Source organism: Carassius auratus, chromosome 32 (assembly GCF_003368295.1).
Source record: "Carassius auratus strain Wakin chromosome 32, ASM336829v1, whole genome shotgun sequence".
Taxonomy (NCBI): Eukaryota; Metazoa; Chordata; class Actinopteri; order Cypriniformes; family Cyprinidae; genus Carassius; species Carassius auratus.
In genome coordinates, this window is record NC_039274.1 from 7,177,263 (window position 1) to 7,249,351 (window position 72,089).

The 72,089-nt window shown below is 38.2% G+C and overlaps 5 protein-coding genes and 1 pseudogene across 5 annotated transcripts in view; 2 read left to right on the forward strand and 4 right to left on the reverse strand.

Moving 5' to 3' along the window:
* Positions 1-17,553: 17,553 nt before the first annotated feature.
* hsd11b2 (hydroxysteroid (11-beta) dehydrogenase 2) lies at positions 17,554-28,892 on the forward strand. The gene is made up of 5 exons (XM_026215255.1): positions 17,554-18,092; positions 23,824-24,036; positions 24,901-25,086; positions 26,726-26,863; positions 27,690-28,892. The coding sequence occupies exons 1-5, from the start codon at positions 17,819-17,821 to the stop codon at positions 28,121-28,123; spliced, it is 1,245 nt and encodes a 414-aa protein (XP_026071040.1). The 5' UTR covers positions 17,554-17,818; the 3' UTR covers positions 28,124-28,892.
* A 14,728-nt stretch (positions 28,893-43,620) lies between these two features.
* On the reverse strand, positions 43,621-48,802 carry LOC113051481 (V-type proton ATPase subunit d 1). The gene is made up of 8 exons (XM_026215256.1): positions 48,584-48,802; positions 46,780-46,951; positions 46,356-46,534; positions 46,077-46,156; positions 45,407-45,484; positions 45,101-45,277; positions 44,633-44,710; positions 43,621-44,497 (listed from the first exon to the last, which is right to left on the reverse strand). The coding sequence occupies exons 1-8, from the start codon at positions 48,708-48,710 to the stop codon at positions 44,336-44,338; spliced, it is 1,053 nt and encodes a 350-aa protein (XP_026071041.1). The 5' UTR covers positions 48,711-48,802; the 3' UTR covers positions 43,621-44,335.
* A 1,105-nt stretch (positions 48,803-49,907) lies between these two features.
* LOC113051484 (chymotrypsin A-like) lies at positions 49,908-51,629 on the reverse strand. The gene is made up of 7 exons (XM_026215258.1): positions 51,519-51,629; positions 51,289-51,392; positions 51,126-51,205; positions 50,912-50,990; positions 50,513-50,693; positions 50,228-50,361; positions 49,908-50,120 (listed from the first exon to the last, which is right to left on the reverse strand). The coding sequence occupies exons 1-7, from the start codon at positions 51,568-51,570 to the stop codon at positions 49,959-49,961; spliced, it is 792 nt and encodes a 263-aa protein (XP_026071043.1). The 5' UTR covers positions 51,571-51,629; the 3' UTR covers positions 49,908-49,958.
* Positions 51,630-59,386: 7,757 nt separating this feature from the next.
* LOC113051485 (chymotrypsin A-like) lies at positions 59,387-61,460 on the reverse strand. The gene is made up of 7 exons (XM_026215259.1): positions 61,350-61,460; positions 61,120-61,223; positions 60,957-61,036; positions 60,743-60,821; positions 59,992-60,172; positions 59,707-59,840; positions 59,387-59,614 (listed from the first exon to the last, which is right to left on the reverse strand). The coding sequence occupies exons 1-7, from the start codon at positions 61,399-61,401 to the stop codon at positions 59,453-59,455; spliced, it is 792 nt and encodes a 263-aa protein (XP_026071044.1). The 5' UTR covers positions 61,402-61,460; the 3' UTR covers positions 59,387-59,452.
* Positions 61,461-65,685: 4,225 nt separating this feature from the next.
* Positions 65,686-69,198, reverse strand: LOC113052375 (chymotrypsin A-like; annotated as a pseudogene).
* Positions 69,199-70,882: 1,684 nt separating this feature from the next.
* ctrb.3 (chymotrypsinogen B, tandem duplicate 3) overlaps positions 70,883-72,089 on the forward strand; it is a 2,101-nt gene continuing 894 nt past the window's right edge. Inside the window, exons 1-5 of the mRNA XM_026215257.1 lie at positions 70,883-70,982; positions 71,268-71,371; positions 71,464-71,543; positions 71,625-71,709; positions 72,015-72,089. The exon at positions 72,015-72,089 is cut by the window's right edge and continues 106 nt beyond it. Coding sequence (XP_026071042.1) covers positions 70,931-70,982; positions 71,268-71,371; positions 71,464-71,543; positions 71,625-71,709; positions 72,015-72,089 — 396 coding nt within the window. The 5' untranslated portion in view covers positions 70,883-70,930. The remainder of the gene's footprint in view (positions 70,983-71,267; positions 71,372-71,463; positions 71,544-71,624; positions 71,710-72,014) is intronic.

The following is a 72,089-nucleotide window of genomic DNA, read 5'->3' on the forward strand; positions in this document are numbered from 1 at the left end:
TTTTGTTTTTTAACTGCATTTTAGACTTGTCTTTTTTTTCATCAACACTATTGCATGTTGATATAATGTCAATTATAGTTAAATGACCTTATAATAATTTTGTCATCGTCTCACAGGGGAAATAACTTAGTTGACAAACATTTTTTCATCATAGATTTCGTTAACAAAATTAATACCACTGCTGTCAAAAGTGACCAGGCCATGGAATGTTGTGTTTGAGGTGCATGATAAGGGGTCTACAACATTTAGGAACACTTAAACTAGTAACAAAATTGGCTTGCAAGAACAACACATCATTCACAATCACATACTTTTCATCACACAGATTTAAACCTTAGCTTTAAGGACCTCCACAGGGGCCAAAGGCTCAGGGAATGGAGTACCCAGATACGAGCGGAGCTTGGCCACTTGGTGGGACTATAAGTCTGAAAAACATAAATACAGCTATTACTACAAAGCCATTAGACAAATCAACTTCAAACTTGGTATGCAGTGTCTTTGTCCACTGTGCCACAAGTGTGTAATGAGGACATTATTATATCACAAGAAACATGGCCGCCATAGCCAATTCAATTTGAGCACCTATTAGACAAGGTTAATGGAAGCCAATTGGAACCAAACTCAGTGGGCATGTTCTACTCATGACCATAAAGGTCTACAAGAATTTTGAAAGAAATTGGCCACTAGTCCTTGCTAACAAGTTTTATGCCTCTGTAATCACATGGTGTTTCGCACAATATGCCTATCATCAGATAGATCTTCTAATACTGAACAACTTTGCCTCATAAAGCCTATAAAATCTAAATGGAAACGCAAAACTTTGAACACATGCAACTGATGATTCTCAACAAGCACCAAACCATATTGCGTTGAACCAAATTGAGTCAAAAAGGCTTCAAAATCCATATTTCTATGATAAATGACCTCGAATTGCACATAAATGTTAATATATTCACATTTACTCTAAAGCTTCATATCCTATAATATAGCTCCTTATTCTGAACAATTTGCCTCTAGGACCACTGCCGTCAATTATTTTAGTGAAGTGAAAGTGACATTCAGCCAAGTATGGTGACCCATACTCAGAATTCATGTTCTGCATTTAACCCATTCGAAGTGCACACACACAGAGCAGTGAACACACACACACACACACACACACAGACACACACACAGACACACACTGTGAGCAGCCATTTATGCTGTGGCACCCGGGGAGCAGTTGCGGGTTCGATGTGATGTTCAAGGGCACCTAAGACGTGGTATTGACGGTGGGGAGAGAACTGTACATGCACTCCCCCCACCCACAATTCCTGCCGGCCCGGGACTAGAACTCGCAACCCTTCGATTGGGAGTCCAACCCTCTAACCATTAGGCCATGACTTCCCCTTTAGATTGTTTAATAAACCTACTTTTGTGAACTAGTCCCCGAACTGCAGTACAGTTCTCTGGAGTCTCTAGGTCAATATTTATGAAAACAATGTTGAATATCTGCATTTGGACTGTTATAACAGGACTTTTCAAGGGCCCTCTCTTCCTTTGAGGCCCTGGTAATCAGTACTGCTTTTACCCCCAGTCGGAACCCAAACCTATAAATCCTAAGAGAAAACTTAAAACTTCACAAAACTTAGTCCATTCGTGCATCACATTATTCTAAACAAGCATGCACACTTTTATGGAGATTTGACAAAAATTGGCACTAAAATGGTTATAAAGAATAAAAAATAGTATATCTCTATGTTAAACTCCATGTAATTGGTATGCCAAATAGTAGGACCAAAAATCTGGTAGGGATAAGCCACCATGAGGTTCTAGCCACAGACTTAATTTTATCCAGAAGAGACTGATAGTTTCACTTAGAAATGCAAGATAATGAAGGGAAAAAATCTGATTCCAAGATAATTAAACTTGCCACTATCAGAAATCATAGTGGGTAAGGTCTGAATTTCTGATTTGGCAGCTAAATTAAGGGGCTTAAGTATGGATTTTGTTCCAATTAATTTTAGAACCAGACAGTTTACCAAATTTATCAAATCATTTTATGCATTCCTTAACTGAATCTGTGATGTTTGATATAGGCAACAGAACATCATCAGCATAGAGTGAAATGTTATGAGACGTACTCTTACAACTTATTTGAGCTATTGCAGGATATTGTCTGACTGTTTGGGCCAAAGGCTCTAATGATAAATTAAAAAGCAAGGGTGACAGGGGGCGACCTTGATGAGTACCCCTGCCAAGATAAAAGGAAGGGGAGATGTAAGAACCAGTGAGCTCTATGATTGAGCATTCAGAATTAATAGTTTTGACTGCTTGTAGAAAAAAGGAGCCAAACCCAAAATGCTCTAGGACTGACCACAAAAAGCTCCACTTAATTGTGTCGAATGCTTAGTCTGCAACCGGAGGAAGGATTTTAGAGCAAGCTGTATACTGTATAAATCTGCTTGTTGAATAAGAAGAAGGAGTCTACAGAGATTGTCTACAGCAAATCTCCCCCTTAGAAAACCTGCTCCGACGAACGACAAACGGCAGACTGGAAGTCATTCATTTTGAATGTAGACTAGTGCAGGAGCTGCATGGAGTTCTGATCTTATTCGTATGTGGTACAATTTCTGTGAAACTGTGCAGATGGCAGAGATAATTATTTTATAATTAATTAAATCATTATTTGATAAGCCCTCTAAAACATGCTGTTTTTATTTTAGGGGTTGATTTTTGATGATGCATTCATACATTAATAATATTCATTAAAATTATTAATTTTACCATTGAAAATATTCAGAGGTAAAGGTTGCTGCAGGACCAGTTTGAAAGTTCTGTGTGACTATAGGGAGAAAGGCAACAGTCATGTCCAAATGTAGTGTGTAGTGAAAAGGTGGCTTTATGCGCTACAGTTGCATGTAGTGTAAATAAGGGGTTGCACCGTGTCTACACCGGATGTGACAGTTGTCATGCCGCACCGCAACAGCTAAAGTTTGTCTACACTGGACGTGAAAATTTGACCATTCCTCATCATTTGAATTTTGACTTAGTACGTCATACATAGAACGAGGCAGCAGTTTACTGTCGGGGATATGTTGTGTCCAGTGTAGACAGCATCACTGATTTTAATGGGTCCTATAGTATTTTGTCACATTGCACTCTGCTGCTCACATCCGGTGTAAACACGGTGTGAGGTAGTGGTGCAATGGATCACAAAACTCATAGTTCAGATCATATTATAGATTTTGAGTCACAAATCGAATAATTTTTCGGATCAGCAAAAAAATAAGTTAATTAATAAATGACTGAAAGCTTACTGAAAGCTTACTTAAAATTAAAAAAGTTAGTAATAATAAAATAACAATTAAACAAATTACAAGCATCTGAATACAACATAACACAGTAACAAATAAATTCAGTAATAGTATTCAGGTGCAGAAATATAATATTTAAGTGTAAAATAACACAAGAGTGCTCACTGCACAAGTTAAATCCAGATTAATCTTTGTTAAATCTGTGGTGTTATTTGATTTACAGACAGAAGCATATGTATTTATTGGCTGCTGCCCCTTTAAGACAAAATGCACTGGCCTAATACTGACACACATCCAGTTTCTTTTTCAGCTGTTTAATTTCATTTAAGACATAACCGACTGTGTTAAGAATATTTGGCAAAATGGGTATTTTAACATAACTTTGTGTGTATGTAAAAGAGGAGTCAATTCAGTGTCCACGCGGTGTCTCTCTCTCTGCATATGCAGCAGCGGCTGAGAACACAGAAAAAAGTGGGCAAGTTAAAATTGCTGGAATGTGTAAATTGGCAAGAGAAAACGGGCAAATGATAAACTTTCAGTCTATGATGGTTAAAATTAACTGTTAATCCGGGAATCGCATGCGTGCCAAACCATGGGGCCTGGTCTGTACGGATCACGGATCATCTATGGTCCGTTGCACCCCTAGTGTTAGGGCCACCCCAAATGCTGTGTTTCATTTCAAAAGCCAAACTACTTTGTAACGTTATATGACCACTTTAATTAATGTGTTAATGCGATAATAACACGTTACTTTGCCCAGCCCTAATTTAAACAGCATATTTAATTTTTCTCGAATGACCATGCATACAAAATGGGCTATACTGCTTTAAATTTTAAATTGACCTTGCCTTTTCTGTCTGAATGGAAATAAACAGTTAGTCACGTAAGGCCAGAAAGTACTTTAGAATTCAGAACAAAACCAGCTTGCTTACTATTTATCATGTATCCTACTATTTATCATGGCCATTTATCATGTAATCCACATCTTAATAATGCTATTATGCATGTGACTGAAATCAAAGGGAAGGTAAAAATAAACCTTTGAATAGTTCAAATAAATTCCTAGAAATTCAGTAGGTCAGACCAGTCAGAGATAAGATTGGTGTCATACTATGCCCTTTCTGTAATGAAAAATAAATTTTCCCACTCATATCTGATGTATAATGTACAGTGCCCTTCAATAATATTGGCACCTTTTGTAAATTTGAGCAAATGTGGCTGTGAAAATAAATCTGCATTGTTTGTCCTTTTTAATATATCATTGTAAGTAGGGTGGCCAAACGTGTCATTTTTACGGTACACGTCCTGGCCAAGATTTCTATATTTGGCTTTGTTTTGCAAATGCAAATACATGAACAGATTAGATAGTAGCCTAAAAATAGTAGCCTATTCGTTCACTCAAATTGAAGCAGCAGTGCACAGATCGATCAGTGTATTTTGATTCAATTACAGGATATAATTCTGCTGAAAGAAAGATCAAAAAGATAAACAATACAGATTTATTTACACAGCTGCCTTAGCTCATATTTTTAATAAGCATGCCTATATTAGTGGAGGGCACTATATGAGAGTACAGTCCAACCCCCCCCCACCTCCCCATATTTGTAAAGACAATTTTATAAAAAGGTAAAAAAAAGCTTTACAGATCTTTATTTTAAATGTTTTCCATGCTTTTTCAATGAACAGTAAACAACTGCACATTCCTGTGGAAAAGTCCTTAATACACTTTTGTATGGTTTACAGGCGGCAGGTAATGAATGTCACAATTATAACGACTTAGGATTGTGAAGAAACAGGGTTCCTGCTGACCTGCGTGAACATGCCATCGCCCTGCTGCGGGGAGATAAGAGGACTGCAGATGTGGCCACAGCAGTTACCCTTGCAATGTGCGTAATATAAATATCTGATCGTTTATGTGGCAAACTGGTAACAACCACCCATATCACATTGGTATCACATCAAAGTTGTTCTGTCATTGTTAACCTGATGCCACTTAACAATATCAAAAACTGAAATCACTTTCTGCATTCAATTATATTAGATTTTTCTTTCTTTTTTAAAATAAATAAATATCTAGTTGCCAAAGAGACCTAACAGTTAATTTTGTACTATTCTCTTTGAATTATAAACGATGAACGGTGAAACGGTGAACGATGAATTGGGATCACTTCTGCCCCTTCCAGTGCGAGCCACCTGTGCCCCTATTTGGTCTAGGCTTGGGCTCGGAATAAGTAGTTCCACTCACCATTGTCAAAGCACTACTACACTAAGTGAGACTTGATAACACTGGGAAAATTTACCCATTCCACTGGGAACAGGGACACTGCCGAAGCCCCATCCTTCCTGTTGGAGTTTTCAGAAGCAAATACAGGTGTACAGTATATGGAGAAATTCTAGGTTATTGTAACTCTCTTGAAGTCTGCCAGGGAATCACGGCTTTACCATGGACTATACACACATGAGTACTGCTTAGGTCTCAATATGGAACCCAGCCGAATTCTTGGCCATGCTGAGTGCATGTGTGTGACGTCGTTGCCTGACTACCAGTTTCTCCATAGCTGGCTAAGTGGAAGCACACTATTTGATCAAACAGCCAAGTAAACAACTGTACAACGTTCAATGTAAAAAAGAAAAAGAGACAGGTTGGTCTGTGGAGGAATCATTTGCGCTTATTGATATTAAATATCTGATTATCGTCCATATACCTGTTTATAAACCAAGGGAACAACTGATGCATTTTTATTGCATTCCAAAGAGCTCCGTTATAAGCACCACAGTGGAAAATGAAACAGTATCCATGCTGACTGTGAAAGCACTTTAAATTGAGTGAGGACAAGAAAAGGCAGTGTGCCAGATATGCAATTTGAAACTGTCTTACCACAATAACACATCAAGTTCAACAAAATCAAGTTCTGTAAGTAGCACACTTATAATAAAATGTTGATGTAAAAAAACCTAGCTGCTTTTATCCTCCATGTTAATCAGTAATTTTACACATCATAAAAATGTACACTTAATTTGCATGGAAAATACTGGAAAATACTGCGATACGGCAGCCATAAAAAAACATACAGAAGCCCAGACTTATAACAATTTGTCTATATTAAAAGTATTGCTCTTAACAGACCTGTATGTTTTGTATCACAAGTGCAGTGTCCGTTCTTGGAGCATACAAGCTCTTCCCGCATGAGGCGTGTCGCTTCCATCTCAAGCTGTTCTGTAGGTTTTTAAAAGTTTATTAATTCTGAGCATGTTGCATTTCCATATTTCAAGAAAATGCAACACTGCACACCCTTGGGTCCGCAGCAACACACCCGCCACATGTGAAGTCGATTGGATGAAAGTTTCTCAACATAATATAAAAGCAAACAGACAGACTGACACACAGTGATTCCTGCCTTTATTAGAAAGAAGAATATGTTCAGCCCCTCTCTCTGAAGCTTTGAAAATTCAATGCTGAATACTATGGAAACGTCGAAGCTCAAAAAATGGTATTTGGACAAGCCCTAATAAACCGTATGGACACTCTGGAGCAGTTTTAGCAGGGAACATGTTGGGGGTCACCCAGCCTGCAGCTCTACAAACATTTGCCAGTGAGGCACCACGCACCAATACCCAATACCCAAGTATGCAACGCTTCTAGTTGAGTGAGCTCGCAACCTGAGCAGGCAGGGCACACCCTGTGCCTGATAAGCCAGGTGATGGCATCCACAATCCAGTGGGCCATCCTCTGCTTAGAGACAGCATTCCCATTCTGCCGGCCTCCTTAACAGACAAAGAGCTGATCTGAGGTCCTGGCACTTTGTGTCCAGGCTACGTAGCATCTTAATACTCAAACGGGACAGAGCGAAGCCAGGGTGGGGTCTGCCTTCTCCAAAGGGCAAAGCTTGCAGGTTCACCAGTTGGTCTTTGAAGGGTGTAGTGGGAACTTTGGGCACGTAGCTGGGCTGGGGCCTCAGGATTACCTGGGAGTCAGCTGTACAGTAAAAGGTGCCTTCCATGACCTGGTGAGCTCATCATGCACCTCCGGGAAGAAAGGCACTAGGGTGGGTACTGAGAAATAGTGCAGGCCATGCCAGATACCAAACATCCAGGGTTTCCACTCAAGCCCTACCCCTTCGGCGGCCCGGGAAAGCATAGCAATCATCTCCGGATCCGATTCAGGCTTTGCTACTGTCCCAGAGGGTGGCAGCACGGCCGAATCTTCATCGGAGAGCTCACATGGGTGAAACAGCGATCCATCGTCTTTATAAAGACACACCCGTGGAGCTCTTTTAGAGAAATATGCTCTTTTGGAAATGTTCTTTTTAGTGCTGAGGCATACAGGAGTGTAGCCTCAAGAGCGCAACCCACTCAACTCTGGAATGACCATTGCTGAAGCACTGTCTCGCCAACACAGGAAGCTTCCAAGAGTGAGCTGAACTTGTAGTTCACGACTGGACACACAGTTGAGCAGAACAATACTGTCGCTCGGCTCCGAAGCAAAACGCTGGTATGCATTGCACCTGCTGCCTTATTATACTCTTATACGCTTTGATCAACAGTAGCTGGATGCAATAATTGATAAGAGATGATGCCATCCCCTCAGAGGACCTCAGATGATGCCAACCCTGTACAAACATACAAAACTACCTGATTTTAAGCTGCTTTGCAAAGATTTTATTGTTAAAGGTACTGTACAAATAAATGTGAATTGAATTCAAAAATTAAACTATACACTGATGTTGCAGATCACCTGTGTCAGTAATTTGTGCTTTACCATTTATCTTTTTGTGCAGTACCGTTTATCTTTCTTTTTTTTCTTTTTTTTGTCTTTTTAAGATTATTTTATGTTTCTTACAGACATGGGGTGTTTAAAAATAAAAAAATATTGAAACTGTGTACATGCCCTAACTTCACCTCACTTGTCGTAAAACTGCATATCCATCCTGAAATTCTCTTGCCTCCTCCATAACAAATCGTTTCTTCTATAGCCTTTGATCCTGTATTTGAGGAAGTATATATTTTACCACAACCTTAGTAGTGTACAGAACTGTTTATTGCAATGTTACAGTCTGGCAGTGAATTTTTTTATTTTATTTTCTACTGAAAATGCAAGCCAAAAGTTACTTGACAAATTGATGTCAGAATTTTCATTTTTGGGTGAACTGCCTCATTATCAATAACGTACTTTCCATCTTTAACAACTTTGCATGATGTGTATACCATTACTGACTTAAAGGAGCCAAAAGAAGTGAGTACACTTTGAGTTTACTGACCTGTGCATCTTATTAGTACAATATCCTAAAAAAATACGGCACTTAAAATATTCATTACGGGTCAGTGAACCCGAAAACGCTGGTAACTAGGACATGACACACTAAATGGAACTGCAACTGAGTCACTCTGTGTGGGTGTTTTCAAACAGCTGCTGATATAACAAAAGGTCCCTCTTGACTCAGTTGTGCTGGGCACCAACATTATTACTCAGATAAACCGATCCTTCCAAGCTTCTACAACTATAATGTTTAGTTCTATGATGCAAAATATATAATAAAGATTAATTATAAATACGATTACAAGGTAAAAGATTTGTATTCTAATGATTGTATTGCTTGTTTTGTATTTATGTGTGCTGTTTATTCCAATAATGTAAAAAAGATAAAAATAAAAGTAACTTCACACTGATTGTTCAACCAGGAGCTGGCTCAATCCCTGCTGTGTTAAGCTCATTTAAAGAGCACAGTGACCCTGGAACTCACATGGAACATGACCCTATTCAGTGTAATACAAAACACCCCAACACAATATGGTCACCAAAAGAAAAAACAAACACATTGCCTGAGCCAGATAAACTGCCAATGCTTCATCAGTAACTGAAAATCCTCCAGGAAGCTTTTCCTAGAAAAGGAGACCTTGTCCATGGCCCTCCAGGGGATGTTGCCCTAATTTTGGATGAAACAGGAATAGTAATCATCTAATAGTAATCACTGTTCGGAGGCATCAGATGCACATTAAAAATCAGTCTGAGGCCTGGGCTGATTTAATCCAAAACAAAGCTTTCTTTGGCTTTTATAATGATTTCTTTCTCTAAGTTTTTACTTTTGTTCACCAAGCAGCTGAAGGTTGTCAACTGATGTGGTGAGAATGAGTGAGCGTCCTGGCCTAGATTGTGCTGTGCAGTGAATTATGTGTTGAGAAGCAAAGGACTTTGAAAAAAGACTTTGAAGTACAAAGAGTCTGTAGGTAAGCAGGCATGTCACGGCCTGGTCTGTTCAAATTAAAATTATTTACATTAAAAACTTGTCCTCCATCTTGGTTATTTTTGTCCTGTAGAAAAAATGATGTCAGAATGATTAGTCTCAAGTGTTGGACCTGCTTGTCCACATCATTGTGTGTGTATTTGGTGCCCAAGCTTGACTTTCAGAATTACAATCACTTTGCCTATTGTAGTCCAGCAGCAGCCCAGCTGAATAGACAGATCAAGATTTTGGACAAATGTGATTTTGACCCTTGAAAGCTGAAGCACAGATGGTGCAGCATTGAGGAGTACATTGTTTGAAGTTCACAGGAGAGGCATGTGTAGACAGGTTCATTGACCTGGTTCCATCCTGTCTAATGTGGAAAGATTTTGCAGTTTTTATGAGAAGGTTTTATAAGATTTGTATAAATTATTGAAAATGATGACTAACAGAGATAAACCATATTGGATGTAACTTTTAAATAAGACATTAAAAATGCAAGTGGTACTTCAATTTTTCACTCTGTATCTAAATTGTAAGATAAATGTAAAAGACATAAAGCATGTGTGTGTGTGTGTGTGTGTGTGTGCGTGTGTGTGTGTGTGTGTGTGTGTGTGTGTGTGTGTGTGTGTGTGTGTGTGTGTGTGTGTGTGTGTGTGTGTGTGTGTGTGAAACCACACAGATTGCAGAAATCCCACTCAGCCAAGGAAGGGGGCGGTGGGGGTATCTGCAAGTGGATTCTTATAAACACTTACGAGAAATGATGCCAGTGTTCCATTTCACAGCCAAGAAAACCAGCACATGGTGCGACAAGCATAATGCAATAATAAAATATACAGTAAAAGTAAACCTATCTATGCACAATACTTTGATCAAATGTCTATGATTAAGCTCATAATCGTAGCAATAACTAGTAAAATATTTGGGGTATGCCAATTTTAATCACAATAAACAGGCATGTAAACCCTTTGCATGTATTCCACTCTGACCAAAGTGTGCATGTGCTTGTGATGTAAATGATGTCATGCTCCCGCAATGATGCATGGATTCGTAAACATGGTGGTAACGAAGGCCTCACAATCTTGAGGTGCTGAAGAAACTGAGTTCATTTTTCCAACGTTGCACAACATGAATATAATGCAATATATAGATGGTTGAAAACAACAAAATGGAGAAATTTTTGTAGCATCACTGATAATGGGGGTAAAAATAACAATTCATACACCCTCAGAAAGCTTTCACTGGGGCAGAACCCTTTGAAAACCTTATTCACCCACAAAAGGGTGCACATTAGTACCATACATTTACATACCTAAAGTCAGGTTGAAAGTATACATATTAGTACTTAAATGGTACATATTATTAATTTTTTTTTTTTATTTTATTACCTTTTTTCTGAGAGTCTAACAATAATTAGAAAAAACTGCATGTAAACAAGTGAGGTTTGCTTGTGTCACAAACATCTAACTGTGATTATGCCTGATTATTGGAAATAATCGCATTATTTGTTAACATGTAAACAGAGTCTACGTTCTTATTTTCTTCCAGTATAACCCTGTTGAGGCATAATTGAGTGGATTAGGTCTTATGCTGGCCAAAGTTCTGAAGATCCAAAGCTTAAAAGATTTGTTTCTTGTTTATGATTTCATTTCAGTCACGCATAAACACTAACACAACAGATTGTTCTTGAACTAAAATCAGTTTCGGTAGGAAAGGCCATTAGAAGATCTGTCAGAAACATTCTTTAAGCATCATAGCATGTGTTTGTGTTTACCGGAAATCCGTGTGTATTTCTAAGTTTGGCAGATTTAGTTTGTCCACTGTTTTTGTTCAAATGGATGAAGAGTGGATTACAATTTACCACACTGTTCTCAATGACTGGCACGTTACACCAAAAACACAAACTGCAATGATCAAGTGACTGCATGCCTTGTATACTTTAAGATGTAAATCTTAAAATTAAAAAGTCATATTTTAAAAAAAAAAAGATAAGTGCATTCAAAAATGTTCTGAAATTCATTGTATTTTTTAAAAGCATAATATGAACAGCATATACGCAGTACAAAAATGACTGGTACTCACCATTATTACTTAAAAGTAATGTTAAAAAACTTGAAATTGAATGTTTAAAATGTCCCTGTGAGTACTTCAAGTAAATGGGTCATAGTGGTTTTCTGACTAAAAGGTTTGGGAACTCTTGTTATGAAATTAAGCAGTGAAACATGTTTTGCAGGCTTGCTTGCATACACATAAACACACATTCATATTATGCAGATAAGGTCTCTTTCATGTTCCCTGAAGATGATGGCCATCATTTAAACATTCAGGGGAAAAATGCTGAAAACAACATTGGACAAATTGAGAGATCGAGATTTGAAAGCTGAGATATAAAGCTCACATAAATAGATTCAGAGTAAGAGTAGAAACCAAAACAGGGTAGATGGTGGGACGATAGAAGGAAATGGGGCAGAGATAAAGTGGAATGAGCAACACAAAAAAAGAATGTGTAGTTACGAGAGAATGTTGCAGCTTCACTATGGAACACTCAGTACAGAATGTGTTGCAGTCGCAGATTATGTCATATTAGCGTGTCTATTGTGTTCGTTTGTGTAAGCTCATTTGTTTTTGTGTATCATTATGCATGTGTGAGTGTGTGTGTGTGTGTGTGGGAAGGGGGTTAGCAGATTGTACAAGTTGTGCTGTGTTTGGCAGATGTCCATTATTTACTCTGCAGTATATATCTGACAGATCCTAAGAACAAGCTGTCCTGGGTAAGCTTTTTTTTCTTTTTTTTTTCACACATCTCTCTCACTCTTCCATCAAGTCTTTGTTCTTATTCTAAAACACTGAAGAATATTATCTATATGAAGGAGTTGATCCTTTCTCTCTATGTTTCTCAGTAGCAAAGCTCCAGTGGTAGGTAAACAACTACTTTTGCAAAATAAAAATAAGATTTCTTTCAACAACTAAAACGACCGCTGGATCACAATCCTCTATATTTCATGTTTAATCTGTGATTTGTTCTTGTTTACCATATAGTTCAGTAAGCACTTTAATAAGCAAATGCTCTTTTCTCAGTTCTGGAGATTTGCATACAACATAGGCACAACTTTTAAGTTTTACCAATATATACATGCATACACACACACACACACACACACACACACACACACACATATATATATATAGATATATATATATTTATTTTTTTAAGTAATGTACACTCACATGAGACTCAAGTCATATTAGTATCCTAATAAAATCTTCTTTTTTTTTTTACATATCAAGGGTTTCCTTTGCACTTCCCTGTGATACAGCTTATAATATATCTGTAACTATATCTAAATGATTTGTGGTTTGTATGTGAAAGCCTGTCAAAATGTCCTACAGACAAAACTCAGTTCTTGGCTGTAACCTGCCAATAAAGTGTCATAACCCTGATGGGGTTATGTATAGTGTAGTCATTCAGGAATGTCCTAGACCTTCCCAACCTGAATCATGTTGTTATTGTAAAACAAAACGGAGCTTATTGAAGTCAACATAATGTTTTCTTCCTGACACAAATATTGTGTTATATACAAATACACACACAATTTTCAAAGCACTACAGGAAGAAATTTATAACTGGCAGTTTTAATATAAACTTTATCAGGAAGTAGAGTTTGCATAAACATTGCAGAAATCATTTTGGCAGCTGTGTGTAAAGCACACCTGCTGAACTGAAGGAGGTGGTTGGGAGTTGAGTGGAGTGATTTTAGTTAGGAATGTCTTGCCTGTAGCTTCTTCTTTCCCATTCAGTCTCTTCAAGAAGAAAGAAGATTTGCATAACGGCTGTTTTGTAATTTCAACCATATGTACATGAGATATTTACAATAAAACAATTCTTCCCTTTCCACTTTTCTTTGTTCCTTCTGTGCGATTAATGAAGTTGATCTCAGACCATTGTTGTGGTCCATGAATCTTAAAAATGAAAAATTGTAATGTTATTTTTTTCTGCAATCACTTTGCCACTAACATTAGTGCCTGTCATTTTTTATTATTTTTTCTATTTATTTTTATTTATTTTTTTTACAATTTTTCATGTAATTTTTTTAAACAGACGCAAAACTCACCATTAATGATCAAAGTGCACATTTTTCAAAACTCTAAAAAAAGAAAAATGTTTTGAGTTTTGTTTTCAAGGGTTTTAATAATGAAACCAATGTTCTGAAATCAGTGCCTAAGTGATTGTTATATATATATATATATATATATATATATATATATATATATATATATATATATATATATATAAACAGAATTGTTGACATTTTTGAGTATTCAGTCCCTTTGCTGTGACACTCATATATTTAACTCAGGTGCTGTCCATTTCTTCTGATCATCCTTGAGATGGTTCTACACCTTCATCTGAGTCCAGCTGTGTTTGATTATACTGACTGGACTTGATTAGGAAAGCCAAACACCTGTCTTTATAAGACCTTGAAGCTCACAGTGCATGTCAGAGCAAATGAGAACCATGAGGTCAAAGGAACTGCCTGAAGAGCTCATAGACAAGGCACAGATCTGGCCAAGGTTAAAAAAAAATGTCTGCTGTACATAGGGTTCCTAAGATCACAGTGGCCTCCATAATCCTTAAATGGAAGACGTTTGAGATGACCAGAACCCTTCCTGAAGCTGGCCGTCCAGCCAAACTGAGCTATCGGGGGAGAAGAGCTTTGGTGAGAGAGGTAAAGAAGAACCTAAAGATCACTGTGGCTGAGCGGCAGAGATGCAGTCGGGAGGAAGTTGTAGAAAGTCAACCATCACTGCAGCTCTCCACCAGTCGGGACTTTATGGCAGAGTGGCCCGACAGAAGCCTCTCCTCAGTGCAAGACACATGAAAGCCCCCATTGAGTTTGTTAAAAAACACCTGAAGGATTCTGTGGTCTGATGAGACCATGTGGTATGTGTGGTAAGCGGTATGTGTGGAGAAAACCAGGCACTGCTCATCACCTGTCCAATACAGTCCCAACAGTGAAGCATGCTTGTGGCAGCATCATGCTGTGGGGGTGTTTGCTGGTTGCAATCGAGGGAAAGATGAACGCGGCCAAGTACAGGGATATCCTGGACGAAAACCTCCTCCAGAGTGCTCAGGACCTCAGAATGGGCCAAAAGTTCACCTTCCAACAAGAGAGGATCTGCAAGGAGGAATAGCAGAGAATCCCCAAACCTAGTTATGAACAACGTCTTGCATCTTTCCCAAAAAGACTCATGGCTGTATTCGATCAAAAGGGTGCTTCTACTTAATAGAGCAAAGGGTCTGAATACTTGGGACCATGTGATGTTTCAGTTTTTCTTTTTTAATAAATGTGCAAAAATGTCAACAATTCTGTGTTTCTGTCAATATGGGGTGCTGTGGTACATTGAGGGAAAAAAAAAAATACTTTTTAGCAAGTGGCTGCAATATAACAAAGAGTGAAAAATTTAAGGGGGTCTGAATACTTTCCGTATCCACTGTATATATATATTACAACTTCATTTTTTTATTATAACTTTATTACAGAAGGAGTAGACATTAATCTGGTTTCTGCCATGACCTTCATCCTTGTTCGGTCAGGGTTGTTGAAAGGATCCTGGACCCTTCCTGGAGGTCTGGGATAGGCAGATTGAGGGATGGTTTTGATCTTGACCCCACTTAAATGGCCTTAAGAGTGTACCATTGACCCCTGCCCCTTGGAAAGCTTCAATTACACTCTGTTACTACAGGGAAGGATTTTACCTGAAATCCATGCCAGACATAACACTTCTGAACTTCCGTGACCGATAACCTGCATCAGCAGAGCCTTGCACTGTGGGTTCATTTCTGCCTCTGTCATAATATTCAATTACTTCTATTAGAAGTTAATCAGTTTGAGCAATTGAAGATGGAAAGATATTATGAAATACTGCAGGACCTAATACTCTGTGAGAGATTGTGTTAATTTGTTTATGCACAATGGGTCTTGACTATGTTCATTATTACATCCAACAACACAACACAATGGCAGACTGATGACGGATCTAAGGTGAGACATCAGTCCAGCCTGTGCTGAAATGCTACTGTCAATCAAACGTGGAAGGGGCATGTTTGTGTATGACTGGTTTTGTGGTCCAGGGTCACATAATATAATAAAGAATTTAACTCTTCTGTGTGAAATTAGAAAATATATATATTTAGAGAATTTCTTCATAAGTAACACAGCACTGTAAAAACGTTTTATCAGGTAACCTAAAATATCCATTATTTAATTACATTCAAGGGTTAAAAATAGCTAAAAATATTGCTCAGCTAGTAAAAAAATCCAGAGGGAATGCTGACACTGATATATTGTCTTTCTTTTATTTTATCCAGCAACATTACACACAAACATGAATTAAAATAAAGAAAACAGGAGCCCAGTAACCATCTTAAAACACTTTTTTTTTTTTTTTTATTTTGCATGTGGCAAATCTATGCAAAACATAAATAATTAATTAAGTTTTTAAAGCTCTTACTGCAATATCTCCTCTCTTTAAAGCCATTAAATTTATTGAATGTTCTTGGGCCAAAACATTATCTTTCCAGCAGTGATAGTTGTACAGCTCTCTATCGCCCCCATTAACATACAGTGATAAACTTGAGAAGGAATCTCACTACTGTGACCTTGTAAATATGAAAAAGGATATCAGCACTTAATTTGTTCATGAAGGTGCATCTATTTCCCATTTTATGTCTTCGTATAAGCACTTTTTTAATCTCCTTTGAAGTACAGAACTATTCACATGCAATGTGTAATTATAAACTAATATGTACCTTAATAGGCATTCTGTACCTACAGTATAATCATTTTCTAAAATGACCTCTGGTGGAAAACATTGAACCTGTCAAAATGATAAAAGCTTGTCTTTGTGCCAAAGGCTTACATAAGTGTGAGTGATGTGATCAAAAGGCAATGCTGTGGAGCATGTGTGGCACAGGACTGACCAGTGGTGATATGGATGAATGGCAAAATGTTCTGTGACCTTCAAAAGTCATTCACTCCAAGGCCAAGAAAAATTGTGTTCAGCACAGCATCGAAGTAAATATGTGCAGAGAACACTTTCATTTCTTTAAGGGCAGGGCTTAGAGATGAATAATGTGGTTTTGAGTTTGTGTTGTCTGTGTACGGAACTGTGTAATTTCTTATGATGTACTGTACTGTCATATGTAATTAGATAAACTCAAGTAAATGTATATTTAAAGATGACTGTCTGAATATTTCAGTGATATTATATCATTTTCTTGGATGTTTTGTCATATGTTTATAAAGATGTACAAAATATCTGCATTTAGAAGAAGAGTCAATGCCCTGTAAATAAGATCTTTCTCTCCCCATTGCACAAGCACAAACACTTTCTGCTTTTGATCTGCCAGCCGCACTTTTTGTCCTGTTCTGCTGCTTCCTTTTGTACATTACTGCGAACAAACTTATGCTTAGTGTAACTTTGAAAGGAGCAGCAAATTAGATCTGCTGGGCTTATAACATACACGCTGATGCCAAAACATATCAAAGGGACATTTCATGGATTAATCACAGAGGAAAGACCGCATACGCATGAGGAAACCCAAGTACAACATGTAGTACAGCCAGTCACAGTGTGTAATTGAGACCTGCAATTCAAGTCAAGTCTTAATTGTTGCAGTGCATGTTGTATCAAAGCAGCTTTGTAGAAAAAGACTGTAAGGTCCTTTTCAGTTTAATTTAACATATGATGTCTTTTTCATATATATATATATATATATATATATAGCTACACAATTCTGATTACTAACAAAAGAAAGTTTTCACAAGTGATTGTTGAAGCCAAACAAAAGGAGTAAAAAGGTGGAAAAGGCATGAAGAGCACATGACTTGCTGGAAGGGAGACGTATGTATGCTGGGGGTGGTGGTGGGGGAGGTTACAAGGAGCTTTGGCTATTGGGCTTTGATTACATCTGCTTGAGCATAGTCCCTCCCCTCTCCTGCAGAGTACACTATATATACACACACAGAGTCAGAGGAATCTGTTCACTAGGTCTTACTCTCCTACTCAGAGTTGGAATGTGTGAGATCTGTGTGTAGCCTGCCTGAGCTTCAGATTGTAGGGAACCGAGTAGGCACATGGTTGCTCATTTGTAAGTGTGATCCCACTTTGAGAAAGAGACAGTGATAACGAGAGAGCGAGAGGAAAAAGAGGGAAAGTTGCCAGAGGCAGTACAAGAGAGACAGAAAGAAAAAGAAAAGAGGCAGGGAGAGATTACAAAGCATTTCCACCTGTAGTACAATGGAAGACTGTGCAGTGTCTTTCTGGATTTACATCGGAGTTATGTCCATCCTTGTTGGTGGAGCGATGAAGAAGTTTCTGGCATTCCATATCGGTGCCATGCCCTCAATGATGGCATGGCTGGGTGCCACTCTTCTGGTGGAGAGACTGTGTGCCCTGTGCATGCCTGCTGTTCTTGCAAGATTGATCCTCTGTGTGTCCTGCTGGCTGTACTTTACATGGGCCACCCCCAAACCCCTCCTGCCAGTTGAAGGCAAGGCTGTCTTCATCACAGGTAAGAACAAACAAGAGAAGTAGAACAAAAATTAGGGCATACAATTAACAGGCATGTGTCATAGTTTAACCTGAATTTATATTTAGTGCTGTGTGTAACTTTCTTTCATTCGTGGCTGACTCAGAAGATCATTATATATTGACCTGTAATGCACGTGAATTGGTAAGCAGATATTGTACAAACAAATGGGAAATGTAGGTCATGCTGGGTAGATCCTGTTGTGCAAAATTGCCACAATTACATTAGGATTGCTATTGTTTTTGTGTCTAGTGACTCAGCAACTTTAAAAGGTAAAATAAGGATGCACTATGGCATCTGCATTGTGACAGAACACATTTTTCACTTCTTGTCAGCACATGCTATGATTGGGAAGTCCCAAATTAATTACTCTCCTGATCAGTCACTTCGGCTCACCAAAACATCCTGTCTTCTGTCTGAGTACTGTAGATCTTGATTCAGAACATCCCGTACTTTGTAAAATGACCTTCTCTATCCATTGATCATATCAAGTTGAACTGATGTAATGTTCAGCTCAGTATCATTACTGAACCATATTTTAAGGCAATGAGGAAAACACGTGGTACAACTTAAATGACATCAGTCATGTGTCTTTCTATACAAGCTAAGCCAAGTTTGAGTGGCATTTGTAGGATATGTATTCTGATTGTCTAATCCAGCTGATGCGTTGTGTGTTAACCTTTATTGAGTCCTGCCGGTGAACGAGAGAGTACTCTAAGATGATTTGGCTTTTTCGTAATTGGCTGAGCTAATCTGATTCTAAGTTAAATGGTCTTATGCAACAAAAATGCAGTGTAAGCCATAAATCAAATCAAAGAGCTGCTGTGTTGTACCTGCTGGTATACTTAAAGCTCATATACAAATTATAGCTGTATTTCTCCACTTGCACCTTTGTAAACTGCTTCTTTAAGTGCTCTTTAAGGCTCCTGCAGTTTCACTGTGTACTGCTTTAAAAGGATATTTCACTCAAAAAAAAAAAAAAAAACCTCTGTCATCAAGTACATTGCCCTTCATCACAGTCATCAAGATTTTAAAATTGGTTTTGGTTTATGGCTTCTTAAACATACAAAATAATAGAAAGTTATATTATCTCAGTATCAAAACAATAAGGATGTTTGCATGTAAATGTACAAGATTTGCAACCAGGCGGCTCTTAAAAAAGAAACTCACCAACACTGTGGAACTGCCAGACCTCGAGGAATGGAGGCAGTTTTCTGTTAATTTATTTGACTGTTAAGCGGTTTTAGAATTCCTGTTTAATCTGGATCATAAGCTCCTTCAATAGTTTTGTTCTTCACTTGAGCACGTATCTTTTTGTTCAGTATGATTTATTTGTCTACTAAAGCCCAAACCAGCCCTAAACACCTATAAACAAATGATTGATTACTAATTATTCAGCCTCTTCTGCAACCCAGGCAAACCACAAAATAAATAAAAAAACAGAGAGGTACAAGCACAAAATGAACCCTGATTCAGTTTGAGTAAATGATATGTATTATATGTACAGTATGTATGCATGAATGCATGTGTATAACCCTATGTATCACACATGTATGTCTGCATACTGTATTATTATCCTGGGCTTTTAGAATGAAAATTGTATGGTATATTTTCCATCACACTAAACAGTTAAAGTTTTTCTGTTAATCATTTTATATAGTTAAACTACTGATGTCAATTTTCTGACCATGTTTTGTTTTTTTCTTCAGCTACCATGATAAACAAACAGGCATGTCCATTTCCCTTTAGTTGGTTCACTTAGCAGGGCAAAGGGTTTACATTTATTCAGTTACTCCAAGGCAGCTTATGTCCCTTTGATGGACGTGGGTTTCTCAGAACTAACTCATATGGGTTCCTTAAATCCCCCAAAGCTGTCTGCTGTCTATTGGCATGGTAACCAGCAACCCAATCAGCCAACTTCATTGCTTGGTTTAATACATGTACACTGAACCAGCATGAGCTTCTGAGGTTGGCACAGAGCACACTAATTGATTTTCTTCATTTTCTTGTCTTAGTTTCTGTACTACCAGCTAGCATGTAATGACATGGTATTGTACTTTTAAGTAAAATTTCTGATGGACATTATATTTTCTCAAATTACCCTTCTCAAAGCTCTAAGTCAATCTTATGCCAAAAACCAAACTAAAGTGGAAAACCTGTAAACCTCTTACAAAGCCACCAGAAAGGCACAGTCAGGGCTTGAAATGCTGTGAGGCAGGGGGTTAAGGTTACAGAATTGGCTGACTACACAAACTAAAGTCGTTAGTTTGGATAGAGTCAAGCTGGAAAATCGCCTATAGACTACAAGGCAAGTACACCTTATACATGTTAATCACCAGCTTCCCAACATATAAACTTCTGTAATCCTGACTTCTAATTAATCAGAGGCATCTGTTCCTCAAAGAATGCTTCCTTTCTTCATAATGAAGCCGGCTTTCTTTGATTAAAGCATTTTTATTGCTAAGGAGGATTTCTATAAATTGCCCAATAAAGGGAGCGATAAAGGGAATCTTGCTATATGTCGCTTTCTCTCAATTTCACATTGCCAGTGAATCATGATGACTGAACCAAGCTGTGATTAACACCAGGTTCCAGCACCATGAAGGTGTGAACTTAAATAAACACACGCTCTCATCTCTTCATCTGTCCGCACTAACATTTGCTTCTTAAGACTATCCCCAATTGAGTTGTGGAGATTTGTAAGAATTAGGCTAATCAGTGTATAATTCATTCAGCACCCAACATTTCTATGAAAAGTATGACGTCAATCCGGATCTGTAAATGAGCTACTAAGTACCAAATGACATTAGTCTGTATGTGTGATGAAGGCCAGGGGGAAATCTGATCACTTAGCATGAGGCACACTCCTTTGTGTTTACATGCTGAAGACAGCAGGAGGAAGCACGATTAATCCCACATTATTCAGAGACCTAAATGCAAGCCATTCAGGTCACAAGTGAGTGAGGCGAAAGATGTATTTACCTTGGTCCCAAATATATATATATATATATATATATATATATATATATATATATATATATATATATATATATATATATATATTAAGACACTTAAACTACACTTAGAAGTGTATAGATAATATATAATTTATATATATATATATATATATATATATATATATATAGCATTATTTATGTTATATTTTCTTAGAATTTTCTTCTTTTTTATATTCTGCACATACATAAGTCCAAAATAGTATTTAGACACCTAAGCTACACTTAAAATGTTTGTAAATGTCTTAGTGTATAAATGTCATATATTATTAATAATTTTCTACTTATTATTATTATTATTATTATCATTATTTTATCATATTTTGTATATACTTTGGTACAAAATATTTTTTAGACATTTATAAATGTATAAATATTGTTTAATTTAATAATTTTATAGTATTACTATTATTGATATTGCTATTACTATTATTAATAAAATATTGGCTGAAAAAAAACTTTCTTGTTCATGCCCATATTTAATGTCTCCAGAGAACTGACTTTATATATACACTAAACATGATAATAAATAAAATAAAATAAAAAAATAATAATAATTAGTTCTAAAAGTCTAGCATTATTTGTTTGCAAATTGGTTTGATATTTTGCTTTTATTGCAATGCAATTCAGGGATTTTAAAGTGTCGTAAAGTGTCATGCACATTTATCAGACGTCTACAGTTTGTGTCTGCTTCCTTCCTGCTTCATTCCCTCTCTGTCACCCTCACTGTTTTTTGTTTCACTCTTTTTTTGCTGAGGCCAGGGAAGTTCCATGTATTGCTTCACTGATCAGCACACAGTGCCAGTACCGACTGTCCTCCAAGCCCTGTGGGCTTCACTGCGATCACATGTGTGTGTGGGAATTCAGAAGTGGCTCATCAGGGCCCTGGCAGGCCTTTTCCTTACCCAATGTTCCTGGAGCAACTCCAGAATGCAGGCCAGTTGAGTGTGGGATGAGATATGTTAGACCCGAGATGTCTAATAATACCCATATCATTGTTACATAACAGGACACAGTAAATATTTGGAGGAAAAGGAAGGGGAGGGACACATTTGGTATTTTCCCCATAGCTGGTCAACTCGGGTGAAGAGGTTAAACAGATAAGGAAGTAGATTAAGTAGATGAAAATTGCAAAAATGTCAATAGAATGCACTATGTAGCACATGGGATTATTTAATGCATAACATCCATAAGCTCTGTTTTTGCTGTCAAAATCTAAAATTGAAAGTTTTTATCAGTGTATAAGTGTATATTTTAGTCAGACTGATGGAAACAGGTAATAATATATTACATCAGGGGTCTTCAACATTTTTTCAGGGCAAGGACCCTTTAGATGTGAAAAAAATTGTCCAATATTTTGAATTTGGACTGCAATACCTAGTTCAACCACTCGGTGTCAATCCTACATACAGTACATTTAACTTTAAGAAATGATTTGCGGCCCTAACGCTCGTTGGCCCTGGCCCCTGGCCCTGGCACACATTAGCACACCCGCTTTTGATCCAACATTGGAAAAATAATACAATTATCATTTTATAATAAAAATCGAATTGTTTGCCACACATTTACAAATTCAAGGTGAAAAGTGAGGCCACTGACCTCTGGACAGTGTATAAAAATTTGCACGCATCACAGTTTTGTTATTGTTTTAGGATCATAACTTTGACTTCCCTGCCAAACTACAGAGACACAAAATAGAATACCGGTAAGTTTAGTTTGGATGGAAACTATATTCCACCCATTTTTTTTTTTTTTTTTTAAACAAAGATTATAAAATCTGGCAGTCAAAGAAAACATTAATTTCTAAAGCCCAGCGGTTCAATCATGTTGTAGACCTCACACTGAGAGAAATATTTATGTGTGTGTGTGTGTCTATTCATGTCACTTTTGTTTCCAGAATCTGTAGCGCACTGGCATTCAGTTCCAAAAACAACTTGCACATCAGGGATAGGAAAAGAACAGAAAGTCTACAGTTGCTCTCCTTTTTTTTTAGAATTCTTCTGCATGATGAGGGTAAAGTTCCTGTGGATTTATATGTTATCTGTACTCAAATGACCCTCATAAAGATCCGATTTCCTTATTAATGTGTCGTTCCCTGCCACCACTTCTGTAAATGTGTGTGTGAGAGAGTGTCAGATATCAAACTCATGAGCATGCATTTGTAACCATGACTGCATTTGTTTCTAACACACTGAGTCCTGATTTGCATTTTTAGCATTTTAGTAATACACCTCTCAAACCACAAAGTCCTCCAATCAAAGGATATCTCTTTCAGGTGTGTAATCTAGTAAAGAGATAAGAGTGTTTCAGAGATTGATGCGTCGTACTATCACGCTACTTGATGTGGGGGGGGGGACTTTATATAACTGTACTTTTGCTTCCTGTTGTACTGTTCTGATTTTGCTCAACTTTATAGGTGTACAGAGGTCATAGTAGTGAGATTACAATACATGTTACCAATGTTGATGATGCTTCCTCATCAAGCATTCACTCTTGTTCCAGTTCCCTAAAACTGGCTTGAGTGTTCAAAACTGAATCCAAAACAGCTATTAGGGTGATGATAATATTGATCTGGTCTTGCATAAGATTCCATTTAAGTGAAATTACTGGGAAATTTTGCCAAATTGTGAGCATTTAGAGTGTTTGGATTGTAATAAATTGGCATATCATTCTCATGTTTTTTCCCCCCGTCTCTGTAGGTTGTGATTCGGGGTTTGGTAATGCTACAGCAAAGCGGTTAGACGCCATGGGGTTTGAAGTGTTCGCGACTGTATTGAACCTGGAAGGAGAGGGAGCCAAGCACTTGCGCAGAGTCTGTTCATCACGTCTCACCCTCCTGCAGGTAGACATCACCCAGCCTCAGCAGGTACAGCAAGCCCTGCTCGACACCAAGGCTAAACTTGGCATGAGAGGTGAGGAGTTACTCTTGCACTATGCCAGAAATGCACACACACACAATCACACTCAAACATGAACATAAAATACCCCTGAATGTTTGTATATCTGAAAACTGTCAGCAACTTTTGGTTGCCCTGAATAGACTTTAACCAGCTTGTGGTTTGGATTAATGTTTCTGCTGAACCAATTTGGAGCTATGCTATCAACAAAGCACCTCACTGAATTACCTTTAACGTAGGTCAGATAAATCAAGTCATTTGTGCTCCATGGGCACATTTTTTGTCAGTGCTGTTTACTTTACAAGTGATTCAGGGTAGTCAGGTTTATATGTGTTTGTATGTGTAATTTTGTGTGTGTGTGTGTGTGACCGACGTGGATGTTTAATCTCAGAGAAACTGTTGGCAAGAGGAGGGGGTGGAGTGGAAGGGTGGTGTATAATTTGGCACTACATCAAGGGGCTGATTTCTTTTCAAACATACACATCATAGCCCCAGGTGGCTTATGATGTCTTCTTTTTTTCAAGAACAACAAAAAAAAAAATTATCCATGCTGCCTTTTTCAAAACTCAAGGTGACTAGTACTATATTTTATTCTTTATTTTCCTCAATTAAGATGCTAATCTAAGGGGACAATTAGGACATATACAAATGCTCATACAGTACATCTTAATATCTGATGTAGTTTTGTAATTCTTGTTATTTTCACCCATACACCCTCAAAAACAAAGTTTCCAAAAGATGCCATAAAGATGCCAGTCATGCCATAAAAAACCATTTGGGGTTCCCCAAAGGACCTTTCTTTAATGACAGTAAACATCTTTTTCTTAATAAAAATAAATCTACAGTATATTATAACTATGCATGTTTGCTTTCCTCTAGATTTGTGGGGGCTTGTTAATAATGCTGGATTGTGTGTGAATATTGGGGATGTTGAGCTCTGCCTGATGTCCAACTACAGAGGATGCATGGAGGTCAACTACTTTGGAACACTCAATGTCACCAGAGCCTTCCTGCCACTTCTCAGACAGGCCAAAGGCAGGATTGTGACAATCTCCAGCCCTTCAGGTACTGTTCACGTACAGATACACATAACGTACATGTAAGTTCTAACAAATCAGCTAGAGCTTTTATACAGATATCATACCCTCCCCATCCAAAAATGTCACACACTTCAATATTTAACTGGACCGCCTTTAGCTTAGATTACGGCACGTATTCACCGTGGCATCATTTCGATAAGCGTCTGCAATGTCACAAAATGTATTCCCATCCAGAGATGAATTAATTTTTCTCCAAGATCTTGTATTTGTGATGGGAGAGTTGGACCACTGTGCAAAGTCCAGCACATCCCAAAGATTCTCAATGGGGTTAAGGTCTGACTCTGGACTCTGTGGTGGCCAATCCATGTGTGAAAATGATGTCTCATGCTCCCTGAACCACTCTTTCACTATCTGAGCCAAAGAATCCTGGCATTGTCATCTTAGAATATGCCCGTGCCATCAGGGAAGAAAAAACGAATTGATGGAATGACCTGGCCATTCAGTATATTCAGGTAGTCAGCTGACCTCATTCTTTGGAAACATAGCATAATCATCCATGCAGTATTATCCAATGGGAGGATCTTAGTTAAATTCAGGTGGTGACAGTGTATATCCAAGCCACTCTACACAGACTTCATCACTAATAAAAGAGAAAGAAAAGAACAAGTAAATTTAATTGTCTGCATGGTGATACTTTTATGAGTATTTTCAGGTTCTTGTTTCAGTGCTGAATCTAATCAGAAATCTATCCCCCTCTCTCTCTCTCTCTCTCTCTCTCTGCAATCCACATAAAGCTGCCAGCACTTATAAATGGATCTCTATCACTCAGATGTTTATTTTATGCCTTCCATCTGGCTTCATCACACCTAACCAAACACTGATCGGAACCCAAACTCTAATCCACCTGATTTCCGTTCCTCTCATGTGTCCTCTAACAATTCCATCTGAGAGCAGCTCTCTGCTCAAGCTCATGCTGGAATTCACAGTTGAGAAAATCAGTGTACGTTTAGCTTTGCCTGGCTCCCCTGATTGTATCTCCATTTGTTTACTGCCTTTGTGCCAAAACAGTATGATACTATGAGTAACAGCCTGGAGCAGGACGCTGTTGAGTTCTCTGGCGCGCAGCCCTTTTAAATAAAGATGTCTCCATCAGTGCAGTCTCACTGTGGAGGAAAACAAAATGTTTTAGCTGTCATGAGCAGCAGATGCTACTGTCACAATACAGATGAACAGTCATTCTTTTAGAGGGCTTACAGGAAGCCTTTTGTCTTAAAACATCCCGTACATCCTCCCAGTGATTTGAAAACAATTAAGCATTGTAGTCTGCAAAGTCTTGAGGCTAAATTACGCGTTTAATAAACTTTTTATATAGAACTTCACAGAGCTTATTGGTTTCCATCGTTAAACTGATGATTGTCCTGGCTTTTTTTTTTCTTACATCTTCATAACCCCTACAATGAATGACATACCCTCATTCAAAAAACACCACACCTTCTGGACTTTCAGAATTTGTTTATCGATTTTCAGACAACGTGGTAGAATTAAAACATTAATGTGGTAGCTCTTCTTAAGTAGTTTTTTCAGCCTGCTCATTAAAATGTTCAAGGATATCCAGTGCTGTGAACTGTGATTAAGATATCTCGATTTAATGTTTGTTTCTGCAGGTGAGAATCCCTTCCCTTGTTTGGCAGCATACGGGGCTTCAAAAGCTGCTCTGAATCTTTTAATCAGCACACTTCGTCATGAGCTGAAGCCGTGGGGTGTCAAAGTCTCCACCATCTTACCCTCTGCCTTTAAGACAGGTGATTACAATTTTTACAATGACAAAGTTACTTACATATACCAAAATATTGTATACTTCCAGTTTGATGATTCACCTGTATACTGCCGATCTCAAGTCATGTCGCAGTGGTTGTAATTTGATGACATTTAGACTTTCTGTTATCATAAAACACACAGTGTATAGGTAAATTGCTTGACAAGGTCTAAGGCCACTTATATGGACGATTTGGTGTATAAACTGCAGATGACCTTTTTAACATCCAGTTCAGTTTACTGGTTTGAAGACTTTATTTTATAACGTATTGCAAGTTAAACTACAGGCAAGAAGTGAATCATTTAATTCCTCCCCTTCTAAACACACTGCATTATTAAAAATACATTTTTAAATCTAAAAATATTTGTACTTTATTTATTCTTTGTTTTTACAGTTATATTTTAGTTATGTATTTATTATTATATCAAAAGAAGAAAATTTTACAAATAAGGTTTTATCAGACGCCTAACAAAGCCTACCTGCTATAAAAGCAGATTAAATAAAGACAGCACTGCTGTGTCCTGGTAAATTGGCCCACCAGATGTTCTTATCCAAATGGGTTACATCTTGAGAGAGAACTACCACGTCGGTTAAGTTCTCATTTGATTTGTTTATTTACATCTGAGCCTCAGGGATCCATCAGGTTTGAGTCCGACTGTACAGATAGTTCGGCCAAATGCAGGTCTGAAATTACAATTTAAATTACTGAATAAAGTGTTCCCAGACCTGTTTATGTCTACAGTCTGTTCTGGACCGATTTCTCCCCTACATTCATGTTGCATCATGCTTTCTGCCATTTCCTTCACTTGCAGGCCAGAGCAGTAATACAGAGTACTGGGAAAAACAGTACAAGAACCAGATCCAGAACTTGCCAACAAGCCTTCTAGAAGAATATGGGGAAGAATACCTGCTGGAGACCAAGGAACTGTTCCACAGTTACGCAAAAAAAGCCAATGAAGATCTGAGCCCTGTCATCAACACCATTGTGGACGCACTCCTCTCTCCTCAACCCCAGGTGCGATACTACGCCGGACCGGGTGTAACTCTCATGTACTTCATCTGCAGCTACCTCCCTTTTAGCATCAGTGACAGGTTCCTCCAGAAAGTCTTTGTACAGAAGAAAGTGATGCCTCGTGTGCTTAGGAAACAACCAGGCCTGAGCCTCATCAACAATAACAACAGCATAAAGGAGAACATGAATAACAGTAACAACAACAACGACAGCTTCACAAAGAGTATTGATTAGATCTGGTAAAGAGCGTAAAAAAACTTGTTCTCAACTAATGTGATCTACTTCTAGAGATTAGTTTCCATTGGGTATACTTTATTTTTCTCGTCTTCATTTTGTTGTACATATTGTGTAATATTTTGAGAGGATGACTGAAGTGCACCAAATCATCTGTGGTTAACCCAGTTCTTAATAGGCAAATGACACTCTTGAGCATCATGACGATAATGATAAAAATAAAAAGAGGTCATTCCCACAGGCCACATTTATAGTGAATACAGTGAAGTTCTCAGGTGAGGCAAAATCCAAACAGATAACATACGGATTATGTATTCTGCAGAAGACATAAATTCTGGGTGATCTTAATTGAGTTTGGTGTGAAATTTCAATTTCACTAAGACATGGATGATCATTAACAGCCAAACAATCTGAGGCTTTCTTTCCATACAGCACTGCAGAGGCTGATGATAATGTTACTATGATCAAACCAGTCAAATTGGTCAGTGCAACTTTAAGTAAATATATTTTTTTAAGAGACCAATGGGCTGAAGTGGCTCCTAAAGACAGAAGTTATTTTTTTAAATGCATTTTACTCCATCCTTTAGCATTTATTAAATATTTAAAAAGAAATTGTCACATTTTTGTTGGCATATTTATGCCATTTTGTTCTTATATAAATCACTTAAACTGTGGATTTTATACAAATATTGAAAAAATATCAACAAAAAAATGTAAATTGTTCACTTGATCATTCTTAGAGTATATTAAAGCTGACTTTTGATAATAAATGATCTGCGTGTTTTTGTATTTCCTGTCAGAGAACATAAACAATGGTTTCCTTTAGCTGGTCAAAGATCTTTGTCAATGCTAAATGACCTTCTCTAATCACTGTACTAAAACCCAGCCACCCACTTCTGCTGTGTTAATTAGCAATTGTGTGTAGCTATGCTAATTGCAAATTTCAGTTTGTGTAATGAAGCCAAAGTCTTACAAGCCAGATATAACAGCGCTACAAAAATGTTGCGATACAGTTTTTCTGTTTAAAGTATAAACTGTTCAGCAAAGGTACATTTACATTTATCTAAAACCACAATGAAAACATTCACAGAATATTTTGAACTTTGTATTCATCAAAGAATATTGGAGGAGGGGGGGGTTCCACATATATTAAGCAACACAACTTTGTTTAACATTCATAGTAATAAGAAATTTTTCTTAAAGGAACACTCCGACTTTTTGGGACTTTAGCTTATTCACAGTATCCCCCAGAGTTAGATAAGTCCATACATACCTTTTTCATTTCTGTGCGTTCTGTAAGTGTTATTTGACGCACCCACCACTAGCCTAGCTTAGCACAAAGACTGGATGTAAATGGATACTGTTAGCATAGTAATCCCAATAAGTGACAAAATAAAGCAAACATTTTCCTAATTATATGTTGTGATCTGTATAGTCACAGCGTGTAAAAATAACAAGGCTATATGAGACCGAGACCATTTTTAATCGTATAAATACTGGGAACTATATTCTCACTAGGCATAGGAGCACAGCTAACGTTACTTGGGTGGAGTGGCTACTTGGGCAGAGTGATTAGCGCAGCACCTGAGACGCGCCGTGGTGATGAGCAGAGAGTTCGCTCAGAGTTGGAGTAATAGAATCAGCAATTACTAGATAGTACATTTATAGTGTACAATCATGGGTGTTTGCTGTATTGTAAAGAGCTGCGACAATAAACAGGGGAGACCAGGTAATACTATGATGTTTCATAGAATTCCAACCCAAAACGCTGACCTGATGAATCGATGGCTACTTGCTCTGGAAATAGATCCAAACACACCTGTAAAAACCATCACAAAGTATTTAGTTTGCTCTGAACATTTTACTGTGGAAGGCTATTTTGAAAAAATGCAAGTTGCCACACGGACCATGAAACGTGTGCTAAAGGATACATCCATCCCATCGATAATAAAGACAGGACAAATTGGATCACCTGTTGCTGCGGTAAGTGTTCCGTTATGTTTTGAGATGACTAACATTAGCCATACTGTAACAGTGCCATTCTAATGTAATATAACCTTAGTAGTGACATTATTACGTAAATAGGGGCTCCGTGTATCCCCTTTATTGTTATTATTGTGTTGTCATGAACACACTGCTCGTGATCATTATAACAAAATCACTTACTTGGTGGACAGCTTAGGTTCACTCGGCATATGGGCCGTTTCTTCCAGTTGATCTTGTCACAATGGGAAAAAAAAGTGACAACCTCCGGGTGTATTAGGGCATAGAAATCTTCCGTGGTAGTGACGCAAATATTTTGATTGTCATCAAGCCTTGACATTGATGGCAATACCCGGTCCCATTCATTACAAAAAAGGGACTCGGTTCTGTCGGCATAGGTTGGCATGTTCCACATTTACAGCAGCAGTCTGTGTTTGTTCTGATTCTCCCTTCGACATCTTGTCTTACAGCTTCCAAAGTTTGTAACTCCTCGTCTGTGTATTCTGGCTCAAAACTATATGGTTCTGGATCTTGGTTTGATACACAGTAAAATTCCTCTGAGTCTGACAATTCCTCAGAGTCAGCCATGATCACAAGTCACGTCTAGCTAGTCACTTGTTTTGTTTATGGAACCATCAACAGCGCGTCTTGTGTGCTGCGCTAATCACTCCGCCCAAGTAGCCACTCCACCCAAGTAACGTTAGCTGTGCTCCTACGCCTAGTGAGAATATAGTTCCCAGTATTTATATGATTAAAAATGGTCTCGGTCTCATATAGCCTTGTTATTTGTACACGCTGTGACTATACAGATCACAACATGTAAATAGGAAAATGTTTGCATTATTTTGTCACTTATTGGGATACTATGCTAACAGTATCCATTTACATCCAGTCTTTGTGCTAAGCTAGGCTAGTGGTGGGTGCGTCAAATAACACTTACAGAACGCACAGAAATGAAAAAGGTATGTATGGACTTATCTAACTCTGGGGGATACTGTGAATAAGCTAAAGTCCCAAAAAGTCGGAGTGTTCCTTTAAGCAAAAATGATGAGCATATTAGAATGATTTCTGAAAGAGCATGTGACACTGAAGATACAGTTTTCACCAATCCTCACGTTGTGTGTCAGGTTGGGAAGGCCTGAGCAGGTAAGTATGTCACATGATATACATTGTACATCATGTTGTATAAACACACCAAGTTAGGAGAGCCCCCCCCCCCCCCCCACTTGCAAGTTTAGTTTATTCATTTAGCTAGTTTAGTTAGGCCGCTGTAACACTGAATATCTTTGTCTTTCTGCATTTTTATTTTGGTAGTTAGCTTAGATTACAATACTAGCTAGCTGTATTTTCTTTTATTTATTTATTTTATATGCCACCTCACATGCTCCTCCTTCCCACCATTTTGCTTTGTCATTGTGATGTTGTTCCCTGTTCTTTTGTAAACACTGTAAATACTATCTCTCCAGCTTTCGCTGAGCAATTGCACACCAATAAATAGTTTGAGTGGAGTTTGCTCTGAGTGCGTGCACATACACACACACACACACACACACACACACTTTACCAAATGTCATTTTCCCAATTACCTCTAGCCCAACTTATTCCTTATAACTTAAGGGATGCAACATTTATGGGGGCTCGTCCAGGATCTAAACAATTTGATTTTCCCCAGATATTAATTTTGTGTGTGCGTATATCTTTATGTTTGTTTGCGCTGCAATAGAGAGGAAACTTTTGTGTGCAGTGCTATCAGATATAGTGAAAGTGGCATAAGTGAAAACATGAGTACCTTTGACTAACAGTCATTTATTGATAACCCAACTTTAGATAAATTTGGCAGGTGTAGGAAGGATGATTTATTCTCTGACCATTACGGGATCTCTGTGGTGAGGCAATAAATAAAGAAAACAATTCAAAGTGATTTTTCAAAAACTGGTTGAACTTAATGTGCTTCTGTTGCCAGATGCAGGTGAAAGTGAGGCCGCCCAGTTGGCTGATAATACGTGTCCAAGTAGCCCGGTTACGTCAGAGAAGGCGATGGTGGAGGAAGAGTCTGATGCCAAGGCTGCCTTGTCATGCCATTGTCTAATGTTCCATGTTATGAATCATCTCTACTTGAGAGAGTCTGGACACTTAACTGAGGATTCTTTGACACATTTCAATTCAATTAATTGAAAAGTTTTTTGACCAGAGCACAACATGCTCAGTTTTCGGTAAAAGTCAAATTAGTCTAAAATAGCAGATTAATATTTGATACAGTCACACCAGTGTAAGAACGTTCATCGAGTCATATCATCAGCTGCTGAATTCAGTTCTGCGTTCACTGGCTGGTGCTGAGCCAGACACAAACGCGCTTTTACAGCACTGCACATTATAACCAATCACACAAGATTCTGTTGAGCTTATGAATGCAATGGCCAATCAAAGGTGTTCTGATGAGTCATCACTAAAATGCCGGCGCTTCCTTCACTCGATCGCCGACTGAATACCTCTTTCTGGTGAAGGCTCTCGTCAGAAACAACAAAGTGCAGATGCGTGTACGAATCTGTCAATACGATATTGATTTCACAGTGGTAATAGTTTCAGAGATTTTAATGGGAGTTTGTAAGAGTGCTTGAACTCTAGACTGTCAGTGAAAATGTTCTTTGATAATGTAAATGTTATTTGCTCTCTTTCGGTACAGTGAAAGATTAGTAGCCGTTTTTGTATCACATTAACTTTCAATGTTAAATTCACATTTAATATAAAGTCAGTCATATTAAAATTATCTTTGCGGCCCGGCGAAACATACTAATTTGAAAAACTAAATGGAATGCATAGTCGATATAAAAACATGATGGCGAGTAATTTTTTACTGCTAAATTAAAAAAAACTCAGGTGTTAATTATAGGACCTAAAACCTCTGCATGTAATAACCTAGAACTCTGTTTAAGTCTCGATGGCTGCTCTGTCATTTCTTCATCATCAGTTAGGAACCTAGGTGTGCTATTTGATAGCAATCTTTCCTTACAAAGCCACGTTTCAAGCATTTGTAAAACTGCATTTTTCCATCTAAAAATATATATCTTAATTGAGACCTATGCTCTCAATGTCAAATGGAAAATGTTAATCCATGCGTTTATGACCTCAAGGTTAGATTATTGTAATGCTTTATTGGGCGGTTGTTCTGCACGCTTAATAAACAAACTCCAGCTAGTCCAATGCAGCAGCAAGAGTTCTTACTAGAACCAGGAAGTATGACCATATTAGTCCGGTCCTGTCAACACAGAACCAGGAACAGGGGAAGCCATGGCATAGTGGTTAGAGAGTTTGACTCCTAACTCTAAGGTTGTGGGTTTGAGTATTGAGCTGGCTGTGTGTCACATGCTGACCCACCCCACTTGTGCCCCCTCAAAAATAATGAGTGCATGACACCCCTGGTAAATGTTATACCAAGAACTAAGCCTGCTCAAATTTCATGGAATTGGAACATTCAGAGAGCAGGGGAACTGGCTCAAAATACCCACAGTTGAGAAGCTCAGCCTTTGGAGCAAGGTCAGAATCCTGGGAGATTAATTGGTAATCATGTTTATCTCATTAACTGCATTTATTGTTTTTGGAAAGAGCAGTTTGGCCTTTTTGATAGCTTGAAACAATAAGGAATAAATGGGACACATTGTCACACACCACATCACATATTGTCCTGTGATTAACAAAGCAGCACTTGGTTCATAATTGATGAGAACTTTGTTCCTAAACAATGCAAATGGTCCCTGCAAGTAAACTATAAATATAAGTGTCACTTGTGTAATAAACAGAGAAAAGTACGCTCAGCATCGCTCCCAGCTGCAGCAATTTGTGTTATTATCAGAAAACCATTCATCATTCAAAAAAAATAAATAAATACTTTCCTGCTGTTCATTGTTTTTGTTTTTTCATCGCAAACTTTCATACATCATCTACTTTTTCTTTCCCAACTATCGATTTTCCAACCACGCTGTCTTGTGCAATTTTACCAGACTGTGATGTAAAACTGAAGGCTCTTAGGGACAATGTGTCCAGCACCAACTTCCTGTTTCAAAAGGCAATACATCAACAAAAAAAAAAATGTAATCTTCTTCATGGTGTTGTTTACTATAAGAAACAAAATTCAAAAAGGGAACATCTCTATTAAAGGGGAATCACACAGAATTTTTTTGTTGTGTCTTTTTTTTTTTCTTCCACAAAGAAGAAAATTATATACTGTGATGATGTAACATTTCACTATGATAAAAAAAAAAAAAAAAATATATATATATATATATATATATATATATATATATATATATATATATATATATATATACATACATACATACATACATACATATATATATATATACATACATACATACATACATACATACATACATATATATATATATATATATATATATATATATATATATATATATATATATATATATATATATATATCAATTATGAAGCACTACCAAGGTATCTTGCTTACAAAAACATTTGTAGTGACTGTCAGTTCTGACACATTGAGATGTGCTGCTCATGTAGGCAATACAAATTCTGCATGAACTATCCCATCATTTACTGCTCTTCATACTGCCACTGTTAGTTAACAAAGCAAAAAGGCTTAAATTAAACAGGATACTGGACCCAGTGTCCTAGAGTTGAGAAATTTGGCACGGAAGAAAGAAAAGCAAAGAACATTTTGAGAGAAAGTTCAGATCAATAATGCTAGTGGTGTCCTGAGGCAAGAGTTCAGCCAAATCTGAAAAGAAAAATTACTCAAAAAAGGGGAAAAGAAACTCACAAATGTTTCAAACACAAATCAACTCTTGGGTGGTGGTCAGGTTTTTAGGACACAGGGCAGGAGATTGTGCCACGCAAAAAGGGAACAATAACACATCACTAACATAAATAAACGCTGTAGGCCAATCCAGAGTTACCTCACAGCTGGTTTCATTCATCATACATGGACTATCCGCATGATTTTCCATTGTATATGAAACACTTAAAAGCACATGCAAATAATGAGAGAGTAACTCTACCGCTGAGTTAACACTGCTGTGCATGCATGCGGCGTTGTACAGTAGCTATATGATTGAGGCGCCAGAACTGCAGCTGTAGCGCGATACTACAATATTTTTTTCAAAAGCAAGTCGTAGAGACATTTTTATCATCCGCGATCAAAAATCGTCATATCACACACCCCTAGCTGCATGTCTCATAAAACATAAAAAAAAATTGTCAATATGTGGGAGTAAGAGAGGAGCTGACATACAGATTAATCTGACAACGCGAGAGAGATTAATTTCGGTCTGGTTTTCTGGGCACAGACACTGAAGCATAGCTACACACAGAGAGAGAGTGCATCTCACAGCGAGCGAGTACTCTTTCACATCGCATGAACAGAGAATTACACACAAAATTATGTTGAATTGTCAATTTTGACAAGTATGAATGTAAACACAGTTGATTACGTGTTATAGGTCTAGGTTTTGACAAAAATGTAATGATTGATTCGATTCTCATTCACAAGCTTTCGAATCAATTAAATTACCAATTTGATTCTATTCGATTCAACATTGATTACTTTGGATACATATCAGGTGCACAGTAGCCTATATGCCAAAATTTCTCAAGGAAAAAAAAAACGTAATTAATGCTATAAAATATACATTAGAGTCATTTGGTACTACATACCATACTATAATATTGAAGGTTAAAACTGATTGATTTGTAAGCTATAACATACAACTGTTAAAATTACACAATTAAGTTTTTAAAATAATACAGTTACAATTACATAATAATGTTTCTACTTCGATTCTTTTTTTAAATATAAACATTTAAATGGTGCCTGTCATAAACAAATTATTGATTTATTAATTTTTTATCATATAATTAATTAGTTTATCACCAAGTATGTTTGTTTCTGAGGTAAATATGTGACATTACGAGACATTGCTTACAAGCTGTTATTTTGACGTCTTAGCCTGGCTGGAACACTGATTGAGCGATTACATGAGACAGGATATGGATAATAAAGTTGTACTCTTTCTTTTAACTTACCTTCGGAAGTCCATGATTATTTTGCGCTGAAGCTGTTGTTAATGTGGAGAAGATGGTAAATTCACGTGCGCTACGCGCTGCCGCGTCTGTTCAACTATGCAACACCGTGATTATGTCATATTTTCCGCATACATCCAAGCGAATTTGCGGCCTTGAAGAGTTTAAGAAGAGTTTTAGGAATGCTGTTAGCACTTTCTTTTTTATTGATATTAAGCAGATGTAATTATTTTGTTCAGATCAAAATGTTACGACATTGTATGTCACAATCATTTAAGCAGGGTCTAAAAATATGTAAGATCTTTTTATAAAATAGGCTTCATTTTATACATAGCTACATTTAACTATAAAGAATCCTGCAAGCACTTGAATTTCCCCCCTTTACATACTCCACAAAAAGTGTTTCAATAATGTTGAACAGGGACTGATTATTGCAAATGCAGATCCCAGTGTGTTCTGGTTAAACCATTATTATTATGATTTATTTTATCCTAAAACGGCTCGTTTAAACACGCCCCTACATGTCTACATCACTATGTGTAAATATTTGCATAATGCAGCCAAAACTTCCACGCAAAGAAAGTAACCACTCTCAGTAACCACAGTTTGTGTTGAAGCAGCCACGTCAGGGAGATGCTGTGTGTATCTAGGCGAAAGCAAAAACACTTTATTTGGCCTTCCGAAAGTAGATGCATTCAGGAATCTTTAGGAAACTATGGATTACAGTTTTGTGAACCTAGAAGAGGAGGTAATTCTGACTTTGCTACGACAATCAGGTACTCCTGAATCAGCTACTGTGAGTATGTTTTGTTTTTAGTTTAAGTATTTGCTATTGAATTTTCAAATGCAGAGTTTTGAAAGAGTCTGAAAGAGAGAGAGGCGGTCACACAGTTGAGTCAACTGTCTTAACTGTCCATGGCTTGTGTACTGCAAACACATACGAGATTCATCACTGTGTCTGTCATGCCACTCTGTTCCCCTTTTGAGCTTGAACTGATTGTAAAACTAAGGAAATTATTAACTGTCTTTACATTTATTTTGAAAGATGAAGCTCGTGATTATGGAAAGGGACCTTACATTTCCAACGAGTGCTTGCTTGTGGTGTTCAGCCAATCACAATGCACTGGGACAGTTGGCCAATCAGAGCAGACTGTGCTTGTCGGAAAGAGGGACTTTGTAGAAAACAACGCGTTTGAGAGAGGCGGGGCATAGAAGACCTACAACAATGTACAGTATTTGAAAAATAATGTGTTTTTTTAACATTAAAGTATGTTTAAAGTATACATTAAAGAACGTTAACATCATAAGACAATCCATATAGAAATCTGTCACTCCACATTAAACAGCATCAAAACGGCATTTATTTTTTGAATACTGCAATACAATGGACATAAATTTAAACCTGAGACTTTGTTCCATATTAAATGCACCAAAGCACATTGCTTATTGTGATTTATTGGATGGGAAGTGCCCTTCAACGTTCCGTCTATTAACTGAAAACAGGCTACACTAATTGATTCTTGGGATTCAAGAATTGATATTGTTCCGTAAAAAAGAGACTCGATTAATATCAAGATCTCTATATTTTTACCCAGCCCTAACATCTCAAGTGAACGTAAACAGCAGGGAGAAGGTATATGAGTACATTGCATCCATTGCATCTGTGCATTTGGTTTGAAAGGGACAGCAGCCTAATTTTGTTGCTATTGTCTGTGGCACTGATGTTAATCAAGCAACAAAAGAAAGACAGAAAGTCACTCACTGCTCTTGACTGAAAAAACTTTAGTAGCCCTAAAGATTAATCAAAATTTATTTATAGAAATAAATGTCTGTTTGAAAGGATGAAGAATATGGTAAACAAGTTGCTATAAAGAATGCATAATTAGCCTTTAACCATTGGTATTTCATTAATAAGAAGTCCATGTTCTTTTTCTTTATGAGAATTTGTTTGATTTAATTTTAACATAAAGGCATGTCGTGTGTCACCGCAGTTAAATCAGTGTCGATCGTGATAAAACCTTAATATCAAACCTATATAATGAATTTGGAAATTTTAAAGAAATGCTTAATAAATGCATTACAGTGTAACTAAACCAATTAGGTTTTAGCTGACTAAATTTACTGTAGATTTAGTTGACTAAAATTACACTAAAACTAAAAACAATTCAGATGACAAAAATATGACTAAAACTAAATGGCATTTTAGTAAAAAGTCTATGACTAAAAATAAATCAAAATTTGCTATCAAAATTAACACGCCCCACATGTCTACATCACTGTGTGGGAAGAATTGCATTACACAGCCCAAATGTTTATAAAAAGAAGAAGACGTAAGAAGACTTTGATTCTCGCTGTAGTATTGTTGTTGCCGCCACAGCCATGTTGTGGAGATGGAGATTCATTGTGAAAGTGAAACTACTTTGTTTGGCCATCCAAAAGAGGATGATGTCCGCTTCATCGTGTCTAGAGCTGATCCGTGCTGGTCGCTGAGGAAATACATCAACTTCGCACTGTGGATCCCCGGATCGGCTCTCACTGTGGATGAAGCGGAGTCCAGCCCGGGGTTGTCACGTGTGGTTGCTGCAAGCCCGCTGGCCACTCCTTCGTCGAATCAACCAGCTGCTCACTCTATCCACCAGCAGTCAAGAAGAGTTTGCCGCTTTTATGTTTACACGGTGCGATACGCAATGCAATGCAACACTACACATACAATAAAGCGACTATATAAGTCATTATAATCATTAATTATGTCCACACTAATTGCAGAAAATGCCTCGTTTGTAATGGGTTTGATTGTTTTTGTCTCATCGTGCCCGGGACACAGCATCACAGTATGGTAAGGGTCATGACATTTTGGTCACACGTTTGAGGCATTCGGCCAATCACAATGCACTGGATAGCTGGCCAATCAGAGCACACCTGGCTTTTCAGACTGATGAGCTTTGTAAAAGTCGACACGTTTCAGAAGGCTGGAACATGGAGGAGCAACAATAATGTACAGTATGTGGAAGATAATGTGTTTTTTAACCTTAAACCACATAAACACATTGCATTACACCAAATAATGTTCTTTTTAGAAACGTCATATGAACTCTTTAACCTTAAAAAGGGTGAGTGACTGGGCTGCTTGCTACAAATTTCAGACTGCTTAAAGCTTAGCATTAAAAACCTTTGCAGGTGTGCCACAAGTTTTAAGGCCACGGTGTAATTTGCCAGATCTCAAAGCGAGGAGAGCTGTACACTGTCTCAGAGCACTGCAGATGTTAAAATCCAGCACAGCACACTTGCCAACATCAACACACTAAGTTCCTAACACTAAGCATACTTGGAGTGTTGGAAAATGGTAACGTTTGTGCTGGCTAGACTCACTAAGCTAAAGAACTAGATCCAAAACCATAACAGACTTCAAGGAACAGCCACATAGGTCTGTTTCTAAGAATCTGCTCTCAGCTGTTTGGTTTTTTTAAGACGAAGCATGAGAAAGAAGCCCTAGTGTTAGAAAAAATTCTAACTGACACAAAATAGGACAACACTGACTGAGTAACATTTAAGAGGTAATAGCAAGTTGAATTAGAATTTTGATTATAATTATATTAATTAACTTTGTATTATCTGTCTCAATTTTAATTTATTAATTTATTTTATTTATTTAATATTATTATTAATTATTTTTTTAAAGATTATTTAAATTACTTATTAAGAATTAGGTGTCATTATAAGAGTTTGATAAGAATATGTGAATGTCTGTGCATTTTTCTTTTTTTATTATTTCTCATATGTACAAGTGTTTTTGTATGTTAATGTTATTGCTGTTGTTCTTCTTCTATATGTGTTGGTGGTGGGTATTATCACAAAAGGAAAGGGAAAAAGTGAATGGAAGAGAAAGTAGAAGGAAAAAAAATTGGTTGAAAATTGGTTAAAAAAAAGGAAATTTTCATTTGCATAATTGTATTAAATATGTTTGAATTGAAAGACATAATAAAGTATACAAAATTATCATTTTATTCTAATTTTTAATAGTTTATTTTTGTGATTTGTGATGTGTGATTAAAAAGTGATATTAACAAAATTATTTTTTTATCTAAAACTCAAATGAGTTTTATGTTAGCAGCAAACATTTTCTAAAAATATTACAAACAAGTGTAAAAACAACCTAAAATATTAATGCCCAAAATGGAGTTTCCTTCCACATGAATGAGGCACCATTTCCTAGAGATTTTACTCATGAGACCATCTGTAAATCTCCTTGAATGAGCTAATGTCTCAATGAAAATGCTATCTAACATGTCACCACATTCCAGTTCACGTCATACTCTTCAAAGCCCATTGAGTTCCCACTGTTTGTTTGTTTTCTTCCTGGACTGTTGGACACAATGTATAGCATATTTATTCACAGCATTTACCACTAGGACATGGGGCCAGACCACCGGGGCATTTGTCAGATGTCCAAACTGAGGGGCACAGAGGGGCTTGGATACCACAGGGCACACATGCCCAACTAATACAGTAGTCTTAGGCCTCAATACAATTCATTTCATCCATACAAATAAAGAATGGATTGGCAAAGATTGCCTTATTGTAATGGCATCTCACTATGTTCTCCCACTGGTTTACTGAAAATGAGGTCACATCCTTGATTTCGATTTTTTTGAGTAATTATAGCAGAACTAAATGATGCTATTCTTCATGTTCACTTTCGCAGAATGTCGCCCGTTATCTGATGCAAGCTTTCGCAGCTTTGCATAAGCATGGGAATGTGATGTCAGTTCATGTGCAGTGAATGTTAAGCAGTTCCCACCCATTCAGACACAAAGGTTGCAGCGTTTTCATGTTTCAGGACGCCTATACGTCGCTTTTGATTCACTGTGTTTGTAAGTGGAGGTCAATGAGTACAAGTCTGCATACATCAGCCCTCGACTTCTCCTCTCATTCACTACTTGACAATGGCCCACAAAAAGATCATTAAAAGGCTATTTTTGCTCATCTGGTTTCCAGCAGAGATCTTCTTGTCAAAGAAAAAGCCCATGGAGATGAATCTTCCCAGTGCACTTGTAAAAATGCCAGTCAAATCCCAGTGTGGCTTGTGCAACCAGAGGGCCATTTCTTGCTAGAGCAAAGAAACCCACAAGTATGTAGACATAACACCCATTTTCAATTCATCTTCCCTTCTCCACCAGATCCACAAGTCATAAAAATGAATGCTGTCTTTTTGAACCTGCATCTCCAGTGTGAGTGTTTTGCCAGTTATAGCAGGTGACAGTGTCCTGTCTCACTTACCTCCCATACTCTCACAATATCATCTTTATTTCTGTATCTCATTAGAGCTTACCAAATGCTTGTCCTTCCGGTCATTGGTAACACATGGTTTCTACCACAGAAATACTAAAACTACATTTCCTAGTATCAGCAAAAAAATAACCAAGGCCTCTCACCACTAATTATGGGGACGTCTAGAGGATGTTGGAGGGCATCACCCTGCTCGACTGCAGGGATTGGAATCCAATTATAGAATAGTTAACATGCTCTTAAAAGCTAAGGGACATAAGACTGGTTACTATACTGCTTACTATTCTTTTAACATTGCATGAACTTAAAGTAACAGTTCACCCCAGAATCAAAATTCTACCATTATTCAGTCACCCTCGTGTCATTACAAATCTGTATGACTTTCTTCTGGAACACAAAATAATTAATTTTGAAGAATGTTGCCAACCAGTTTTGGCACTTCCTTTGTGTTCTGCAGAAGAACGTCATACAGGTTTGAAATGACATAAGACTGAACGAAGTTAATTGTTGTTCTGAGATACTTGTGTGACGGATGATGATACAACAGAAACATTGTGCAACATGTATCACCTAATTCAAATCACACTGTTCCATAAACGCACATGCATTTACAAAGGTAACCAGAAAAGTCATTACTTTTAGTTAATATTTTCTCATTTTGCTTAAGTCTGAGGCTTCCATTATATATATATTGAACGGCATCAGATTTGGCTAAACTAATCATTTTTATGATTTGATATTTGGTGAACACGAAGAAGAGGAATACTACAATCAGTACTATAGTATTATGATGAAGTCAAAAGTGAACATCAACCTAAGTCAAACCCTGTATATTCATATACTGAATTAAAAAAACAGCTGGAGGCATCTGGAAGATTTATGCATTTTCCAGTACTATCATGACCCGTGTGGCAGTAAGAGTATAAACTCTGTTTAACCTCATTGTGCTCTTCTTTTGGCGGCAGTGAGATGGCTGCTAAGATAATTTGCATTCACAAAGATCGCTAGAATCTGAGCCCTTTTCTGTTTTCTGATCTGCAAAAGGTCCAGAGCACTGCAGAGCTAAAAGGCTGCGATTGTTTGCAGTAATTAAGCGTTTTTAATGAGGCCTGAATCTTAATGTTTTAGCACGTAGAAAGAGCGAGGATGGGGTCATCAGGGAGTGATCCAAATCCCCCTAAAAATAAAAAAAGTGATGTTCATCCAAACAGAAATACAAAACTCTGTGCACTGCGTGGGTGTTTAGAACATCACTAAGCCCTAAGACCATTTCTTATCAATGGATGTGAAACACAGATAACCAGCCATTCAACTGCATGTTTAAACCAAGTCAGGTATTTACAAAAGCTCTGTCAGTAAGTGGCTGGCACGGCTTTCACATGTTTAGATACAGATTCGCTTTTGGCAGAGTTAATGTAAACATGGCATCATTAGCCCGAGGCCTATAGTGGGTTATGGCAGACTCTAATCTTCCTGTCAACTAGCACATCACATGCTTAAGCATCTCAGCACTGTATCACAAAGCCCTCAACTAATTCTGATTATAATGATTATCTTACATCTGTGTCAGAAGGTACAGTAAATCCTTTTTGTTCAGCTGAATACCTGTCTGTAGTAAAATGCACATTTTAATTATTAAGCTTATGCTGTAGCCAAAATTTGAAGTCCAAGGCAAACTGCATAGAGTACACTACATTGATGAAGAATGATTGGGCTCTTTGCACCATCTGGTGGTGAATAATGCAACTACAGTACTATTTATGCTGTACAACTTGCTATAGTGGCTGTTTTTGTCTCTTTTTTCTATGAAAGACGACATTCAAAAACACAAACACAGATTAACTTTTTATATAGTGTATATGTATGTGTGTGTGTATATATATATATATATATATATATATATATATATATATATAATTTAGATCACAAAATACAGACGACATGATTACAATAGCACAATAGATTTAGCTGAGTGCAAGGTCTTTCTTAATATCACATCTATTTGACCTCACTAATTCAGCTGTCAATCATAAAATATGATCTACTCCATAAATTACATCAGCACAAATTTTAGCAATAATTTACAAGCACACAATTCTCATTTTAACAAACAAAACATAGTGAAGAATCTATACACACAAAAGAAAAAAATGTCCCCATGTTAATTCCCAGCAATTCTCTTATTTATTAAGGATAATCCCATTGTTCCTTATTAGTAAAACACAAGCAAAACAATTATTCTGTAAATCAATTATAAATCCATTTTTATGTAACCATGCAGTTGAACTAAATACAACGGTTTACACAAAACTAATTCATTCTGCTTGCGTTTCAAAATAAGGCTCACCGTCTAAATAACCCGCGATTCTCTAACACTCATCAGATGTGAACACTGGGAGACCAGGAGTTCAGAGAGTTTATCAGCTGACAATGTACATTAATTGAAAATGTAATGCATAAATGATAATAATGGAATGGATGTTTTCTTAGCAGGAAGATCACAGGAAGAGTATGACAATTAGATGTCTTGAGTTTTGCATTTCACTTAAACTTCCCTGTTTCTCCGTAATTCCCTGGAACCTACACTTGCAATGGGCTGTGACTGATTGCCAGGTAACAGGATTCACAGTAATGACATCATGAAGAAAAAAAAAAAATCTTACTTTACTAAAAGCTTCCTTTAAAAAATCCTAAGGGTGGAGGGGGGATGCTACTGCATTGTTTTGTCTGTCAAACAAAAAGGAATGATCCTTAACTCTAATAAAGACAATCACAATGAAACAGGGCGGAGACAGGATCGTCATTTTCAAACCTTGACATAACAGAGCACAGTTAATGCATGCCATGTGGATCACTGTTCAAGACTGATATTATGTACCATTAGAATATAGGGATGTAGTTGTCAATCTTAGCCCGATGCCTTTGGGCAATACACTCAGCAATCCACACAATGTTTCGGCACTCTTGTTCCTTCAACTTGACGTAGGCATAGAACACGCTGAAATGAAACTGATTCAGGAAGGCCAGCTTATTGAGTTTCACCTGCAAGAATATAACCCACAGTTTATTGTTAGCAGAGACCTTTCAAACCAGAGAAATCTGTGAACATCAAAAACAATTGTGATTTTCAATGCAGTAACATTCTCTCTCTTTCACCATGTCAAAACGTTTGCTCACCTCATGTTCAAAAAAGCGATCCTCGAGGGTTTTGTCTCCTGGGTTGCTACCAGCACCCTCAAAGAGAAGCTTGTACTCCTGAAACAGCATCAACACCTGTTAATCCTCACATTTTTTTAGTGGTCAAAAACGGCCACCACCCTAATTATACAGAATTTTAAGTCTTAAAATAATTTAAACGGATGAGTTCTAAAAAAAATTAACCCCCCTCACAGTTGTCATGAAGGGCAAAATTAGCTATTTAGACCAAAAAAATTTTTTGCACCAGGCTGTAAACATGTTTTTTTTTTCTGCTGTAAAGTTGGGTATTTTAACATGGGGAGTCTATGGGACTGACTCTCTTCTGCAGCCAGCCTCAAGCGGCCAGTCGATGAATTGCAGTTTTAATCACTTCCTTATTGGCCTCACGAGAGAGAGCGGGAGGTTGGCGCTCGGTTTAAACTCACTGAGGTCTACACAGATACTTACAGGGTAGTATTCAGCCACAGCTTTGACCTGCTCGTAATCATCTGCGCGGGCTAGCTGTGCAAGACCTTCTGGGTAGAGCTTGCCACAGTGTGGGAAGAGTTTAGCTCGGTCTTCTTTGGAGAGCTCCGTACCAAAAGAGTTAATGGTAATGATGAAAGCTCGTCTGTCTGCCTCAAACTGATACAGAAGCAAACCTTTGCTTTAGTTCTTAAAATACTGAAATATGTTGGTTACAACAACAATAATAAAAAGAATCAGATTTTAGAATCAAGTTCCCTATACTTGATTTGATGGGTGTTTACGCACCTCCAGAATTGGGCACATGGTATCTGCGGTTGTGCCACCCAGTGAAGAGCAGAACTTGTAGAAAGCTTCTAGATAGGCCTGGAGACACAGAGAGGAGATCAACTACAGCTCTTGATTTCTTAGTTAAAGGCCTTTATAAACCTAGAGAATTATTAATGAAATAACTGATATACTGATGTAACAATAACAGATTTAATACTGACATTATATATTCTGCAGGAAACATGCCTAGCATTTTCTAATCCTACTTACCTTAATGCTATTTTGTTGTTATTATTTACTTTTTCCCATTATTATTCCTTATGCCATCTTACTTTAGAATTGTACATCCTATTCATATTTAATGCAAATAAAATAAGATGTCCAGGTTTACATTTCACTGAACGCTGTATAACTGTATGTGATGAATAAAATTCTTGAATCTTGCAAGAAAAGTGTATAATGAGCTGTATAGTTTTTCCTTGTCAACTGCACTGTAACACTAAATTTAATAACATATTGGTACTATATGTGCCTATACAGAAACTGACTACCCCTGTACAAACAGAGTTTAAGTTCACTACCCACACATAAACCAGCAGGCTTCTGTGTCTATGCATACTTGTCATGTCATAGGAAAATTCCTAGTGTATGTTTAAGATTTGGATGTATCTTCCATCACAAGGCTGACCTTGTAAAGAGTGTTGCGAATTATTTCAATGTTCATCTCATCCAAATCCTGCTCAGAGATGCAGTCCTGAAAGAAAGCAGCTGAAACAAACGGACACAGACATTAACTGTGATGTAGAAATAAGCACCTTGGTATTATTTAGAACATGTTTTTGAGTTGTTTCACAATATTTCTGAATGCTTAAAAAATAATGACATGATTTGCCACTGACTTTCTCTGGCTACAAAACATGCAGTGAATGTCAATCATGTGTGAATTTTTCATATCAGGCTGTCTTACCAAGAGGTGTATCCACCAGGATGGCATTATAGAGCTCTGCTGGAGTTTGGGCGATGTTAACGGCCTCCATCTGTTCAAAGCTGCCAAGAGGATGGCACTTGGGCACCAGCTCTGAAATGGCCCGCTGATGGAGAGTTCCAGTGATCAACAGGATGACGTTGTCAATCATATAGCTGTATCTGATAAAGCAGAAAGATGGAAAAGAGCTTAATAATGGGTCCTGACAGGTGAAGTGCTTTAAAACATAAAAAGTGATGAAGTCAAAAAATGGCAGTGAAAGCAAACAAACATATTCTTGGCTATGAATATTAACCAAACATAATACTTCTGTAAATTACAGGAGCTCAGTATTATGCCGCATGCAGTGTGAATCTGAAGTGTGGTTTGCTTATACTCTTTGATGTCTGTCTGACTCTGCACTCACGTGATGAAATCCATGAAGCTGGCCAGAGGCTCATAAGACTGGTTCCTCATATGCCGGAACTCAACCACCATCTTCTCTTTCAGCTTGTCATCAATGACGGAGACGGTGAGGGGAGAGGCTTCATTGGCCAGGAAGCTTCCATAGTCAGTGCTCTGCAAGTGAAGCTTCAGGTCTGAGGAAACGAAAACAAGAAAAACCCCTAAAGATTCAAAAATTAACTCAAAACCTTGTTCTTCAGTGTTAAAAGCTTGTGTTCTGGCAGTGATTTCTACATTCATCTGAAACCGTTTTTACATAATTTCCAGTTCCCTAAAGCACAGATAAAATTTCCATGTGAGTCACATGCCATTGATGCTTAAAGGAGAGACAAAATTAGCTAAACTTTATTACACACACGCACACACACACATATATATATATATAAATATATATATACACACATATACATATATATATATATATATATATATATATATATATATATATATATATATATATATATATCTAGCTTTAATTTAAATAGTCCAAGAATCTGGGTTATTTTGAAAGGACTTTATTGTAAAGTGTGAAATATTATGATATAATGCAGCACAGGTTGAACAAGTAAACAAATGGTCTCTTTAAAAAATAATAATAATAAATAACTCAATCAGTAAGAAAAATCATAATCCTCTAATTTTTTATTCTTCTTATTGTTTATGAGTTATAAGATTTTTACAGTATGAGAAATCTCAGCAAGAAAGATTTCATATCTAGGCAAATTGTTAAGCAATTTAAATAAAAAAAAAGTGCAATAAAAGGCATTAACAGTAAACTAAACAACAAGGTTCCTGCCAATGAATGTATCTGATTGCATTGATTTAATATATTAAGTTTATTCCTCAATTTTTACAGGATATTACAGGATACACGCCACTTGGAAATACCAGAAAAAAAGTAGCAACTCTTATTTTGGTAGAAATGCAGTACATCTCAGTATAACCATGCTCCTCTCCAGTAAATACAGGAGATGTTTAAACTATACAATTTAATATTGCTCCATTCAGCAGTATATTCCCAAGAGCTCTTGCTGAAGAAGATCCGCCCATCTTTCCGTTTTGACGTCATGAAATATCACATGACCAGCACCATCGACTGTCATTCCTCAAATGAAACCAGCATATTTCGTTTATATAAAAAAGTTAAACATTTACTGTTCATCTCGATCGTTGCTATAAAAGGCTCCGTATCTATTACTCGACATAACAATTAAAAAAATTAACCCGTCAGTCAGTCAGGTTTAACCAATACCTTATAAAAACAATATAGTACTACATACTTTGCATAATTAAAATAGAGCCGTGCTCTAAACATTTGCATACGATCATTTAAATTGAACGCGTATTCAGAAAATAGTAAAGTTAGCTACATTCAATATGTAGCATTACAGTTAGCATGTAACGTTACATTTAAATGCTAATAGTGAATAGTAACAAGTAAAATAATCACGGGACTTCCATTGTTTACTTAATATTAGGTCTGAGGAAAATTAGGAATATATAGTGACAATAACTGATCTTCACCTGCTGAATGGAATTTGAATGGTTAAAGAAACAAGCTAACGTTAAATGTGCTAATAACATTAACGTTAGCTGTGCTACTGTTACGTTATATTGTTATATTTCTCAGCGAGTTGCCACAGTAATTCGGATTTGCACCTTTAAATAACGATAAATGTCAACAAAGATGTATGTGGAAATGTCACTTATGAAAACAGAGAGCTAGCAGATCAGCTAACGTTAGCAGCAACAAACATTGGACTCACCTTCCAGAGTTTCACACTGAACGAGATTCAAATAATCCGCCTGAGATAAAATACCAGCCTTAAAACCTCTCACCAGCCCCTCCAGATAACCGTTATCCACATTAAAATATAATTCAGAGAAAGGCATTGTGAGAAAATAAGACTACCGGTGTACTAGCTTAACAGAGAGACGGATGTAGCCTTAGTGCAGTCTTGAGTGATAGTACGGTCAGATCGGTAAAGAATCGTTCTTCTGAGTCGGATCTTTTCAGTGAATTGTTTGAACAGTTTCACAAAACTGGTCTGAACGATTCAATGAGCCAGCTACTAGGGTAGAGGAAAGCTCGATTGTATGGCAGTTCAATCAATAGGCCTACACATACGAAGCACTTCGTTTGAATAAATTCTTAAACATTATTATTACATTTAATTTGGAAACATTGGCCCCGTCCCAAATCGCACCCTAAACCCCCGCGGTCTTCCACATTTCCGTGCCGTTTTGACAGTCAAAGCGTAAGAATGAAATGTAATAATTGTTTATGAATTTATTAAAACGAAGTTCATCGCGAGCGTGGGTTAGGGTCCGCAGATGCACATGAAGTTTGGCATTTGGGACAGGGCCATTTGGGAAGGTTTTAGTCTAGAGCCCTAATGACGTAAAAGAACAGACGACAATTGTTTTGAAGCTAGAATCTTTCAACACTGTTCGAAAGAACCGATTCGTGTAAACGAGTCGGACTTCCCATAGCTGAATACCCGGATACACACAAACACACACGCACATACTAACTCATGTGACCGAGCATCTGACCATCGTCAAACCTTAAACCTTAAACCTCAGACCAGCCCTGCACAATCACCCGAACAGAATCAAAAAGAGCTTTGTCTGGGCTGAGCAGGACCTCAAACTAAAGATTACACATTGTTTGTTTTGTTTGATTAAAGGAATGATTAAATGTTAAATGTTTTTGTTGTTCTTCGGTAAAATTAAAATGCAACAAACGTGCTGCATGCATTGCAAAACTTTCAATATTTTGAAAAAGCATCCCAGGATACACCTCATAAAATCATTTCAGAAAATAAACAGAGCATGTTTATGGCAAATAGTGACTATTTTTAAGAAGCTAAAATATAATGCAATTTTTTAAAATATTTTTAACATTTGTAAGCTCTGTTCCATAATTCCAATTGTGTTTTGATGACTTCATGATATTCTAAAATGGAGAAGATAATACTAGTAAAGAATACTGATAGTGGATGAATTTGCATTTACAGATTTCTACAGTGCATATATAGGTATGTTGCACTCTGTTTTTCATCATAGCCAAAACAACTGAACCAAAGGTCATGTCATATGTCTTTATTGATGAAACTAAAGACCGTTTTAATGGCTGCTTTAGTTTGCAGCAATGGTCTGGTCAACCCAGGCACGGAGTTTGGTGACACGGGCGTACACGGCTGGGGTGGAAGTGGAGCAGGTGCTGCTTCCCCAAGACACGATACCAACCAGAGTCCAGACTCCATTCTTCTCACAGACCAGAGGACCACCAGAATCACCCTGAAACACACATAGGAGAGCTGTAATCAAACATTTACCTATACATGTTAGAAGACATTTTAAAATAATACTTAATAATGATCATAAATGTATTTGGGACAGCTCACCATGCAAGAGGAAACACCAGAGGCTCCAGCACAGATCATCAGATCAGTGATATTGGTTCCCCAGTAACGCTTGCAGTCGTCATTGGTCAGCAGTGGCAGAGCAGCCTGCTGGAGCAGGGCAGGGGTATCAGGAGCTGAAAAGGGTAGATTGGCAGAATTTTAAAGGCTTTCAACAGAAAATAAATTAGGACAGAGAATATGAACAAAGGCTAAAACATACATTCAAGTTTAGAAATACATGCAAACTGATAAAAATGCTGAAATGAAGAAGATTCTGAAACTCACCATTATATCTGGTCAGGCCCCATCCAGAGGTCACACACTTCAGGCCACCAGCGAAGTTATCACTGGTTTCAGCGAGACACACAGGAGACACGTGAGTGTTGATCTGAGCAGGAGTGGCCAGCTTGATCAGGAGGATGTCGTTGTTGATGGTGTAGCTGTTGTAGTTAGGGTGCTTGATAGACTGTGGGGAAAGGATACAGACATTTAAACGTTCAGATTTTTTAAGTAGATTTTCAGATTTATGTTGGAATTCTCTCTCCAGTGGTTAAGGTATGATACACTAGTCCTGCAGTGAAAATAAATCATACTAAAGGTTGTGAGTGTGAATGTGAATTATGTTCCTGTGACAGAATGGCTGGAAATGACGCTCAGTATAATAGATATTGAGAGTCTACACACCTTTCCAACACTAATGGTCTGAATGGCCTCAGCATTGGATGAGCGATCATGCTCTCCCAGGATAACGCGGTGAGAGGTTCTGTAAAAAATTACATTTTATAACACAAAATCTTTGGCAACAGTACATGCTAGTTTAAAATGCAAACTTAATCTTAATAAAGTCCTACAAGCTAAACATTGTAAAGTTGTAGATTTAATCTTTAATACTGTTTACCTGACATTGCAGTGAGCAGCAGTCACAACCCACCACTCATTGATCAGGGAGCCACCGCAGAAGTGGAAGCCAGTGGAGTCCTGGAATAAAATTTTTAATGATGTAACAATTTAATAAACCTTTTGAGTTAGCATTGAAATGTATTGTTATTGACAGATTTTACCTGCAGAGACACCTGCCAGGGCCAGGAGTGAGGACGAACCTCCTCACCATTCACAATCCTGGAGTAGCCAGTGATAACAGGGGGGATGGCAGGAACGCCACAGCCTGGCAGACCACAAAAAATTGAATCAAAGCAATTTAACAGATTAATTTGTTCTAAGGACTATTTAATGAACATAATCTAGGCTTAAAGGCTGTTATTAAAGTATCTTATTTTGAAACAAATCGTACCATAGGCTGCACCAAAGAAGGCGAGACAAGAGAAGATCCACAAGAAGGCCATTGCTGCAGTTGAATGTTGTCTGCTCCTCTGAGGGCTTTATATATTCTGTCCTCATTCATACACTGGACATCTTATCTCACCACTGTGGGATTGTGTGCACCTTGCAAGAGAGTTTTTTTTCCATCCCAACAAAAGATAACGCCTCCTCCTTGCTTTAAATCAGCTTTAAGTCTTTCAACTGTGAATTTAATTTAAATGTATGCATTTAACAGAAACTAAAACTGCATTGAAATTAATAATTTGATCAGTTCATGCATTTCCTGGGAGTCAAACCCTTAACCTTGACATTGCTAGCACCTTGCTGTACTGTTGGAGCTACAGGAATACTACCAATAAAGACTGAATGCTGCTGATTAACAGACAGAAAATAGCTGTAATACTGTGAAATAATTTCTTAGGAAAACTGTTCTAAGAATACTGATAACTTCCATTTTAAATGAATGATTATTGTTGATAATAACTACAGCATGTGGTGGAATTGGTAATTGGCTGTGACATATTTCACGTGTGAGTTTTGTTATTTTGTGTAATATCCTCTGTTAATTAGCATAAAAACACTTCCTGTAAGTTTAATTACAGGATTTTATTGCATCTGTCAAATAAGCTTATTAAATTAATTCAGTTCTCTTTAATTTTTGTTGTGTAACATACATTTATCAAAAGTCATCGTGTTTACTGCAATAACCCTGACGTGATTGGTTGTATTTTTAAACACACTGATAAAGCTGTGTTCTCAGTTTCAAGGCCTGTGTGTTCACATCTGCACTGATTCCCAGGTACGGTAAACCTCTTCACGTAGCATATTCCCTACAAGTACATTAGTGCAGCTGTATGTACTGTAAATGTACATAATCACAAGAGTTACATAACTTGCATTCTGCAACCAATATACTTTGTACTGATATCAAATATTAATACATTTAATTCAGTGAGAAACTGAGCTTGGTATACCTATTTTAATTGTTTATTCATTGGTAATTTTGTATTAATTTTCAAATCTATTTTTATTCCTGTGGTGCTCCTTTTAATTCATAGATTTAAATGTAATGGAAGACATTAGGACTTTATTATATATAAGGAAAGCAATATTACTAGTATTGCTTTGAAAAGTTTAACATTTAAATGGAGAGTGGAGAGACTGTGAATACAGTAATAATTATTTATTATTTTTTTCAATGTTTTAAGATTTATTAGATTAACAGTTGTGTATAAATGTCTTCATTGTGCTGTCATATTCATAATTGCTTAACAAAATGTAGCCCCTTTATGATCAAATGTCAGTTTTGGAGCTGTCCAAAGATATTGTATTTAAAGTTGTAAGATTGGTTCCCTTTCAGTCAGTCACTCTGGACTTCACGTCGGGCTCCTCCCAATGACCGGATGTCAATCACTACATCAGTGTGAGAGCTCTCTGTGGAAGATGGTAGCAATGCCTAAAAAAAATAGCTATACTTTCACAAGCCGCCAAAGAGGTAGGGCTTGAGTGCAAACCTCCACCACATCCCAAGAAGTTGTGTCCTAATACCGCCTTCACCCGGCAGGGCGAACAGTGCCTCCTCTCCTGGGTCTGTAGGTACTCGTCTGGCCTGTTCGGCGACGCCTATATGGCCTGTTGAGATCCTGCCTCTGCCTTACACACTACGGCATTACTGCAGGTGCACTTGGCCAAGGCACTGAAGGACCTGCACAAGGATGGTCACAAACCAGAAGTTCTGAGAGAACTCTGTACCACTACTGACCTCTTGCTATGAGCGACTAAGGTCACTGTGCGGTCTCTGGGCTGTGCAATGTCCACTAAGGTGGTCCAGGAGTGCCAAAAGTGAATGTGTCTGGTCTATTTGAGGGACACTGACAAAGTTTGGTTTCTTAATGCCACTGTGTCCCAGACAGGCCTCTTCAGCAATGGGGTCGAGAGCCTGGCCCAGCAGTTCTCGGCTACACAGAAGCAGACTAAGGCAGTTTGTCATACCCTGCCCGGCGGGCATCTGCTGCCTCCACCCGTCCACTTCCCACATTACCCCAGCCTGCTTGTCTGCATCTGCCCACAATCCTATGCCGCATCTGCAGCAGCCAACAGCAAGCGGTACCATTGAGCTGGGCATAGGCAAGCTGCCTCACCTGACCTGGCCCTGTCAAACCAGGTGGTGAGCGAAAGAACAAGAAGCCCGGGACAGGCGACCCAGAGAGAAAGGAAGCTGCTCTCTGTGGGATGGTGAAGGCACCTCTCCTTCCTATGTAGGAGGGCCAGGTGGAGATTATGGATAATCTCACTGCGAGCGGTTTTCTCTATCTGGGGCACAGAAAGTCACAGATGGTACAACACCGGACCTCACTCATCCTCCTCCTTTGCCAGCCGGCAGCAGTGGGTGGTTTGAGAGCATCAACAAAGCTCCTTCTCATGCACCCTCTGCATTGCACTGTACACTCAGTCCCCGCTTCAGTCCACTCACAAGCCACTCAAGTTTGGTCCGTGCATTCCACCTCACTGCCCCACTGCGGGTACAGTTTTGGTTCCGTTGGTCAAGCTTGCACGGTATCTGAGTGCCTGGCTAGTGCTACCTAGCCCATCTCACTGGTACCTGCGGACCATCTGCCTTGGCTATGCGGGAGAGTGGCAACTCCATCCCCGGACAGTCCAGCTGATTTGGAAATGTTTGGGAGCCGCTCAGGTAGACCTGTTTGCCTCTCCAAAGACCTCTCACTGTCAGTTGTTCTACTCCCTGACCAAGGGAACACCCAGCATGGACGCACTGGCACACAGCTCACACAGACGCTGTGCAAGGTCAGGGAGGATGAGGAGCAGGTTTTGCTTGGCATATTGGCCCACTCAGACCTGGTTCCCTGAACTACTGCTCCTCACAACAGCCCCTCCCAGGCAGATTCCTCTGAGGAAGAATCCACTGACTCAGAGATGTGGCACCCTGTGGCACCCGTGTCCAGACCTCTGGAAACTTCTGCCTGGTCCCTGGACAGGACACAGAGGTTCTTGGTGACCTACCACAAGAGGTAGTGGACACCATCACTTGGGAGAGAGCACCATCTACAAGATACTTACTCCTTGACATGGAACCTGTTCCTCGAGTGTGTTTTTCTCGTCAAGAAGACCCCTGGAGATGCCCTATCAGGGTCATACTTTCCTTTTTCCAGTTAGGGCTGAAGCAAAGGCTGTCTCCCTCCACTCTTAAAGTCTATGTCACTGCAATGGCTGCTAACCATGACCCGTGGAAGGGAAGTCAGTAGGTAAGCATGACCTGCTCATCAGGTTCCTTAGGTGGGTGAGTCATCAGGAGCCAGTACCCAGAAGGATGAATCGCTCCTAGTTCTGTGAGGTCACAACATGAACTAACAACATGAATCTAAGTCAGGGGTGCCCAACCCTGCTCCTGGCGATCGACTGTCCTGCAAAGTTTGGCTCCAAGCCTAATCAAACACACCTGCCTTTAATTTTTAAGTGAGCCTGTAGACCTTAATTGGTTGCTTCAGGTGTGTTTGATTAGGATTGGAGCTAAACTTTGCAGGACAGTCGATTGCCATGAGCAGGGTTGGGCACCCCTGATCTAAGTAGAGGATGGCCTACTGGATTGTGTATGCCATCACCCTGTTCAGGTTGTGACCTCACTCTACTAGGAGTGATTCATCCTCCTGTGCACTGGCTTGTGACGACTCACTGACAGACATTTGTAGAGCTGGGGGCTGGGTGGCCCCCCACACGTTTGCTAGATTCTATAGCCTTCTTGAGGAGCTTGTATCCTCCTGTGTTCTTACCTCAAATGAGTAGTGGCACTGAGAGACACCGGTTAGTGTCGCTTACTAAAACTACTCAAGAGTGTCCTTACTGAAGACACTGGTAAGCTCCTCCATTCCATCGGCAGCCAGACACAGAACTTCCGGCACCAGGACTTCACTTGTTAAATCATTGACAACTGGTAGAAGGATAGCTTCTATATGTGAGACCTAAGTGGATCCTATATATGTAAAGTCAACGGTATAGCCACAGAGCCTGAGTTTACAATCACCTCCAATTTTGGATGTTCATATGGAACAGGTACTTTTTCCCAGTGTGTGTTTTTCCCAATCTCACTGAGTGGGTAGTGCTTGTTAATGGTGAATGGTCTTCTTGTTTGCGAGTCCTGGCCTACACAAAAAAGGGGCACAGGTGGCTCACACAGGGAGACGTCACATCCTGTTGGCTGCTTTACTACTGCTCAGCGAAAACCTGGTATGCATTGCACCTACTGCCTTTTCATGCTCATCATGTGATCAGCTGCAATGTGCATTGGCTCGTTTACTTAGTAGCTAACACTTAGTAGATTGGTCTCTCCAAGTGAGATCCCAATTCATCAGTCACCATGACATCTCTGTTCCCTCCTTCAGAGAATAAGGGGTTACCATATGTAACTGAGGCGTTATACTATATAATTTAGTAACATTTATTGAATGTTATGTGCTTTAAAGCAATAAAAGTGTATTTATAAAGATACTTGCAAGACTTATGTTATCATTATCGTTGTCTTAAGTCTCTGGGGTATATTTGTAGCAATACCAAAAATGCATTGCATGGGTTTTTTGCACCCTCAGATTTCAGCTTTTCAGATATCTCAGCCAAATATTGTCCGATCCTAAAAAAAAAAACATACATCAGTGGAAAGCTTATTAAGCATAAATCTCAATGTATGAACCTCAATTTAGAAAAAATAAATTACCCTTATGACTGGTTTTGTGGTCCAGGGTAACATAGAAAACAGAACAATATATATATATAGTCACGGGAGGAGCACAAGACAGACACAGTGGGCGTGGCGTCAGGCCTCGGAGAGGCTTTTATTAACAGAAATCGTAAAATAACAGGGAATAAAAATGGCCAAAGGGGGAAAGTGTCCAAAATAACAGGGAATCTGGTGTCCTCGTTGTGCTGCGTGGTTCGTGTGGGTCGGGCAGTGTTCATCGAGGAAGGGTCCAGGCAAGGGGCGGAGTCCGGCGGCCGCACGCGCTCCCCTCCTAGGTCCGGGGCGCGAGGGGCGGCGGCTTCTCCTAGCGGCCGCGTCTCTCTCATTGGCCGCGGCGCTGGTAGGGGATGGACGGCCCGGCATCCTGGCCCGTCGGCCGTGTAAACGGGTGCGGTTCTCCTCCGGATCGCGGGTCCGGCAGCTCACGTCTTGGTGGCGCGGGAGTCCCTCAACGCTCCCTTCCTGGACCCACGAGGACACCAGCGTGCATGCACGGGGAAGAGACCAGTCTCCTGAGGAGAGGCGCGTTGGGCTTTTAAACAGCGGCGGGGATGAGGCTCCATTCACATCAGGTGTGCCCCATCACACGCAGCCAGCCCTGACTCGTCCAGCGCCCCTCCACTCACACACCCACTCCAGTCGGGAGCCTGGTGAAGGGCGGCGATTTAGGACGGGGTGCCGGTGACAATCAGGGAGGAGGCAGCTGACTCGTCACAATATATATATATATATATATATATATATATATATATATATATTATAGGTTAAAATGTTTAATTTTTATAGTTTTTTTTTTTTTTTTTCATTTTTATTCCCTCACATATACAGTGCCCTCCAGTATTGTTGGCACCCTTGGTAAATATGAACAAAGGTGGCTTTGAAAATAAATTGGCATGTTTATCCTTTTGATCATTATTTAAAAAAATCACAAAATTCTAACATTTCATTAAAGTAAAACAATTGAAAGTGGGGAGAAAATCTCTTGATGATCTTTATCCCCAATTCATAATGGCCACAATTATTGGCACCCCTAGAAATAATTTTAAGGTAAAATATCTCTGAAGTATATTATAATTTTTTTTAGCACATTAGGTTGATTATGAGCATTAAATTGTTCCACAGAATTACAAATATGAGGAACATAAAGGCCCAGAGGCAGACTTAACCATTAGACCAAGGTAGTCAACTGCCTTGAGCCCCCAAAAGCCAAGGGCACCCTAAAAAAATGTTTATATGCAAGATTCATGTTCAGTGTGGACGTGAAAGTGGTGGCTTTTCACATCTACCTATAGGAATACGACACCTATTGCGGCATTCCTATATAAGCCTTATTCAGTAGTTTTCAGCAGCTTTTCAGCTTGCTCAGGAGCAAATTACCCTTCTCCATCCCCAGCTCCTCCTTTCACCACAGTTAGAGCTTGGCTTTCTGATATTCCTTGCAAATCAGACTCCTTTATCTTGATTAAAGTGTTACACTTAAATATATCATTAAGTATATTAATGATATCTGCCTTGTTCTGTTCTGTTCTGTTTACACAAGGGGGTTATTATTGCTGATCTCCCTGCTCATTCATGACATGCTGCATAGATGGGCAGGGAGTTTTTTGTCCAGAACAGAACCATACCGCCAAACCAAAGTACATGCTAAGTATCTATCATTTTAACGATAGTGGTCCTGACAGAACTGTCTGTACATCTGTGTTGAACATGCTTCTTAGCAAAAGTAGGGCCCCTATGATTTCAATGATGTAGAAAATTGGGACGGAATACCGAAATCCATTCTTAAAAACGGAATTTACTGCACAGCGCTGGTGGTTGTCGACAGTAGTAGCTAAATAGTATTTTGCCATTTGGTTTGATTGGGGTGTACTGAATTGCTTTTGATTTATTCATTCAATATTTGACAAATTCTGTGACATTGATCTTTACATTATAAATATCTGTTGTGTAGCACTTTAATGTACAAAAATTAAAAGGATTGTTTAATTTTCATTGGAATAAAATATAGATTAATGTTTTCATTCTTTTGATGAAAAAATAAATAAATAAATAAATCACCAGATGGGTTTAGTACAAACAGGGATAAAAAAGTACCCCATGCCCAGGTTTAAATATACTGCTGGATCTGCCTTTTTTACTACCGGAGGTCCTGGACATCATGTAACATGACATAATGTATTCAAACAGATACCAAAAGAAAAAAAAAATGTTTTAAATCTATCCTCTGTTAGAAATCTTTTAATTGACTGTGGTTGAATATTCCTTCAGGACATTAATCCAAAACAAATATTAAAATCAACCCAAAAATGGGTCACTGAGCACGAAATGAAGCTTTGGCCATGGCTGTCCCAGTCCTCTGACCTGAACCCTATAGAAAATGAATGAGGTGAACTGAAGAGAAGAAGCACAATCATGGAGCTGTGAATCTGAATGATCTGGAGAGATTCTGCATGAAGGAATGGTCTCTGATTTCTTATTAAGTGTTCTCCAAACTCTTCAGGCATTATAAGAGAAAACTCAGAGCTGTTAACTTGGAAAAATATGTTGCAATGATTGGGTGCCAATAATTGTGGCCAACATGAACTAGAGAAATCATTTATTGCACAATGAGATTTTCCACCCATTTTCAGTTGTTTTATTTAAATGAAAGTTTAGAATTTTGTGATTTTTTTAATGAAAATTCAGAAGAATAAACAATGCAGATTTATTTTTAAAGATGCCTCTGCTCATATTTTCCAAGGGTGCCAATAAAAGTGGAGGGCACTGTAAGTATACATTACATACATTCAAATAAATTATGTTTTTTTAATATTATTTTGGTTTTCACTGTCAATTTATTTTACTTTATTTTTATTTTTTGCAGTTCATTAATGTTCACAAAGTGCTCCAAAAGTGCTAGCCATAATTGCCAGCTTTAAATCACTATTATTTTTTTTTCAAATTTCACAATATATTCTATATATATTCAAAAATAATTTTATGATTGATTTGTAGTTATTAATATGATGCAATACGATTAAATCTCTCAAACATATTGTCCATAGCCCACTATAAATAACTTTTTTATTACACAAGAACAATTGGGGAGTTTTCTTTTCTCAAAATAAAACTTTATTGATAAACATGACCAAGAACTACTGTATAAACATTGTGTTTTAGTTTGAAGCAATGGTCTGGTCAACCCAAGCACGGAGTTTGGTGACACGGGCGTACACGCCTGGTGAACTGGTTGAGCAGGTGCTGCTTCCCCAAGACACGATACCAACCAGAGTCCAGACTCCATTCTTCTCACAGACCAGAGGACCACCAGAATCACCCTGAAACACACAAAAGTAAGTCAGATCTGTACAGTCTTCAAGAACTTCAAGAACAAATAGAGAGGTAAACTGCGAAATCAATAGAAATTTACCATGCAGGAAGAAGCACCAGAGGCTCCAGCACAGATCATCAGATCAGTGATGTTGGTTCCCCAGTAACGCTTGCAGTCGTCATTGGTCAGCAGTGGCAGAGCAGCCTGCTGGAGCAGGGCAGGGGTATCAGGAGCTGAAAAGGGTAGATTGGCAGAATTTTAAAGGCTTTCAACAGAAAATAAATTAGGACAGAGAATATGAACAAAGGCTAAAACATACATTCAAGTTTAGAAATACATGCAAACTGATACAAATGCTGAAATGAAGGAGATTCTGAAACTCACCATTATATCTGGTCAGGCCCCATCCAGAGGTCACACACTTCAGGCCACCAGCGAAGTTATCACTGGTTTCAGCGAGACACACAGGAGACACGTGAGTGTTGATCTGAGCAGGAGTGGCCAGCTTGATCAGGAGGATGTCGTTGTTGATGGTGTAGCTGTTGTAGTTAGGGTGCTTGATAGACTGTGGGGAAAGGATACAGACATTTAAACGTTCAGATTTCTAAGTAGATTTTAAGATTTTCATCTGTGGGAATTCTCTCTCCAGTGATTCAGGTGTGATACACTAGTCCTGCAGCGCTTCAGCAGCGAGGAATCAGCTACTAGTTCAAAAAGATTCCAGTTTGATCAAGTCTTTACTGAACTATATCGATCAGATATGTTTGTGAATCAACACCTGACTTACAGAAATGCAAGTTATCATTATTAGGGGCCAATGACTGAAGTTGCTGTAGCCCCTATTGGTACTGTTAGAAGTCTAGGGTAGCCCTATGAACTGTAGAAAGTAAAATCATGAAACTTAGTATTGAAAGAATGCTCTGATTGAAGAATGTTCTGTGTAAGGATCATCACTTACTGATTGTCCATATGATGTGTTGTTAAAAAGATTCTCATTTTACGTGTAGTTTTTATTAATCAATTAAATGATTTTGTTATATATTTATGGAGTGAATTTGGATGGAGGTTCCCCCTGCTAAAACAGAATTCTGTAGGAAATGATGCTCAGTATAATAGATATTGAGAGTCTACACACCTTTCCAACACTAATGGTCTGAATGGCCTCAGCATTGGATGAGCGATCATGCTCTCCCAGGATAACGCGGTGAGAGGTTCTGTAAAAAATTACATTTTATAACACAAAATCTTTGGCAACAGTACATGCTAGTTTAAAATGCAAACTTAATCTTAATAAAGTCCTACAAGCTAAACATTGTAAAGTTGTAGATTTAATCTTTAATACTGTTTACCTGACATTGCAGTGAGCAGCAGTCACAACCCACCACTCATTGATCAGGGAGCCACCGCAGAAGTGGAAGCCAGTGGAGTCCTGGAATAAAATTTTTAATGATGTAATAATTTAATAAACCTTTTGAGTTAGCATTGAAATGTATTGTTATTGACAGATTTTACCTGCAGAGACACCTGCCAGGGCCAGGAGTGAGGACGAACCTCCTCACCATTCACAATCCTGGAGTAGCCAGTGATAACAGGGGGGATGGCAGGAACGCCACAGCCTGGCAGACCACAAAAAATTGAATCAAAGCAATTTAACAGATTAATTTGTTCTAAGGACTATTTAATGAACGTAATCTAGGCTTAAAGGCTGTTATTAAAGTATCTTATTTTGAAACAAATCATACCATAGGCTGCACCAAAGAAGGCGAGACAAGAGAAGATCCACAAGAAGGCCATTGCTGCAGTTGAATGTTGTCTGCTCCTCTGAGGGCTTTATATATTCTGTCCTCATTCATACACTGGACATCTTATCTCACCACTGTGGGATAGTGTGCACCTAGAATTTTTTTTTTCATCCCTACAAAAGATAACGCCTCCTCCTTCTGGTTGCTTTAAATCAGCTTAAAGTCTTTCATCTGTGAATTTCATTTAAATGTATGCATTTGACAGCAACTAAAACTACATTGAAAGTAATAATTTGATCAGTTCATGCATTTCCTGGGAGTCAAACCCTTAACCCTGACATTGCTAGCACCTTTCTGTGCTTTTGGAGCTACAGGAATACTACCAATAAAGACTGAATGCTGCAGATTAACAGACAGAAAATAGCTGTAATACTGTGAAATAATTTCTTAGGAAAACTGTTATGTGAAGACTGATAACTTGCATTCAGTTCTCTTTAATTTTTGTTGTGTAACTTTATAACTTTAAATTTATCAAAAGTCATCGTGTTTACTGCAATAATCCTGATGTGATTGGTTGTATTTTTAAACACACTGATAAAGCTGTGTTCTCAGTTTCAAGGCCTGTGTGTTCACATCTGCACTGATTCCCAGGTACGGTAAACCTCTTCACTTAGCCTATTCCCTACAAGTACATTAGTGCAGCTGTATGTACTGTAAATGTACATAATCACAAGAGGTACATAACTTGCATTCTGCAACCAATATATACTGGATATCAAATATTATGATATTTAATTAAGAGAGAAAAGGGGCTTGGTATAATTTTTTTATTCATTAGTCATTTTCTATTATTTTTTTTATTTATTTAAATGTATTTGTTTGGTGCTTGTTATAATTCAGAGATTTAAATGGAATGGAAAGCAGTAGGAAATAATTTTAAGGAATCCAATATTACTAGTATTGCTTTGAAAAGTTGAAATGGAGATTGTAGAGACTGTGAATACCGTAATTGTCTCTTTTTTTTTCAATGTTTTTAGATTTATTAGATTAACAGTTAAATGTGTTGAATGGTTTCACTGTGCTTTTATATTCATAAGTGCGTAATGAAAAAAAAAAACAGTCTTGCACACTACTGGAACTTCCTGACATTTTAATTTCGTTGAAAAGTTTTGTTTCCACCACCATTTCTTGTTTGCATATTCAAAAATATTAAAAATTATCTCGTAATATTATTTAATGCAATTGTATTTTTCTGTGTCAATTATTTTATTTAACATATAGATAAACACAATATTATAACTGGACCTACAGATCAAATGTAAGAATTTGAAATGAAAGTAAACGAAAAATGAAACACACACACACACACACACACACACACACACACACACACACACACACACATATATATATATATATATATATATATATATATATACATAGTGCCTTGTGAAAGTATCCATACCACTTCATTTTTTTACATTTTACATTTATTATGTTGCTGCCCTATGATAAACTTCTTTAAATTACTTTTATTACTTTTATTCCACATCAATCTACACTACATACACTATACTGACAAAGCAAAAACAGAATTGTCACAACTTGGTAAATTTATTAAAAATAAACAACTGAAATCAGTACATTGCAAAATAATATTACTAAATATTTAGCTGAAGCACCTTTACAGTCTCAGGTCTGTTTTTGTTTGATGCAACAAATTTTGCTCATCTGCATTTGGCGATTATCTGCCATTCTTCTTCTCATCTCTTTACCTCTCAAGCTCTGTCATGTTAGATGGGGGCAGATGCATATTTTCAGGTTTCTCCAGAAATATTTGATTGGGTTCAAGCTCAAGCTGTGCCTGGGCCACTCAAGGACATTCACACAGTTGTCTATAATCCACTCTTTCTGTGTGCTTAGCCTCACTGTCCTGTTGGAAAATGAATCTTCTGCCCAGTTTGAGATTCTGAATGCTCTAGACTGGCTTTTCATCAAGGCTACCTATTATGTTGCCACACTGAGTGTTCCTTCTACTCTGACGAGTCCTTCTGTCCCTGGCACTGAAAAACAGCCCCACAGCATGAGGCTGCTTCCAGCACACTTTACTTTTGAGATGGTACTGTGCAGCTGATGAGCAGAGCTGGTTTCCTTCAGACATGATGCTTACAAGTAAGGTTCATCAGACCAAATAATCTTGTTTCTCAGAGTCCTCTTCAGGAACTTGAGCTGTGTCAAAACACTATGGTGAATGTCTTCTGCGTGACCGCGCTCTGAATCAAATGTGTAATCAGCCCAGTGGAAAGCCAAGACGTCAAAGGCCGGTGATGTTATTGAAAAGGAAGCTTAAAGATATGTGCAGCAGTACCAGCGTCAGCCTTCTGTCATTTCAGCAAGCAGTCTGTGTGTTGTCAGTCTCAATCTGTGTTGTGAGTCTTATTTACCTTTATTTGTCTTCCACAACCCCGTAAAGAAGCTCCACTATGCCGAAAGCTCAGTCTAAAACAAAACATAAGGGAGAAACCGAGTCACGTTTTAGATTGTTTGTTCCCCCCCTGCCCATGCTACATCACAGGTGGTGATTAACACACTCTCGAGAGGACCGGCTGCCCGCATTGCAAGCGTCTTCCACTGCGTTTGCTTCACTCTCGGAAGGCTCCCTTCACTGGCGTTCTTTGCTGTGCTGGTCCCGCTTCTGGCGACGTGGAGCGGTGGCTTCATTCATAGGGTTTGCAGTTAGATCTGCTGGAGGGAATGGAGACAGGCAAGTCCCTATCTTCTTCCTCACCCACCAGATCTGCCCGATCTCTGGGTTTGGAAGCCCACACTGCAGCTACTTCCTCCTGGGGTGAAAGCTCGGCACTTCCCCTGTCTTCCTCTGAGGAGATTGATGTGGAGAGCATCTATGAGGTCTTGCTCTCACCCCCAGTGCGGTAGACCAATTAAATATTGATTGGCCCGCTGACAGTCAGAACGAGCCGCAACAAAGCAAGTTGGATGAATGCTTCCTGTGGTCAAGGCCACCACCTCCATGCCGGATCCTGCCATTTTTCCCCGACCTCCACACCTCCTTTCTTGGCCCACCTCTTCATTCCTGCTTCCAACTATTATGGAAATCTGGCAGGGTTGAGTGAGCGTGGTTACAAGGCTATGTCCCAGGTTGAGCAGACACTAGCCAGCAATCTGTCCCCAGGCGCGACATTGTCCCTGAAGGCTCCAGTACTGCCCTACAAGCTGCTGCATACAACATCAGCCCTGGTAGGCAAGGGGTACACGGCAGCAGGTCAAGCCGGTGCGTGTCTGCACACAATGTGGTCTCCATCGGACATGGCATATCATGTGTTGACATGGCATAACCATCATGTGTTAGTGTGCACCGACAACACATCAGTGGTCTCTAATGTCAACTACCAAGGAGGTTTGCGACCCTTGAATAAGCTGGCGAACCAGATCCTTGTGTGGTCCCATGACAAACTCCTCTCACTCAGAGCAGTATTTATTCCTGGGTATCTCAATATGGGAGCAGAGGTAGTCCCATAGAGACAGGGGCTGAGGCCCGGGGAATGGATTCTTCACCCCGAGGTGGTGAAGCAGATATGGAGAGTTTTTGTCCAGGCTTAGGTGGACCTTTTTTTGCGATTCAGGAGACATCCCAACGTCCCCTCTGGTTCTCTCTAGTTCATCAGGAGACATTGCAATGTCCCCTCTGGTTCTCTCTAGTTCATTCAGCTCCTCTGGGACTGAACGCTATGGTACAGACTTGGCCGAGGCTTCATCTGTACTCTTTTCCCCCAGTCGCTCTGCTCCTGGGAGTTCTGGCAAGAGTACGCTGGGACGGGGTTCGGTTGTTATTAGTAGCCCCGTTCTGGCTGGGCCGAGTATGGTTCTCCAATCTGATCTCACTCCTCGACGGCTCTCCATAGGAGAGTCCAGTCAGGACAGATCTACTCTCACAGGCGCAGGGTACAATAATTCACCCTCACCTGTAGTTGTGGAAACTGTGGGTGTGGCCCCTGTGGGGGCACAATGGATAACATCCGATCTCTCAACCGAGGTTATTGAGACCATCCTCCAATCCAGAGCTCCCTCAAACACAAAACTGTACGCCATGAGAAAGAAACCCTTCACCTCATGGTACAGAGACCGCCAGCTTGACCCAGCTAACTGCCCAGTTGGTAAAGTTCTGGAGTTTCTACAAGCCAGGTTCTCTGCAGGGTTGACCCACTGCCCCCTAAAAGTTTATGTGGCGGCCATTGTGGCCTACCATATCCCCCTTGGTGGCCAGTCAGTGGCCCCTACTCATCTTGACTTTGTGCCCGGCATGGCCAAAGCATTCCTATACCTCTGAGCGGGTTATGTTCCTAAGGATCTCTCTGTCATGCCACAACCTGTAGTGCTGCAGGCCTTCTGCCCTCCTCCCTTCCCGGGAGCCCGACCAGAAGAAGCTTAACTGTATCTGTCCAGTTCGACCGATGGACACATACGTCCATAGAGCTGCCATGTGGAGACAGACCGACGAACTGCTTGTGTGCAGTGGTCCCCCCAAAGGGGTTTTCCTGAAACTAAGCAGACCCTTAGTCGTTGGATAGTTGAGGCTGTAAACCTGACCTATGAGTCCTCTGATCTCCCCTCGGCGATGGGAGTCAAGGTTCACTCCACATGGAGTGCAGGTGTATCCATGCAGGACATCTGCAACCCTGCGGCATTGTCCACGCCCTCCTCCTTTGTGAGGTTCTATAACCTTGATATGTGAGCCACTCTGGGCACTTCTATTCTCTCGCCTTAGCGGTGCTCTTCGGATACACACTAGGCAGGGATTTGGGCTGATTACACATGTGATTCAGAGCATGGTCATGCAGAGGGCATTCCCCATTGCATTTCGACACAGCGTCTCGTTCCTTCGAGGAACCATGGTTACATGTAACCTGAGACATTTGGCCACACCACCATAAAGACTGGATCGGCGCCAGGTCCGTGCACAGACCTTTTGAGGGGCATGTGCTGAAACTGAAAAAGGGCACCCCCTCTTTTTTTTATATCAATTATATATACTCTTTTTTAGCTATTCTGTTTGGTTTCATAAGCTAATTTGTATTATTTGGTTAACATTATTATGAATGACATTGAGAAGAGGGGAAGGTGAGCAATGAGTCAAGTATTTTTGACAAACTTTTTTGAAATATAATTTAAGTAATTATGTCCAACTCAATTCCAGATTATAAGAAACTATAGCCATACCGTTACTATAACATATCCAACATGTATCCGCCTACCTGGCAAAAATTTGATACTGTGGTGGACCAGGGATGTTGGTTTCTTGAAGGTCTTTATTCACTACACTTTATATATTCAAATAGAAAACAGTTATTTAAAATTGTAAAAATATTACACTATATTACTGTTTTTGCTGTATTTTGGATCAAATAAACGAATCCTTGGAATGAATCATGAATTACATTCTGCATGATAAAATATAAAGATTTCACAGTGATCTTCTGTATTTTTTTTTAGTTACTACTACATTACTGTAGTAAAACCATGTTTTACTACATTTTATACAGAGAGTATACGGAGAGTATACCATAACATGATTAGCCTAAATGTTAATAAATAAATAAAGTGTATCAGCAATCATAATTCAAAGAAGAAATTTCTTAGAAATAGTTATCTAGGTGACGAGGATCACTCGTCGCTTTGTGTAAGTTCCAGTACGAAACAGTGCGGGGGCGCACCTGTTATGATTTTCCGATGGTAAATCACATTACATTTTCATCTACAGGTTACAAACTAGTTTTTGTAGCTATATAGACGGAGCGCTCAGTTTTTCCTGTGGTAAAATGCATTTGGCCAAAATCGCATTTTATAAAAGATGAAATGCTACTGTATGCACAGGCTATTTAAGTGTTGTGTATTGGCTATGACTAGATGGCAAATGCTAGCCCTCTCTCTCAGGCGACGTCCCACATGTCTCAGTCAGTCAGACAGACATTCAATAAATAAAATATGAGCCTTTATAGACATTTAGTAGTACTTATTCAAACAACAAGATATTTATTTACCCTAAACTGTTCAGCTCAGCTGTTGTCTACTGTGCGGCTGCTGTGGAACTTCAGTTGATTCAATGAATATAGAGGGGGCGGAGTTATCAGCTTACTGACAGCTTGAGGATCGAATTGGATTTACACAAGCTCGTTTTAAGAACTTTCATTTGCTAAATATTTGTAAAACAGACATACAGACGTAAAGGGTGACCAATAGCATTAAAAAAAATATATATATTGTATAAATATTTATGTATGTATGTATATTAGCTCAATGTCATAGAGCCCACCTTTCTTTTTGTACAGTAAGTAAACATTACATACATAAATGTTTTTTTTTTTTTTTTTTTTTTTTTTTGCAGTTCATTAATTCATTAACTCCAGATGTGCTAGACATAATTGCCTGCTTTATATCACTATCATTTTATTTTAAAATTTCAAAGTTATTTTCAAAAATAATTTTAGGATTGATTTGAAGTTATTAATATGATGCAAAAAGATTAAATCACTCAAACAAATTGAATGTCCATTGTCCACTTTAATTCTTTTAAAATGTACATTTTTACTACACAAGAACAATCAGGGAGTTTTGTTTTCTCAAAATAAAACTTCATTGATAAACATGAGCAGGTGCTGCTTCCCCAAGACACAATACCAACCAGAGTCCAGACTCCATACTTCTCACAGACCAGAGGACCGCCAGAATCACCCTGAAACACACAAAAGTAAGTCAGATCTGTACAATCTTCAAGAACTTTGAGAACAAAAAGAGAGGTAAACTGCGAAATCAATAGAAATTTACCAAGCACAGATCATCAGATCAGTGATGTTGGTTCCCCAGTAACGCTTGCAGTCGTCATTGGTCAGCAGTGGCAGAGCAGCATGCTGGAGCAGGGCAGGGGTATCAGGAGCTGAAAAGGGTAGATTGGAAGGTATATTTTGAAATGTTTCAACAGAAGATAATTCAGGAATAAAATCTACCATTATATCTGGTCAGGCCCCATCCAGAGGTCACACACTTCAGGCAACCAGGGAAGGAAACACGTGAGCGTTGATCTGAGCAGGAGTGGCCAGCTTGATCAGGAGGATGTCATTGTTGATGGTGAAGCTGTTGTAGTTAGGGTGCTTGAAAACCTTTGTGAAGAGGATACAGACACATAAGCATTCTCTGCAGTAATCTCAGTGGTTTAGGTCAAGTCAAGTTAAGTACGTTTGTATAGCACTTTTCATGATACAAATTGTTGCATAGCAACTTTACAGAAAATTACCCTTCGACAATATATCTAGTAGTAGCTTATCAGTAGTAACTGTCAGTTAATGTACATATGACAGGATTGTACAGAAAAATTAATTAGGCTTGAAACAGGAAATATTAAAGGTGTACACACCTTGCAAATAGTCATGGTGTGAGTGGGCTGTGCATTGGAGGAATGATCATGCTTACCCAGGATGACACGGTGAGAGGTCCTAATAATAATATTTAAATTTTTACTTCCAGAATTGCACAGAAGAGACCTACTTTTAAATGATAGTTTGTAAATAATACTGATACTAATATTAATACTAATATAAATAGGCCCTACTACTACTAGTACTACTACTACTACTACTACTAATAATAATAATAATAATAATAATTATTATTATTATTATTATTATTATTATTATTATTATTATTATTATTATTATTACAGTGAATTCTTTAATACGGTTTACCTGACATTGCAGTGAGCAGCAGTTACAACCCACCACTCATTGATCAGAGAGCCACTGCAGAAGTGGAAGCCAGTTGTGACACACACAAACATGTGACCCTGGAGCACAAAACCAGCTGGACCAAAAGTCGCTGGGGTATATTTGTAGCAATAGCCAAAAATACATTGTATGAGTCAAAATTATAGATTTTTCTTTAATTTCAAAAATGTGCCAAAATTATAGATTTTTCTTTAATTTCAAAAATGTGCCAAAATTATAGATTTTTCTTTAATGCCAAAAATGTGTGTGTGTCTGACCTTCCCATTAAATAATTTGCAACAAACATGAGTCATTCTTGAAATTTGCTGACATTTTTACCTTGACTTTTCACTTATGATATAATGATATAACTTATGACTTAAGATATTAAATATTCCAGAAACCCCATATACAGATCATGTCCCCTTTATTTTGTATAACACTTTTTATAAAATGATATATGATTATTATTTTATTATTATTATTATTGTTTCATATTGCAATGTTAAGAAGACATAAAACTAAATACATCTATATTATATATCTATTTTTAAGTAATATTATAGTTCAAACTTTAGATCACTTGTCTTAGAGCATTTTAAACATTTTGTAAGAATGTGTGCATATAAATATATTAATAATGGTGCAAGAATAAGAAAACAGTAAAGTTATGCATCATGATTAGTAAAAATGTCAAGATGCTTTTCAACTGTATTTAAAACTTTAGCATTTTTTGTTTTTAGAAAATGTTTTAGAATGACACATGCAGTATGTACTATGTGAACATGGCACCTTCTCACACTTCTTATCTCAACCTCTTACATATACTGTAGCATTGCATGATATATGAAGTATTTCATGTTTCATTTCCATAATTTTACCAAAGTTAAAAATACGACAGACATTTCATGGGTAAAGGAGAAATAGCCTAGTTTAAGTGAAGATGCATTAGCATTTGCTTATCAGCAATATCTTAGTATTGTCAAATCAGATTTTGCATGTTACCTAAACAAATCTGACCTCTAAATGAATAAAATGTTTTTTGTTTGTTTGTTTTTTAAATGTTATTCCAAATAACAAAATTTAGGAAACATTTTGTTTTTACAAATATATATTATGTGCCCAGCAAGAGTTAATTATATATATATTTTTTTACAGTTATAAATAAAAGGTGTTTTTTAAAGGAATTTTTTATTAAAAATTATGTTGTTATGGTGATGCTTTTGCAAAACAAAAATATTAACCTAACCTTAATGACAGTACAAGAAAACTAAAAACTCTTCTCAAAATATCTTCTTTTGTGTTGCACAGGAATAAGAAGTCATACAGGTGAATCAACACAAGGATGAGTATATGATTTACTCATGAATATATTTATTAAAACTTTTACAATGCAGATTTTTTTTTTTTTATTATTATTAATTTAATTTGAACAATTCAGTGAAAGATCAACTGGCTAACATATTCAGTCATTTGTTTAAGTTTTTTTTTTTTAACCATAGCAAAATAAAATAATCAAATAATTTAACACTAAAACGTTTCAAAAACATCATTTCAATAACATATTCATGAAGTATTGCCCAGTTTATAAAGAATGCGATGTACTATGTATGTTTAACATGACAATGTTCATATACAGTGGTGTGATATCCTGGGATTATGCACAGGTGACGTCCAGCTGATGCAGACTCTCTGGGTTAATTTTTGACCATAATGTCAGGTTGTCATGCCCTCATTGGTATGAGTGAAATCATGGTTTGGTGTTAAATAGGTCTTTCTGCTGTCAATAATTCTGTCTACTGCACAATGTCTTTCCTGTGGCTGCTGTCCTGCGTTGCCTTTGTTAGTGCAGCCTATGGTGAGAAAGTGTTTTCCCCCCTTCAGGGTTTTTTTTTTTTTTAAGTTCTCTCTGTTTTTCAAGGGTCATGGTCATAGTTGCTGAAAAGATCAGCATTGCTAGTCTCCACTGTCAAATATATATATATATATATATATATATATATATATATATATATATATATATATATATATATATATATATATATATATATATATTGGCCCTGGTCAATTGGACTGTACTATGAAATTTCATTATTTATCTTCCTGCATATCCTCTTAATCCCTTTGCACTTCTTTTCTTCAGGCTGTGGCATTCCTAGCATTCCTCCTGTTGTCAGTGGCTATGCCCGCATTGTGAATGGTGAGGAGGCGGTCCCTCACTCCTGGCCCTGGCAGGTCTCTCTGCAGGTACAGTGTTAGTGTTATAGTAATACTTAAACCTACTTTTTCTGATTTCAGTTATGTTGCTTGAAAATGACCTCACATCTTTTAAATGACAGGACTTCACTGGCTTCCACTTCTGCGGTGGCTCTCTGATTAATGAGAACTGGGTTGTGACTGCTGCCCACTGCAGTGTGAGGTGAGGCAGTTAAATCATTGTGTTAACTGCATAAATGCTGGTATAGACATGGATTTATTCACCTCTGTGATTTATCTCCAGAACTAGTCACCGTGTGATCCTGGGAGAGCATAACAAGGGAAGCGGCAACACTCAGGAGGACACGCAGACTATGAAAGTGTCAAAAGTGAGGCTCAAGAACTTCAATCCTATTCCTCAACAATACAAACAATGATACAAAACTGTCACTGGGGCAATAGCCTTTCAAAAAGATCTTAATTATGTACATTTTAGGAAGCTATACATACTTTTAAAGTATTCATATGTACCTTCAAGGCCCTATTATGTTTCTTTTAGAGGTAAATAAGGTATTGCCCCAGTGACAGCTTTATACCTTTTTCTGAGAGTGTATTAAACATCTGTTTCTCGTCATTGTAATTAGTGCTTTTTCTGTGTTTTGGCACAACATTTACGAGTCAATCTCAATTCCAGGTTTTCACCCACCCTCAGTGGAACTCTAACACCATCGAAAATGACATTGCCTTGATCAAGCTGACTGCCCCCGTC

Coding starts and splice junctions, on each gene's coding strand:
- hsd11b2 (XM_026215255.1), top strand. CDS start 17,819: ATGGAAGACTGTGCAGTGTCTTTCTGGATTTACATCGGAGTTATGTCC. Junction 24,037..24,900: donor GGCTAAACTTGGCATGAGAG/GTGAGGAGTTAC, acceptor GCTTTCCTCTAG/ATTTGTGGGGGCTTGTTAAT. Junction 26,864..27,689: donor ACCCTCTGCCTTTAAGACAG/GTGATTACAATT, acceptor CTTCACTTGCAG/GCCAGAGCAGTAATACAGAG.
- LOC113051481 (XM_026215256.1), bottom strand. CDS start 48,710: ATGCCTTTCTCTGAATTATATTTTAATGTGGATAACGGTTATCTGGAG. Junction 46,157..46,355: donor CCTGGTGGATACACCTCTTG/GTAAGACAGCCT, acceptor CGTTTGTTTCAG/CTGCTTTCTTTCAGGACTGC. Junction 44,711..45,100: donor CTGTGGCTGAATACTACCCT/GTAAGTATCTGT, acceptor ATGCTGTTTCAG/GAGTACAAGCTTCTCTTTGA.
- LOC113051484 (XM_026215258.1), bottom strand. CDS start 51,570: ATGGCCTTCTTGTGGATCTTCTCTTGTCTCGCCTTCTTTGGTGCAGCC. Junction 50,991..51,125: donor GCTGCTCACTGCAATGTCAG/GTAAACAGTATT, acceptor AATTTTTTACAG/AACCTCTCACCGCGTTATCC. Junction 50,694..50,911: donor AGACCATTAGTGTTGGAAAG/GTGTGTAGACTC, acceptor CTTTCCCCACAG/TCTATCAAGCACCCTAACTA.
- LOC113051485 (XM_026215259.1), bottom strand. CDS start 61,401: ATGGCCTTCTTGTGGATCTTCTCTTGTCTCGCCTTCTTTGGTGCAGCC. Junction 61,037..61,119: donor CCTGGCAGGTGTCTCTGCAG/GTAAAATCTGTC, acceptor ATTTTATTCCAG/GACTCCACTGGCTTCCACTT. Junction 60,173..60,742: donor AGACCATTAGTGTTGGAAAG/GTGTGTAGACTC, acceptor CTTTCCCCACAG/TCTATCAAGCACCCTAACTA.